Source organism: Pongo abelii, chromosome 5 (assembly GCF_028885655.2).
Source record: "Pongo abelii isolate AG06213 chromosome 5, NHGRI_mPonAbe1-v2.0_pri, whole genome shotgun sequence".
NCBI classification, from domain to species: domain Eukaryota; kingdom Metazoa; phylum Chordata; class Mammalia; order Primates; family Hominidae; genus Pongo; species Pongo abelii.
Genome location: NC_071990.2, coordinates 170,919,968 through 170,992,056, shown reverse-complemented (window position 1 = coordinate 170,992,056; position 72,089 = coordinate 170,919,968). Strand labels below are relative to the sequence as shown.

Here is a 72,089-nt window from a genome sequence, read left to right as displayed (position 1 = left end):
CTTCTGTATTTTACTCTTGTGAAGTTACACTAGCAGAAGGCCTTTAGCCTGTGCTGTCTATGTATTTTGAGTTCCTGCATAACAAACTGCAACCTAATTAGTACTTAAGCACACAGACATTGAACTTGGTAGTATATTGTTTTGTAACAGTTAGGTTTTAGCCAATTGCAAGCAGTTGGACTTTAGCCAATTGCAGGCTGCCAACTCATCACAAGATAGTCAGTGTATTCAATGGGTATTATAGCACATGGAAATGAGAAGTATTATCAGTATTTTTACAAAGATTTTAACATCTTTAAACAGACTTTTCAAAGTAGTAGTGGAAGAGAGAGAAAGAAAGAGAGTGCAAAAGACTGAGAGTGAATTTGTGGATACGGTGAGGAGGGAGACAGCAGCATTTAGGGATATACTGAGTTGAATCGAACCTATGGGAAGATGTTTGTAGACAATTGTGCTAATGAAAAGAGAAGAAAAAATAAAACACACTGATGAAAAGACTGGACCATTACTACTGACATCTTGCTAGATTAAGGCTTGATTTGGCTTAAATTTTAGTCAGTGAGAATGGTCATTTTCCCCTCTGGAAACCATTTTCAAAAATTTGTGAGTAAGTAAAATTTTCTGCTTTATAGCCCAAGTCTCTCGCCCCATCTCCAAAGCCAGGGAAGGATGGAAGTGTGCTGGCAAGCGCGTTCAGATTCTGCTTGGAGGACACAACGCTATTCTTAGTACTGCCGACTTATGAGGAATATCCACTGAAGTGAACCGTGTCAAACAGTTTTGAAACCAATGTTTCTTGGAGCCTAAGACCTCTAAAGTTCTGAGTATTCAAAATTTGTGACCTGGGGATTGCATTTATCCAAAAGGAACCACCTTATGTGACTCCCTGCAAGGCTCCTGAAATAAAAAAGAGGCCTGTCCCACCAGATGCCATCAGCCCGGAGTGAAGGGGTCACTCTCAGGCCAGGTGGCCCTGACTGTCACTAGTTCCTTTGATCAATTACCCACATTAACGTGGATCTAGGGATAAAATTGTGACTGAGTACTTCTCTTGCTATTTAGCAATACAATTATTTATCAGTTTAACAAAAGCCACTTCCCCGAGTCTATTTATAACTTTGAACCTCGGAATCTCCATCTCAGGGCCACCCTCAAATAAAATGGCTTCCCACCAAGTTTCCTCTCCTGCGGCCACTGGCAACACGAATTTATGCTACCACCCGAGGGGTCCAGAGAGCCAGCGCTCATGGTGCTGTTACCAAACACCTGGATTTTGATTTTCCTTTGCTCCTCCTCAGCCATGTCAGAAAATTTAATAATACAATAAACATTGACAGTTGACATAAATTGTAGCTATGTATTATTATCCATTCATAATAATTTATCATATGAATGTAGAATTCACCATGCTCTTTACCACATTCAAATTCTTTGATTTATTTAATTTTTAAAGCGTACCATGAAATAGGTATTATTTTCTATATTTTAAAGATAGGAATATTAAAACTTGTATTTATGCAATGCCACAAAGGCCACAAAACAGCCAAGACCAAACATGTATCTTGTAACAGAGTAAGCGCTCTGTTCATGCCAAACAACTGTTTTCTCCCTCGACTGTCAGAATGATGCCATTTAAAATATTATAAAACCATTATTTTTAAATGTGAATTTTATGATACCAGTGCAGCTAGATCAGTGGAATAGAATAGAAAGCTAAGGAATACAGTGCAACGTTGTAGCACAGTCAAAATTCTGAAGCAAAATTATCTCATTATAATCGTCCTCAAATAAATTCTCACATGTCCTTAATAAATGTGTTCACTAAAACTTGACACAAATGCAATGTACCACTAAAATGCATGTACAGATGCACATGTGATGCATGTATACACATACAAGTATGTGCACAGAGACACGTGCATACACACACATGCACAATAACACTGATCAGACAAACATAGATGGAAGATAAATGAATCAGAGGGAAAAAGCACACAGAAAGCAACACACCTTCTCTCCATGAGCTGTCTAAATGGGCCATTTCTCATCCTAGAAATGTTGCTGTCCTGGAGTAAGGGAGAGCCATGACTTTGGAGCCAGGCAGCCCAGGTCTGAATCCCTGCACTGTATTATTTATTTATTTTTTGAGGTGGAGTCTCCCTCTGTTGAGCTGGAGTTTCGCTCTTGTCACCCAGGCTGGAGTACAGTGGCACAATCTTGGCTCATGGCAACCTCTGCCTCCCAGGTTCAAGCAATTCTCTTGCCTCAGCCTCCTGAGTAGCTGGGTTTACAGGCATGCACCACCAAGCCCGGATAATTTTTGTATTTTTAGTAGAGATGGGGTTTCACTATGTTGGCCAGGCTGGTCTCAAACGTCTGGCACTTTATAATCTTTATGCTATTTACAGCCATTGTGACCTTTTGGAAAGTTAGCTAATCTGTGTTTAATGGCATCAGTTGAAATATTGAAAAAATAACCATACCATCTCCTAGGGTTTGTAACAATTAAATGAGAAAGTGTTAGAACAGTGCTCAGAATAAGGACTCAATATGGATTAGCAATATTGTATTTTGGCCTGGCAAAACTTGAATATTTAAAAAATAGAGTTTACAAAATAGGAGAAATTAAGGGCAATGACCCTGGTGTTAGCTAGACCTAAGTCCTACTCACAAACCCTACACACTTTAAGCACATCAATAACCCTCTGTGAGCCTATTTTTTCTAATATACAAGAATAAAGGTATTAATGACTTCATTATATTATGAAATTTATAACAAGAACAAAGGCTTTAAATGGTAAATGTGTATTAGTGATTTTATTTTCATTTCTTTTTTTTTTCATCTTACATTAGTATGGTGCATGTGGCAATTAATGGACCAATATTGATACATTCTTAACAACTCAAGTTGTACTTCATTCAGATTTCCTTGGTTTTTACTTGAGGTCTTCTTCTGTTTCCTGACTCTGCCCAGGATCCTACATGCTACTGAGTCCTCAGGTGTCCCAGCTTCCTCTCAGCTGTAAAACTTTCTCGGGCATTCCTTGTTTTGATGACCTTGACAGCTCTGAGGAGCACTGGCTGGTTGCTTTGTCGAATGCCTCTGTATTGGAATTTGTCTAGTGTTTTCTGATGGTTGGACAGGGCTTTCAGATTTTGTTTGTGTGTATGAGGAAGACCACAGAAGTGAAGAGATATTTCCATCCCATTATACTCCGGTTATGTACAAACAACATGATTCGTCACTGTTGACGTTCACCTTGATCACCTGGTGGAGGAGGGATTTCTTGGGCTTCTCCACTGTGATGTCACTGTACTTCCTCCTCCCTGTGCGCATTCTTTCGAAGGAAGTCACTATGTACCGTCCATACTTAAGCAATGAGGGTTGGCGCTTCCCTCCATTGAGGGTGGGTTATCTACCTGTTATTGGGAATGCTTCTGCAGGGAAATTTGCCTTCCTTCGTATTTATTTACTTATTTAATCATTTGTTTATATTTTTATGGAATCATGGATATATATGTTATACTTTTGGTTATAATCCATTACTACTTTTGTTTTGTTTCAAATACTTCTAGCTTAGCCACTGGGACCCCTTTCAGTTGGCTCCTGTCCCCCTTTAACAAGTTCCTCAGTGGGGTGCTGAGAGATAATGGCCTCTGGTTTCCCTTCTGGTAATGTTTTCATCTGGCTTTGGCCTTAATGTAATCCTGATCACATAGAATTATGAGAGGTAGGAAGTGAGATCTCTGTTTCTATTTTCCGAAAGAGATGACAGAGAATTGGCATCATTTCTTACTTAAAGGGTTGGGGGGACTCACCTATAAAACCAGCTTGACTTTGTTTTCTTTGTTGAATAGTTATTAATTATTAATTTGATTTTTTAATGGATATATGCACATTGAGATCATTTATCTTTGAGTAAGTTTTGGTAGTTTGTGTATTTCAAGATATCAGCCCATTTCATCAAAGTGATATATTCACTGGGTATAGTTGTTTATAGGACTCTTTTACTATCCTGTTACTGTTCGTGGGATTTGTAGTGCACTCTACTCCTTCATTTCTCATGTGGGTAACTTGTGTCTTCTCTCCTTTTTTTCTTGGTCAGCTGGCTATAATTGTATCAATTTTATTGATTTGTTCAAAGAAACAGCTTTTGGTTCATTGTTTTTCTCTATTGTATTCCTGATTTGAATTTCACTGATTTCTGCTTTGACTTTTAAAATTTTATTTTCTCCAGTTGCTTCATGTTTAAATCGCCCATATTTCTCCAGTCTCCCAATGAGGAAAATTAGATTATTGATTTTAGAGTTGTCCTTTTTTTCTAAGATATACAGTCAATGCTACAAATTTTTCTAAGCACTGCTTTTTTTTCTTCCCACAAAATTTTGTAATTTCTATTTTCATTTTCACTGTTGAACGTTTTTCTTAATTTCTCTTGGGACTTCATGTTTAACAGATATGTAATTTAGTAGCACATTGCTTAATCTTCAAATATTTTGAAGAATTTCAGCTATCTTTCTATAATTAATTTTATTTTAATCCCACATGGTTAATACTCTGCTGCTACTAAACAGAGGCACTTAAAATCGCCAATGTAACAGTGCATTTGTTGATTTCTCTTTGTTGTTACATCAGTTTCTGCCTCACATAACTCGAAGATCTCTTATTAGGTGCATACTTGTTTTCTTTGCAAAGAATTGATCATTATATAATGTCACTCTTGTTTTAGCTTTATTGAGGCATAATTGACAACATTTATATATACTTAATACATACAAGGTGATAATTTAATACATGTATGCATTGTGAAATGATTACCACAATCAAGCTAATTAACACACCCATCACATCACATAGTTGTCATTGTGTGTGTGTGTGTGTGTGTGTGTGTGGCAAGAACACCTAAAATCTTCTAAGCAAACCTCAAATATATAATACACTATTATTAACTATAGTCACCATGCTATATATTAGATCCCCAAAATGAATCTGTCTTATAACTGAAAGTGTACCTTTTACCAACATCCTCCCAGTACGCAGCCCCCAACAACCAGCATTATACTCTTCATTTCTACGAGTCTGACATTTTTACATTCCACACATAAATGAGATGATACAGTATTTGTCTTTCTGTATCTGGCTTATTTCACTTAGCAAATTGTCTTCTGGATCTAGTCATGTTATTGCAAATGGCAATATTTTATTTTATTTTGAGGCTAAATAATATTTCATTATATAAATCGGGTTTGTTTGGTGTTTTTTTTTCTTTGGTTGTGAGCATGGCCAGGCTGGCTGGAGTACAGTGGTACAAACATGGCTCACTGCAGCTTTGACCTCTCAGGCTCAAGTCATCCTCCTGCTTCAGCCTCCTAAGTAGCTGGAACCACAGGTGCACGTCACTATTAGGTCCTGGGCTTTTCTTTGATGAGAGACTTTTATTACAGCTTCGATTTTGTTACTTCTTGTTTGTTTGTTGAGGTTTTCTATTTCTTTATGGTTCAATTTTGGTAGGTTGTGTGTTTCTAGGAATTTATTCATTTCCTCAAGATTTTTCCATTTTGTTGGCATATAGTTGTTCAAAATAGTCTCTAATGATTGTATTTCGGTGGTCTCAGAAAGGGCTCCTTTCTTGTTTCTAATGTTATTTGAATCTTCTCTGTTTTATTTAAGTCCAGCCAAAGGTTTGTCAATTTTGTTTATCTTTTCAAAAAACCAACTTTCTATTATGTTGAACTTTTGTATTTTACTTTAGTCTCAACTTCAGTTATTTCTGCTCTGATTTTCATTATGTCTTTCCCTCTATTAATTTTGGATTTGGTCTGTTCTAGCTTCTCTATCTCCTTGAGGTGCATTATTAGGTTGTTTATTTGAAGCATTGCTAGTTTTTGATATAAGCTTTTATTGCTATAAACTTCCTTGTTAGTACTGCTTTTGCTGTATCCCAGAGGCTTTGGTATGTTGTATGTCCATTTTCATTTGCTTCAAGAAATTTTAAAATTTTCTTCTTATGTTCTTCATTGACTCATTGGTCATTCAGGAGGACATTGTTTAATTTCCACGTGTTTGCAAAGTTTCCAACAAGCTCCTCTTGTTATTGATTGCCAGTTTTATTCTGTTGTGGTTGGAAATGATTTTTAATATTATTTCTCCTTTTAAAATGTGTTCAGACTTGTTTTGTGATCAAAGATATAGTCTATTCTGGGAATGTTCTATGTGCTGATGAAAATGTTCCATGTGCAGATTTGGGTACAGCCTTGCTTGTGTATTTTGTTTGCGATGCCTGTGTTCTTCGTGACATATCTAAATTCATTGCCACAATCAGTGTCAAGAAGATTTTTCCCTATGTTTTTGCCTAAGAGTTTTATTATTCCAGGTCTTACATTTAAGTCTGAAATTCATTTCCTTTTGAGTTATTTTGTGTGTGTGTGGTGTAAGACAAGGGCTTAATTTGTTTTTGCTTTTGTTTTGCATGTGGATATTCACTTTTCCAAACACCATTTATTTGAAGAGACTATCCTTTCCACACTGTGTATGCTTGGCACCCTGACCAAAAATTACTTAGTAGAATATGTGTGTGGGTTTATTTCAGTTCTCTCTATTCTGTTCCATTAGTCTGTGTGTCTGTTTTTATGACAGTATCATATTGCTTTGTAATGCTGTATCATATTCAGGCTTTGCTGTCAGGAACCCTAATGCCTCGGGCTTTGTTCTTCATTCCCCAGAGTGTCTTGGCTATATATTTATATACTTAAGTGTTCCAACGTTGAGTGCATATGTACTTGTAGTTGTTATAACCTCTTAATGAATTGACCTCTTTATTATTATATGATGACGACTTTGTGTCTTGCGATACTTTTTACTTAAGGTCTATTCTGTTTTGTACAAGTATAGCCACTCCTGCTCTCTTTTGGTTACCACATGCATGGAATATCTTTTTGCATTTTTTCACTTCCAACTAATATGTGTCATCAAAGTTAAAGTAAGTCTCTTGGAGGTACCGTATAGTTGAATTTTTTAAAAAGTACTCATTTAGCCATTTATGTTTTTGATTGGAGAATTCAATCCATGTACATTTAAAGTAGTTATTGACATGTAAGGATTTACTACTGCCACTTTGTTAATTGTTTTCTGTTTATCCTAAAGAACTTTGTTTCACTTCTCCCCTCTTGCTGTTTTTCTTTATGATTTGATGATTTTTTGTAGTGATATGTTTGCATCTCTTCTCTTTTTCTTTTGTGTATCTACTGTGATTTTTTTTAATTGTGTGATTAGTGTGAGGTAAATAAAACAACTTATAAATAGTCTACATATAAAAACTCTACATTTTAACCTCTCCGTTCACAGTTAATGCTGTTGATATCACAATTTACATGTTTTATATATTGTATGTTCATTAACAATTATAGTTATAGTTATTTTAATACTTTTATCTTAAACATTTTTATTATAGTAAAAGTAATTATACACCCCCATTACACTAACAGAGTATTCTGATTTGACTGTATTCTTTCCATTAAAGTGAGTTTTATACTTCCATATGTTTTCACGTTGTTACTTGGCATCCTTCCAAATCAACTTGAAGAAGGTTTTTTGCATTTCCTGTAAGCATGTTTAGTAGCGATTATCTCCCTCATCTTTAGTTTGTCTGGGAATGTTTTTATGTCTCCTTCATTTCTGAAGGTCAGTTTTTTTCAGGTAAAGTATTTTTGGTTGGCAGTTTTTTCTTTAAGTCCAACACACTAAAACGATTATGTGTTATCCCTTTCCCCCTCACCTGCAAAATTTTGTCTGAAAAATTTGCTGATAACCTTGTGACAGTTCTCTTGTATGTGATGAGTAGCCTTTCTCTTGCTTCTTTCTAAGTTATTTTCGTCTTTGAGTTTTGACAGTTTATATATAAAGTGTCTCAGAGTAATTTTCTTTGGATTTTTTTATTGGCAATAATTGAGACTCATGAATTTGGATGTCCATATCTCTTCCAAAATTTGGGAACTTTTCACCAATAATTTCTTTAAATAAGTTTCCTGTCCCTTTCTCTCTCTTATTTCCTTCTGAAACCTCCATAATGTTTATATTTGTTGGTTTGATGGTGTCCCATAGGCTTTATATGCTTTCTCCAATTTTTTTCTATTGTTTCCTCTAACTGGCTAATGTTAAAGAACCTGTCTTCAAGTATACTGAGTCTTTCCTCTATATGATTGAGTCTGCTGTTGAAGTTCTCCATTAAATTTTCAGTCTGTCATTGAATTCTTCAGTTCCAGGATTTCTAATTTGTTCTTTTTATGGTTTTAGTTTATTTATTCTCATTTTATCCATGCATTGTTTTTCTGATTTTTGTTTAGTTGTATATATGTGTTTTTTATACCTCATTAAGCTTCATTAAGGTGATTATTTTGAACTTATTGTCAAGTAATTTCTAGGTCTCTATTTCTTTGGGATAGGTTACTGGAGCTTTATTAGATTCCTTTCATGGTGTCTTGTTTGCATGATTTTTTGAGATTCGTAGAGCCTCTATTGGTTACTGTGCTTTTGAAAGAATAAACACCTCTACCAGTCTTTAAAGATTGGTTTTGGCAAGTAAAGACCTTTCTCTGCCAGTTTCTTGGGCTGATGGAATTACTTCTAGGATTGTAGTAAAGTGGAGTTTGAGGCAGGTTTGGTGACCACTGCTGGGTCTGAAGTGGGTTCTGCGGTTGGCAGACCTGTTATCAGGGACTCTGGCAAGCATGGATCCTGCTTGGTTTATGGATGAATCGAACTGCTTCTGGAAACTTGGTCCATAGGGCTGGTGGACAAAGGTTCATTTCAAGGTCCACAGTTAGGTCTGTAGATTACCTGCCACCAAGTGCACAGGTAGATGTAGTTCCCACTGGGTTACTGGGCAGATCTCTGGGTGGGAAGGTCTTGCCCTGGACTATAGCTGAGTAGGACTGAAATTGGGTGACAGTTACTTTAAGATCCACAGTGGGACTAAGTTTGATGAGCCTGTCTTCCAGAGTACAGAGAGGCACGTTTCCTGCTGGGTCACTGGGCAGGGCAATGCACTTCTTTTCTTTGATAATTGTCCTTGTTCTAAAGTCTGTTTTGTCTCTATTTAATGTAGCTACTCCAACTTCCTTTTGACTAGTGTTAGCATAATGGATCTTTCTCTATCACTTTACTTGTGCTCTATGTAAGTGGCTGTATTTAAAATTGGGTTTCTTGTAGACAACATATAGTTGGATCTTGCTATTTTCATATACTGTGACCATCTCTGCCTTTTAATTTTATCTGGCTAGAAGTCAGAATACATTAAATATTTTATCTAATTGTAGGTGTCTAATTGTTTCTAGTTTTCATGTTTTGGTCTGCAGCATATACTATAAGCTTCTGTAAGTGCTCCTTCACAGAGAGAGTCTGTTCCTTGACACTCTTTCTGCTGTAACCCACTGTTATTATATCAAATCCCTGTTAATGTGGTGGTAGAGTATGGGCAGGTACTCTAAAATAATCTAGAATAAACTATTTTATTCTAAAGTAACTGTTTCAGAAGTCCTCTGTTCCTGGACTGTGACTTTTCAAGTGTTTATTTGCTTCCTTTCTTCCTTAAGTGAAACATAAAAACTAAAATGAGCTGAAGTTGAATAACTGTCCTTCCTTTAGCTCTGGAAAGGCTCTTGCAAAGGCCTTACCCTTTCGTTATGTAGAAGGCTCTAGTTGTGTTTATAATTGTTACTCTTTCCATCCCCCTGTCTGAGCCAACAGGAGGTCTTTCCTGAGAAGACTTTTTTTTCAGATCTTCACCAGGAGAAACTGGTTTTCTTCCTGGCTGTAAAGCCCAGGAAAATTTTGAGGTCTCCATAAGAATACGGTTCCTAGAGTCTCTCAGTCTCACGTTTGTCCAAACTCAGCCTCTGATAATTCACCAAAATGCCATTTAAGTTTTGCTATCACTGATAGCACCTGCAGCTTCTGCTGTAGGTAAGTTTATCTCAGCTGTGACACTCTGTATTCATCTCTCTTGAGAGAGATTTGAAGATAGCAATTTGCTCTGCAAATTTAATTCTCTGATTCATCCAAGGGAAGTCAGTGATTTTTAGATTTTTTTTTTCTGTAAAAATATGAGTGACAGTGTCCAAGTTCTTTACATGTTGTGGCTGACATGTTATATTTTTCTTTTTCTTTTTAAGGAAAAAATTACATTTTAAATCTTTGACTTCTTTTATGCAGTATGTTGGAGCTCTGTTTTATGACCTGTCATGATAAAAATGTATTAGCCCATTGTCCAGTTATGAACAATTCCTTTCTAGCTGTTTTGTATGCTTCGTTCTATTTCCACAAAAGTCTCGTTATTGAAATAGTTAAGTTTATGCTAAATTGAGAGTAAAAGTGATGAAATATTTGAGGATGCATTTCCTAAAAAGGCTGAAATAGAATTTAAATAGTCAAATGACTGCACCAAATCTAATGAGGTATTTCTATCTAATGGAAGAATAAAATATTGTATGTATTTCTTTCATGCTGTTTGCTTTGCTAAGTGCTTTTCATGCATTTTCTTCTTTAATACTGAAATGTCCTTGAGTTTTAAACTCTTATTAGCTCATTGTATAGAAGATTATTATCTCTAAATCAGCTAATTGAATATTTAGAGGAAACTTCAGTGAGATTTATGACATTTGTTCTCCAACAACCCTTCAACAATCAAGTTGTTTAAAAGTCGATTTGGCTATTAAAAACAAATATAACAAACCATGAATCTCCATATGGGTTGTTTAAACATGTAGAGAATATATATATGTGTGTGTGTGTGTGTGTGTGTGTGTGTGTGTGTGTGTGTATGCTTTGGGGGATATAGATTTGGGAGATTCAATTACAGGTTATAACTGAGATCATGGGAATACATGAAATCAAGTTGTGTAGAGATTGCAGAGTGAGAAAATGTGTTAGGTTTGGAATCCTCAGATGTACCTACATTAAACATGAAATTTCTATAGACCTCTTGCAGTGAAAGGCCTAGGATTGGGATTAAAAAAAATATTAAAGAAACAAGAGTCTCCACCTCTATCAAACATGTGTGACCTGAGCCAGAAAAGCGGAATTTTTATAAAGGACAAAGTTAGGTGCATCACACTATCGTTTTGAGGTTCACCAATGATTTGTATTTATCATTTAAGAAAATAATGCCATTTATCTTACTTTCATCCAAAACATGCAAAATAAATTATGCCATATATTCTGCATTGAACACATTTCTTGATTCAATTCAGTAGACACAGTACTAATTTCCATTTTCTTAAAATTAGAAAAAAATAGATAGTTTCATTTGATCAGGCTTGGATATTCCTAAAGGGGATGAGTGGTATCTCTATATCCCTTCCATCACTAGTCTTTATACCTTCATTCTCCAACTTTCACCATTTGATTATGGCAGCCAGTATTACAGAGTGTGTATTAAATGGCCAGTTCTTGTCTTATGAACAAAACAGATAATGAAAGTTGCCCATGAAAAAGTTGTACTTTATCAATTATCTTTAATTAATCATGGGCAGGGAAAATATTCAGAAGAGGCTGAGAGATGAGCAGGGTAGGGCAAATGTCCATGGCAGCCTTGTTCAAATTTAGGTCCTGTTCTTATAAATTGAATGCCAATTAGGAATGTTTAAGGAATGCCATTTGTTCCAGAGACTTAGTGACACCTCAAGAAAAATCTGGTCATTTTCCTAAATGCTCAGTGCAATGATCTAAATTCCTGTAAAATGTTTCACTAGACTGTGTCCTGAAAAGGCTCTTGAATATTCTAACATATTACAACACTAGGTAGGCTTTGACGTTCCTTTAGGAGTGGAAAAAATGATGATACTCGTTTTTCTGGTTAAGCAAAAAGAAACCAAAATTTATTTATGGGAGTTAATTGAAGATAAAATTGTTAAGCAAAATGGAACCATATACATATACGTATACGTGTGTGTGTGTGTGTGTGTGTGTGTGTGTGTGTGTGTGTGTGTGTATGGAGAGAGAAAAAGGGAGGAAATGTTTGTGTTTGTACATATGTGTGTGTGTGTGTGTGTATGGAGAAAAAAAGGAGGAAATGTTTGTGTTTTTATACACATATGTGTATATATGTGTATGTATATGTGTGTGTTTGTGTGTGTGTATGGAGAAAGGGAGGAAATGTTTGTGTTTGTATATACATACGTGTGTGTATGTGTGTGTGTGTGTGTGTGTATGGAGAGAGAGAAAGGGAGGAAATGTTTGTGTTTGTATATACATATGTGTGTGTGTATATATGTGTATGTGTGTGTGTATGTATGTGTATGTGTTTGTGTGTGTGTATGGAGAGAGAAAGGGAGGAAATATTTGTGTTTGTATATACATATGTGTGTGTGTGTGTGTGTGTGTGTATGGAGAAAAAAGGGAGGAAATGTTTGTGTTTGTATACACATGTGTATGTGTATATATGTGTATGTATATATGTGTGTGTTTGTGTGTGTATGGAGAAAGGGAGGAAATGTTTATGTTTGTGTATACATATGTGTGTGTATATGTGTGTGTGTGTGTATGGAGAGAAAGGGAGGAAATGTTTGTGTTTGTATATACATATGTGTGTGTGTATACATGTGTATGTGTGTGTATATATGTGTATGTATTTGTGTATGTGTATGGAGAGAGAAAGGGAGGAAATATTTGTGTTTGTATATACATATGTGTGTGTATGTGTGTGTGTATGTGTGTGTGTGTATGGAGAGAGAGAAAGGGAGGAAATGTTTGTGTTTGTATATACATATGTGTATGTGTATATATGTGTGTGTGTGTGTGTATATATGGGTATGTGTTTGTGTGTGTGTATGGAGAGAGAAAGGGAGGAAATGTTTGTGTTTGTATATACATATATATGTGTGCATATATATGTGTGAATGTGTGTGTATATATGTGTGCATGTGTGTGTGTGTGTGCACACGTATGGAGAGAGAGTGAGAAAGGGAGGAAATGTTTGTGTCTGTGTACCCTTCAAAATCTATATGTTGGTTGAGGTCCAAATCCTCAGTACCCCAATATGATAATATTTGGAGGTAGGACCTTTGGGAGGTGATTAGGGTTAGATGAGATCATGAAAGTGGAGCCTCCCTCATGGGATTAGTACCTTTACAAGGGGATAAAGAGATCAGAGCTCCTCTCTCTCTCTGTCTGCTATGTGAGGCTAGAGCAAAAGGCAGCTGTCTGCACACCTGAAAGAAGGCACTCACCAGAACCTTATCATGTTGGTGCCCTGATCTCAGACCTCCAGCCTTTAGAAGTGTGAGAAATAAATTTATATTGTATAAGCCAACAGTCTATGGCATTTTTTGTTACTGCAGCCCAAATTGATTAAAACAGAAATTGGTATCAGATGAGAGTTCTGCTGTAACAAATATCTAAAAATGTGGAAGCAGCTTTGGAACTGGGTAATGGGTGGAGGCTGGAAAAGTTTTAAGGCCCATGCTAGAAAAAGCTGATGCTGCTCTGAAGGGATTGCTAAAGGCAATTCTGGTAAGAGCTAAGGAAGAAAAGAAGGCTGCAGATAAAACTTCCCTCTTCTTAGAGATAAAATGTAATCACGTGTAGGATGTTGTTAGAAATATTGTTAATAAACACTCTTCTGATGAGTTCTCAGGAGGAAAATGAAGAACACGTTATAAAGGGGATCTTTGTTACAAAGTGGCAAAGAAATTTGCTGGGTTGTGTTCATGTTCTAATATTTTGTGGAAGGTAGAACTTCTGAGTGTTGGAATTGCATATTTAGCTGAGTGGATTTCTAAGAAAAGTGTTGAAGGAGTGGCTTAGTTCCTCCTGACTGATTATAGTAAAATGCAAGAAGACAGAAATAAAGATTGAATTGTTAAGCAAAAAGGAACCAGAATTTAAAGATTTGGAAATTCTAAACCTGTACATATTACAAAAAATAAAAAAGCATGTCAGGAAGAGAACACTCGAGATGTGGCAGGCTGAGTATTTGATACGAGATTAGTGTGGATATGAGCCCTGGACCTAGTCAAACACACTACCAGGACAATTGCCAATTTTTAACTGAAGGGGACAGAAATGGAACAGAATGCAGGAAGACTGCTGAACTTGCAATCACAGGATAGGGCTATAGAGCTGTTTAGCTGCCTATGTGCACTATCCGTCAAGCAAAGGAAAGAATGACCCAAATAGTAATTCAGAGATGACCAGGGCTGCCTCTTCAGTTTTAAAAGAGTGGGGATATTACCTGGGTCTTAAGAAACAAAATAGCCTACACCCAATGCTGTGGAGATTAGGTCACCTGCAGCCCAGGGGCAGGGCCACCACACATCGGAGTCCTGGGGGCATGGCCCCTGCCCAGCAGAGCTATGGAGACGAGTCTGCTGCCCCAGTGGACCAAAAGTTGGGCCTCTACTTCACCAGGTCCTGCTTGGTACACATCACTCCATTTTTGTCTGCTGTTTGTCCCTTTTGGAAGGGCAGTATCCATGCTATGCCTGTTCCACCGTTGTGTTTTGTAAGCACATAGCTTATTTGGTTTCACATGTTCATAGTTGGAAAGAAATTTCGCCTAGGATAAATTCTACCTCATGTCTCACCTAAATCTGATTTAGAGGTAATTTTGTTGAAGCTTTGGACTTTGGAATTTAGAGTTTCTGATACAACAAGTTCAGATTTTTAAAGCAGTTGAGGTGAAATGAATATATTTTGCATGTGAGAAGAAGTAAAATTTGGAGGGACAGGGTGAAATGCTATAAACTGAAGGATTGTGTCCCCCTAGAATACAGATGTTGAAGGTCTAATCCCCAATGTACTGGCATTTGGAAATGCAGCCTTTAGGAGGTAATTAGGTTTAGATGAGGGCATAAGACTGCAGCCAAGCCCCCATGATGGGATCAGTGCATTTGGAAGGCAATGAAGAGATCAGAGCTGTCTCTCTCTTTCTCTCCACCATGTAAGGTTACAGAAAAAGGCATCCCTTTGCAAGCCAGAAAGAAGGCCCTCGACAGACCCTGACCATGCAGGTGCCCTAATCTTGGATTTCTGGCCTCTAGAATTGTGGAAAATAAATTCCTGTTTTTGTTATAGCAGCCGAAACTGGCAAAGATTGTGCATGTGTGTGTGCATGTGTGTGTGTGTGTGTGTGTGTGTTGGGTATGTCTCCCCAACCCAATCTAGTCTCTCTCAATTTGTGTTTATATAGATACATCTCCATGATCTGTCAAAATCACAAGGGCCGACCCAGTTAATGGCACTAAAGGCTCTTCATGAGCTGGTTCCTCCCAAACCCTTGAATGCCAGCTCCACCACTTATTGCCATGCTGGGCTCCACTGATCCAATCGGCTGTTGACCTTAACGTCCGATGCTCGGTGCTTTCATCACTGTGTCTCCGCTGTCTGTAATATATCACCTCTTTCAAAACCTTGATAACTTCCTATCACACTCTATTTTCCTATAACGCATGCTCATTACAGACTCATCAGTGAAGGTATATTACAGCCCATGATAGCTTCCTATCACACTCTATTTTTCTATAATGCATGCTAATTACAGACTCAGAGGTGGAGGTGTATTACAGCCCACCTGAGCAGGTCATTAAAGCCACATATTTTAACACTGAATAGCAGACCTCTTTGCTCCTAGAAGTAAACTTTTTATATTTCCCTTTTCAACTTGGAATGTATATGATAATCAGGTACTGGGATTCCTTGCCTTTTAGCTTCCTCCAATATCCTTTCCCTCAATCTTTAAAATTTCTATTTTTCTCTTACGCAGTGCATTTTAACTATCTCTTAATCTAATACAGGTTCCAAATGATACTTAGGAAGCCTCATAGTCATAACAAAATGCATCAGTGATAGAATGATTTTTAAAATATCAGTTATTTTCTTAAATATAGTCACAAGTCACTTCCCTTTTTTTTAAGACATGGGAAAATATACTATTTTATCTCCTAGGATGATAGAATTTACTAAACTACCTAGTGACGATTACAGATAAAGCTAACTGATCACATAATTCTTATTTCAAAGATTCGTGTAAGAAAGGCCTTATCAAACCAGCGAATTAAAAAGTGTGCAGTGTTACTTCAGAAATGGTAACCTTGACATGAAAACTGGATGTGTTCATAGATCATACATTTTACAAAAATAAAACAAAAAAATTAAATGACATCAAAAAACAAAACAAACATTTAAAAACAGAAAGAAAGCCAAAGGGGCCCAAGGAAGAAACAAAAACAAAACAGGACTCAGTGGAAGATACTCAATGGAAGATAACAGTCTCATTTTTTATTCTCATTTTTGGAAGAAACTTTGGGAGGTGGGTTTGATTTCTCTCTTTGCCACTTGAGCCACTTGCAGAGCCATTAAAACTATGGTCTAGTCTAAGGATAATCAGTTCTCAATGAACTTTTGCAAATATTTTATATGTAAAGTGTATAGTCATTTTTTCAGGGTTGAAGTTTGGGAATATTTCTGAGTATGTCTGCATAGAATATTTATTTTTGATTTTAATGATAATTACAATAAACTAACCAAAAAGGATTATTTCTATTTCATTTAAAGTTGTGTGTATAGAGGTGTGTCCACGTGTGTGAAGAGAGAAAGAGATACCATTAAGATGTTTTAAAAACTACACAGCAGTTTGGAGCTTCTATCAGTCTTGTTGTGCAGCACTTAGCTTCTTCAAAAATGCCAAAGATGAGGTAGAAAATCCACCCCATGTCCATTCCATTCTAAGCATAATAAGTATTCTAAACTTCTGCCATCATTCTTTAAGGCAACATTCAGTTGGAATACCTGTATGTTGTCATTCTTTAAGCATTTGGTAGCACATTAGTTATACTAGCTTGTAAGTTATAGTAACTTTCATCATTTTAGTTCTAATCAAGTAAAAAGGTCAGCAAGTATTTAAAAATAACTTTTCAAATCGAGATAATTACCCCATCGTAAGTGTCCATATTTAGAGAAACAAGCTCAATTCCACAATATGTGAGGAAAGCCTACTATGAATGAAGCCCTAGGCATTTTTAATACAAAAATGATTTGACAATACAAAAACATATTGCTCTGGACTAAAGGACTATATTTTGTGTCACTGAGTAGTTTCCTCGCCAACCATCAAACTTCAACTTAATTTATGTAGTAATAATATCTACATAATATCAGTATTTACATAAACTTTTAATCATTTGTATGAAGATACATACATGAGCAGGCGTGATTCACAGACACGCATGTGCCGATGCATGAGTCACCAACACATGTGTGCTGATCTATCTGCATTCTGTCACCCAGTCTCTCTTCAGTGAAGTCAGCCAAGTGAGTAGAAAGGGGAATGTCACGTGTGACTGGAGAATAGGGTGAAACTAATTGGTCCCACGTGATGAAACTGCAACCTCAGCTTTATCACCATGGTGACCTAACAAACGGAGTTACAGCTACAGCTGCTTTGGTAAATACTGACACACTCATGCTCATCGATAGTTATTTAGAGTCTATTTTAATAGAAAGCAACACTCTCTGTTATCACCTGCCAACCTCACAGAGTCTAGAGCTACTAACATTGTACAGGCAATTCAAAACTTATTAAATTTTGCTCAGTATTCTGAGTAGTAAACATAAAACAAGATGAATAGAACCATCGCCTATATTCATAGTCAATTTTATTATATACAATTTTTAATGTTAGTATATGCTCTTACGTTATGCATTGATATTTTTAAAACAATACATACTTGTAATGTTTGATTGTGGAAATAATAAAAAACATTAAAAGAAGAATGGATGTATAATAACTATCCTTATCTATGAGAATATTCATGAATGGTGAAAAGAGAAAGGCATTGTTGAACGGATTTAGACAAGAGAAACACTTTGTAGATTATTAGAGAGCCTTGGAAGTTCCGGGGGACAAAACACAGGTCTCTCAATCATGGAAGCAGCAGAAGAGGCCTTTTAAAGAATATTAGACTCTCCAAGGTCAAGGTAAGTTCAGCCAAGCTATTAGCAATGGTGGACATGGTGGGATGGATTAGAATCTGGAAGATTACCAAATGAAACAATAATTTGTTTATGCTGAATATTATCCATGGCACAACATCAACTTTATGGAAAAAGGAAAAAAGAAAAAGTCAGTGAAGTAGAAACTGAAAAACAGAATTTGCACAGTCTTGCTTATTCTCATGGTGTGTGGAATTGAGGGCTTGATACAGCTGAACCCAGCCTCTTTCTGGATCAAACACTCTATGATAAAAATATAATAGACTGGTCTTTCCACTGGGGCCACAGTGGGGAAGTGGAAGCCTTGAGGCTGTCCTCAGTGCAAGCGAGCTCATTCTTATGAAAGTAACAGCATAGCACTGGTTCAACATGACTTTTGGTAAAACCTGATGATAACTTCCTCATTTTACTCCACAGACACAGAAAAGAGCTCACATTCTCTGGAAATCAAATAAAAACAAAACAAAACATTAGAATATTTCAATTCCCTTCTATATACAATGTTTTATACACCATTAAAAATTCGGAGGTGTGCAAAATGACATGGGGCTCACAAACAAGAGGAAAAAAAAGGACACTAACAGAATGTTCTTCTGGTTCCAGAATTGGGGCTAGCAAACAGAACTTTGAAGATAATTATTATAAAGATATTCAAGTATTTATAGGGGGAAAAGGAAAGAACAAGTGACCAGATGAAGAATGAGAACAGAGAAAAGTAAGTTAGAAAAAGGAACCAAATGGAAATTCTAGATCACAAAATTATAACATCTGAAATCCAAAAAATACATTTGATAGGCTTGACCACAGAATGGAGAATGCTGAAGAAAGATGATTAAATTTGAAAGTCTGTCTGTAGAAACTGTGTAAATTAAAGCTTAGAAAATAAAGATGAATAAAAACTGAGCTGTGTGCCATCGTCAAGAGGCCCAACTGGCATGTAATCAGGTCGTCAGGAGAGAGTAGGGAAGAGAAAACCATCTGAAGAAAGAAAAGTGGAAATGTCACAAATCTGATGAAAAGCAACAGACAGTACAAGACACTGAAGCCCCAAGGGGATAGATGTAAAAAAATCCACACCTATGCACATCATAAACTGTGAATACATTATCTTTCCTCCACTTTCTCCTCCTCCTGGGTAAAAGTTATTCTAAATTTTGCATAAATCATTCCTTCTTTTTAAATAACTTTGCTGTATATATGATTTCTGAGTAATTCATTATTCAGTTGGTTTTTGACTAACAAATAAACGTAGATATACTATACACATTCTTCTGGAACTTGTTTTTTACTCATTTGGTTTTTGAGAAACATCTGAGATACGTACACCTATAGTTCACTAACTTTCCTTCATATTTAATATTCCATTTTATGACTGCCCCTTTTAACCATGTCATTTGTGATAGTTCCACTTTTCTGCTCTTGCTGACACTGCTTTGCACATTTTTGTGTTTCTGGCAACAAGGACAATAATTCTTCTCAGGCAGCATTTTTCAAATTAAGAGTTTGATCCATTAGTGGATCATTAAATACATTTACTAGGTGGTGAAAATATTATTTAATTAAATAAATAAAATTCAGTGGAAGAGAAGGAAAGGGAAGACAGTGGAGAAAAGAGGAGAGGGGAGGAAAAAGAAAAAAATAAAAATCAGATTGCATTGCACAAAGTAAGCAAAATTAATGTTTTGCAAAACTTTTATATTATATAACTGTGTTTTGTCTTATGATATTAAATCTTTTCTGTTTTTCATCATTAAAAAAGGTTGAAAGCTGTGAGTTGAATTTATATACTTTGGAGTGGGATTTCTAGCTTTCAGTAATGCCAATTTAGTTAAATAAACTAATTTGGTTAGATAATGCAAGTAACTTTGCTATGTAATGGTATCAATTTACATCCATAAGAGGTGTGTCTCAGAGCTTGCTTTGTCTAGATTCTCAACAACTATCTTGTAGTTACAATAACAAAGCACTCTAATAATAACAGTAACTATTTTTTACTAACTTCCAGAAATTTTCATGAATGAGTTCATCTCTTTGGGTCTGTTTCTTCATCTGCAATAAGTAAAGTCTGCAATATGAGAATTTCTAAAGTCCCCATGTAAAATGTTTTGATTACAAAACACTTGTAAAAGAATCATATTGTCATTCTCAAGAAACAGCAAATGTGACTACTGGAGAGAAGGGCTGTTGTGGTTTCATTGTTGTAACTAGCACATAGTAGTCATTCAATTTGCCTGGGTTAAATGAATGATTATGTGCTTTTCACTTGGTAAATATTTAACATATAAACATAGTTCTTTCCCTGGCAGTGGGAAAGGTGCCAGCTGAGCTTATCATTATCCTTGATCTGATTCAGTAACAAAGGTTTGTAAAACTTGCCAGTTATACATATGTTGGGTACTTACTGAATGCAGCATAATTCACTAAACATAAGCAACTAGTAGTTTCTTGTGACCGTTGAACAATTCAAGTGACTTGAAAAATACCGATTTTCCACCAAATGCCAGATTGCTTAGGATTTCACCGTGAAGATTTGGCTTGAATACAGATGAGTGGATAAATCTAGAAACACATTTACGAATGGACTTTTCAGAAGGATTATGATTGTGAAGCGAGGAGAAGGCTCATCACCTTGCTCCAGTGCCTGGCTGGGCTGTGTTACGAGTGCTGTCCATGATGCACCTGGAGCAGGCAGTGCCTCTCTCCCAAGCATCCTCACCTCCAGAGCTCTGCGTTCTGCAATGATGGGCCCTCTCTTTGTTCTCCACCTTCAAAGTGATTCACTTAGCTATATCCTGAAAGTACAAAGTCACCTAGCTCTTTCTAAAATGCTTGCGGCTTGAACCGCCTATTGGAATGCTCACTTTATTTGTGAGAGATCATGTTTATTGAGCATTCTCTTGTGCCATTATAAACCAACCAATGAATCAAGAAACCATCCATGAGTGAGGGTCAGAGCCTTGTCAGGAGTTGTTTCTGGAAGATGTGAGGGTGGCAACGTTGCATTCGCCAGTGCTAGTTTCTGTCCAGATGGCAACTTTGCCTCAGTGTAATCCCAAATTACAAGTCCAATTTCCCTTTCTGAACTCTTGAATTTTTCCAGGGAGAAAATGTGGTTTTGTCCTTCTTTTAGAAAATTGATGTTTCTGTGCTTTTGCTTTGCTAGTGCATCTGAAAGCATATGGACACTTCTGGCTAAAAAAGGAAAAGAAAGTCTTTTCTGATTCATTTAGCTAAAACATGAATTTTCCAAATTCAGTAAAAAACCCTTTTATAAGACACTTTTATCTACCATAGATTCCATTAGACTACGGAGCAGATCTTCTCCCGGGACACACAGTCATGCTGTCATCACAATTCCCAATGTTCCGGAATGCTAGACACTTCCTGAACTTTATGCCTGATACATTCTTTGAGAGAACTTCTCCACCTACTCTGTCACCTGGATTGGATCACTGACCTCTCCCAAGAGGGGCCTGGCTTCCTCCTCGCTGGGGAAATGGTAGGGAGCTCCCCCAGGTAAAGCCTCTAGGGAGAGTGGCCAGGAGCCGGGTCAGGAAAGGCTCTGGTGCCCAAAGGGCTGCCCGCAGAGGCTGAGGTCCCTGCAAGTGCACAGGGAGGAGAGGTGAGATCAGATTCCAGCCGAGTCAGGCTTCCATGTCAGACTGGGTGTGTTTATGCAGAGGTGCAACTCAAGAATTACTGAGGAAAAAGTACAGGGCCAATTTAACCTCCTCTGAGAGACCTCTAACCCTGCTCATCACCACTCCTCGCTAAAAAGGGCCCTCTCCAGGGAAGAACCCAGAGGGAGAGCGGGAATTCTCCTCCCCTTGGAGGAAGAGTGCTTCCTCTACCCTTAACGTATCAACTGACAAAAATTCAAACAGAAAGAAACTAGGGCGTGACAAATAAAGGAAGCCTTTTCATACTCTATGTCCACTGGTGCCGGGCAAGCCCCGGTGGAAGTCCAAGGAAAAGAGTCTAAGACCCAAAAAGATGGTTTGAGCCAAAGTTCTAAAGTGTATCAGACGTGAATAAAGGTATGTTAATTCTAAAAGGAACTAAAATAGAAACATGATATGGTTTAGACTCAGGTATTAAAAAATGAGCCGTCTCAGAAGTGGAGAGCAACTGAAAATCTTCCTGTATAACTTCTATAACTCTTCGATGCCTCTATGTTTGGTTGATTTTTACCAGTTTTCCCAGTCTCCAATGAACCTGATTCTATAGGCAGTTACTCTGTGTTCTTATTGATGGGATTCTAAGAAGTGAAGAACAGCATAGGAACCAATTTGCTGTGTAAAATCAGAGAGAGCTCGACTCACTGTGGGTTAGAAACAAAGGGAGACTCTCCATTGAAAACAGGCTCCCTGAAAGCAGACATCAGCTATAAACTGGTCAGGAATTTATTATGAATTTCCTTTGCATTCTGAAGCGGAAGGCTTAAAATTAGGCTCTAAGTCAGAACCCACAGTACCCATTTCCCACAGTATGACAAGTTTATATGGGCAACACATATATTTTAGAGTAATTTGATTGTCCCAGGCACTACCTGGAGTGCTTTACACATGTAGCTGTTTAGTCGTGGCCCCTTATGGCCCTCTGGGTTGGAATGATAAGTTGCCAGAGGGTGAAGTCACTTTTGGATCATCACGAACACTCAGAGTCGGAAGACAACGCCAGAGGGTGACGTCACTTCCGGTTCATCATGAACACATGGAGAGTCGGAAGACGACCCTGGGCTTGTCTTCACATTTTCCATGTTCACTTGCCAGTCCTTTGCAAGCCGACCCTAGATGTACACTGTCTTGCCGGGACCTTTCTCTTCTCTTCCCCTGTGACCACGCAGGTCTTTGATTCCCTGCCCCCTGTCTCCCCCCTGCCCGAGGACCAAGCTTCAGAAGAACTGCACACGGGAGGAAATACCAACCGTTTAACTTCTTCAGAGACAACCTCTAACTCGGCTCACCACCACGCTAGCTAAAAAAGGGCCCTCTTCCAGGGAAGATCCCGGAGGAAGAGTGGGAATTCACCCTCCGCTTGGGGGAGGAGTGCTTTCTCTACCCTTAATTTATGAACTGAGAAAAATCCTAACAAGCCTACTATGAAATAAAGATGCCCTTAACCCATTTATGCCTAGTGTTCCAATAATGGAACACTAAGCTTGTGGGAGTTATTTATATCCTACTGCTCAAAACCATTGCCAAGGTCTGATTTTTCACACAAAAAAATTTGCAACCTTCGGTATAAATGGGTTAATTCCAAAGCCTAAAGCAACCTAAGACATCTCAGTCTACAGTGAGCCCAGCCTCCAGCTGCAGGTGTTGGCTTCCACACAGCGCAGGACCAAGCAGTTCTGTGCTGAGTCCATCTCTGTGGCCATCGGCCACCCGGTGTTGGGGCTGGTCCTCAGCTCATCTGCACAGGGGTAGACACGCCGTGGAAGGGGCCAGAGGCGGCCTGGGCTCTGAATTCCACCAAGACCTGGGGAATAGACCTGGTAGGGGAGCGAATGCCAGGGCCGCTGGTGGCCTTGGCTCTTCTGCACTGCAGCAACTGTGGTGGCCTGAGAGTAAGGAGTTACCATAAGGACGTAGAAGTAGATCACCGGAGCTGCATCCAACCCAGAGATAGACTCACACATCTGTGGTGTGTTCATTTCAACAAAGATGCAGAGATAATTCCATGGAGGAAAAACAATAGCCTTTCAACAAATGGTGCTAGAACAATTGGATATCTTACACAAAAAATTAACTTTTATCTGTATCTCATATTATGTAAAAATGGAACCAAAAGAGATTATAAACATAATGTAGAATATAGAAGTAGAAATTATGGTAAAAATGATAGGAAAAAAATCTGTGCGACCTTAGTTAGGCAAAGATATTTTAAATTTGACAGCAAAAGTACAATCCATGAAAGAAACGGATAAATTGGACATACTCAAAGTGAAGCACATATGCTAGTCAGAAGACACTACTGTTAAGAGAATAAAAAATATAAGCCACAGATCTGGAGAAAGCATTTGCAAACCATATATCTGAAAAAAAATGGCTTGTACTTCACATCTAAAAAGACTCAAAAGTCAATAATAGGAAAAAAGACAATTTAAAATGGGCAAAATAGTTAAAAAGACAGATCAGCCAAGAAGATATATGGATGAAAATTAAACACATTAAATACATCCGGTGTCAATAACCCTGCTCCCTACCGGTTAGACAGCTAATGTCAGGAAGGCCCGCCCCACCGCGCATGCGTGAGCACAAGTGGGCAGGAAGAGGAAATGCCACGAGGATGCTTAATCAAACCTGCCTACGTGAAGGGCTGAAGACGCGGCATTTCCTGACAGACGTCGCCACGTCTAGCAGCATGAGCCTGTCCATGAAGGCATGAGGGGAGAAGACCTCTTCTCTACCTTGTCCCAGGTCCTCCAGGATGGGCATCTCCTTTGAGAAGCAGGACTGCTTTTATAAGTAAGAAAAATATCGGTTCTTCATTTTCAAAATAACGTCTCAGCTACGTGCCCAAGTGTGTCACATTGCAACAACTGCCCAGCTGTGGGACTGGTCTTGGGGAGCAGAGGGGACTGAGGGGCCTGCCTCATTACGAGCTGCAGAGGAGGGCTGAGCTTGCATTAGTAGCTTCTCCCTCCAATGCAGGAGAACGTATTAAGATTTACGGTTCATCTGAAAGTAGCTTAGAAAGAAACCATATGCTCTTATCATCTCTTGCAGAAGTTGCAGACAAGTTATTTAGAAATCTCATTTTCTTAAACTGTCTTTATTGCAAAGAAAAGAGCCTCTGGGATCCACTTCAAGTAGTCATTGTGGAGGGTACAGCAAGCCAGCCCCGGGCTAAGCATTTACCCCGCTAATTCACCACCACAGCAAGGTGGAGAGCCTTGAGTTTTTGCCTGTGTTTCACAAATGAGGAATCTGAGGAGCAGAGACCTGAAGTGACGTGCCCAGGATGCAAGAGTGAACCCAGGGACAAAGCCAACCCGCTCTTCTGGGGCCAGTGCCTTTCCACACTCCTCTGTTTCTATATTTAAACCAAGTGAAAGGAGACATGGAAAGTACATTAGCCCATTTGGAGGTGAATTTGATACACTCTCATTTGTCATAGAGGGTAGAAAAAGATGGAAAAGAGAAACGGGCTGGTGGGGAGGAGGGAAGAGCAGAGACCAGGGCCTCAGCCCAACCTTTATCCGCTTCCCACTTTCTCTCCCTGTCCCTTTCCTGGAGGCCTTGCTTGCTCCTCACAAAGCTGTCATTCTTATGCCTTGCATGGATTTGGGTATTTTAACTTGTCTATTAAAAATATAATTCTGGCCCCATATATATGCTTAATTAATATTATCATGTATCCCCTTCAGAATACTCTGTGGCCAAAGTTTGTGCCCTTTTATGCAGGATCGGGAATGGATTCCCTAATAAATGTCTTGCATTTTTTCCCATCACAAAATGTAGTTAAATTAGCGTCTCTTCATCCTAATTTTATTTCTCCATTTGGACAAAGCATCTTCACTTCCAATAGCTGAGCTTTTCAAATATATTTATTTCTGTGTAGAATTAAAAAAAATTGTATATTACCATTTCTGAAAATAAGTAACTCAAAACTTTCCTTTAAAATTATTGCAAAAGTTTCATAAATTCAGTTAGATATATGCTTAGGGAAAATACACAGTTTGAAGGAATTTTAAAAAAACCACATATTCTATAATTCTATTTATATGAAAGTTTTAGAACAGGCAAACCCATGGAGACATCGAGTAGATTGGTGGTGGCCAGGGACTGATGGAGGGAGGTGGCAGGCAATAGAATGGCTGCTGACAGGTATGGGGTTCCTTTCAGAGTAAAAATGTTCTAAAATTACCTTGTGGTTGTGGTTGCACAGCACTGGGACTATACTAACTGGCATGTATGGTTTATTAATTATATTTCAACAAAGCTATTAAAATGTTCAGTTTCCAAAAATATATCAGTGCATGTAATTGCAATATGTTTAGATCTACTGGAATTTAATGAAATCTAATAAGTAATGTCTAGTTAATACACTTCCATGGGGATTTGCATTTTATATGTGTTTAAGTTACTCTTCTGAATTTTTTTTTTTCAGTTCTTATCAATGCTTCACAAGGTTGGAATTCCAGCTGTTAAACTTACTATGGGCCGGGTGCAGTGGCTCACGCCTGTAATCCCAGCACTTTGGGAGGCCAAGGCGGTCAAATCACTTGAGGCCAGGAGTTTGAGACAAGCTTGAGCAACATGGCAAAACCCTGTCTATACTAAAAATACAAAAAACTAATTAGCTGGGTGTGGTGGCATTTGCTTGTAGTCCCAGCTACTTGGGAGGCTGAGGCAGGAGAATCACTTGAACCCAGGAGGTAGAGGTTGTAGTGAGCTGAGATCACACCACTGCACTCCAGCCTGGGCAACAGGAATGAAACCCTGTCTGAAGAAAACAAAACAAACAAACAAAATCCAAAAAACTTACTATGTAGCTTTGGGCAAAGTGACTTTTCAAAGCCTTGTATTCTTTATTCTCAAATAATACAACCAGCACCTCCCTCATTACACACATACACCAGTGTACACACACACACAGACACACACAACCAGCACATAATTCTTTTTTGCAAAGACTTCTTAGAAAGATAAAAAAGAGATAAGTACTAGTTTTTCATCCATGTGTATGCTACGAGAACCAATCAATAAAATAAAACAACAAATAACATACATTGTAGCTTCTTAAGAATCTTCAGCTTTTAAAGTCCCAAGTCTCTCCAGGGCTCCCAGAGCCCCAGTGACTCCTCCTCAACAGAGATGGGATCCTGGAAGAGCCAGGATCATGGTTGGAGGGAGGAAGATAAGGAGACCCCAGTCTGTGCCAGAAGAATTTCCTGAATTAACGTTTTTGTCGGGATTAAGTGTGGATTATCAACCACACAGGAACCAGAGTTTGTTAGAATAAATGGTAGGTTTAAGTGATTCTTTTAAGATGAAAATTGATTAGGATTGTGTAAAGCCTGTGATGTGATCATGTAAGGTTTGTGGACAGAAGACAAGAGTTTTGAAGTGAGCCTTCACAAGAACATTGCTGTTTGGTAAATGAACTTTTTGCTCAGATTAGCAACATGTTGTCCTGATAGAAGTTTGCACAGATAAACAAACTTTGTCTTGATAAACTGATTTATAGGAATGCCTTGAAACAAATATTAGAGTTGCATCCAAAATGTCACTTCATGTTTGAGTAAAATTACCCAGAAAACCAACGTATATGTCACAAGACACGGATACCAAGAGTCTGGCTGTTGCACAGGGACAGTGAGACCAAGCCTACGAGTGATTCTGATAGTCAGAATGAGCCCCATTGTGAGAATATCAAACCAGAAATTAGACTCATGACAAGAAGCCACTAGGGATGAGCTAGTGGCTCATCATAGTAGGGGGAGGAACATTATAGATGCCATTGCTGAGAGGCAGCAGGTGCCTGTTAACAGAAAAGAACTGTACATAGGCAACATGCCAAGAAAATGCCCAGGAAAATGGAAGGAAAGCCCCCAGATTCGAGGATGACACTCCAGAGCCAGTCATCTGGCACACTTGCAGTGGGTATTGGCGGAAACTTCACTTCTCACAATTTTCTCTTTCTTCTGAAATAAGTTGTCTTCATCTGTGTAATGTGAGTTCTCCAGAACATCATCTGCTCTGGTACATTCCTGACCATCTTTGCTGCCAAGGTTTCTGACGGGACAGGGGCCCAGGTGTTGTACCTGGGTGACATAACTCTCAGGTTAATTGTGGACTAGTGGCCAAAAGCAAAGTATGGTGTTCTTTCCAGGTGACTCTAGGGCATGTTTTTCTTTTCATCTTTTCTTAAAAGACAGCATTTCCAGGTCTTAGGTCTCGTGGAAGCTGCCTCAGAGCCATGGAGAAAAGGCAGCCTGTGCCGATTGACCATGAGCCTGAGTACACTGCATGAACCTTTGGAAGTACCTTTTCTATGTCTGCCTGAAGTAAGATAAAGTTGAAAAATCTGGGGGTAAATATTTTGCATAATGGCGAACCTGTGATAGTTTCACATGGTGAGAGTTTATAGGGCTGCCAGGGAGTGTGGACTCAGTGACGTCTTCACCAGGGAAGCCACGCCAGATGCTTTGGATGGCTTTAGCTCTATGGTGCCACTGGATGCCTCAAGGTTCTGAACAGGCAGAAGGCTTCTTTCAGAGCTCTTCAGTGACAACTCCAGCAAAACTAGAACAATGAATTCATTCTTTACATTGGGAGCCAGCATAGTTATGCTTATTTATATGTTTGCTTTCTCTACTTATACAGTCCATAAATCTCCGATCAGTAAAACTCCAAGTAAATTCTGAGAAAAATTAAACAATGACCAGGACACAGTCAAAACTTATTATACAGTGCAGTCATATGAAATTCAAAAAGGGGCCCAGGTTCTGTGTGTAGAGGCTCGGGCTCCTGTGCTTTTTCTGTTTTTCAGTGTTATTGGTGGCATGCTGTTGACCCTTAGACGTGCTCCAGGATTGTGTTCAGCAAGTGTGGCAGTGTCCTCACTGGTATTGATTGAGTGCAGTGGCTGAGCCTTATTTGCTGTCTGGGTAAGTTACGTAGTCATGTGCAAGGTTCTATTGGAGGTCCTCTGGCGCCACCAAGTGGCTGGCCTGACAGCCCCCAGCCTGCCCGGCTGGGTTCCCCACCAGATTCACACTTCTCTTCTCTGATTCTGGAGCAAAATTTCTGAGTTGTGTCATCATTTGTAATCAGTTAGATTCATTTGTCACAGTCATCCTTCTAGTTTGAGATTTCCTCAACTCCTAGTTGAGTTTTTATTTACTTTGCATACAATAAATTTGACTTTTTGGCTTTTCTATGTCTTTCCACAACTCAGAAATGCAGTCAAAAATCTTCCACCCACTACCACACAGAACAGTTCCATCACCCATCAACCCATCCCCAAACCCTTAGAAGCCCTGCCCCCTTTTCTGTCCCTACATTTTTGCCTCCTCCAGGATGTGATATAAGTGGAACATATAATATGCAGCCTTTGGGGGCTGCCTTTTTCACTTACCAAAATGCAGTTAAGATTCGTCTACATCATGTGAGTCGGTTGCTCACTCCTTTCACTGTTGAGTAGTCTTACGTTGTGTGAACACACCACAGTCTGTTTCTCCACTCGTGTTGAAGGACAACTTGATTGTTTCCAGTTTGAGGTGTTATGAATAAAACTGTTATAGACATCTGCAAATTGCTTTTTGTGTGAACACAGTTTTCCATTCACTTAGGTAAACATCTAGGACAGGACTTCATGGGCCATGAGATGATTGTATGTTTATCTTTATAAGAAATGGGCAATCTGTGATCCAGGGTGTGTGAACGTCCAAGTAGAATACTACTTTCGCATTCCCACCAGCAATGGGAATTCTTGTGGTTTCACATGCCTATCAACATTTGGTGTTGTCAATTTTATTTTAAGCTTTAATTTTAGCAGTACTTGAGGGTGATAGGGAGAGACAGAAAAAATTCTGGATATAAGTACTTTATCAAATATGAAATTTGCAAGTAATAGCACCAAGTCTGTGGCTTGCTGTTTTACCGTATTTACAGTGTCTTCTTCAAAGCAAACACTTTAAATTTTGTTAAAGTCAAATTTTAAAAATTCTTCTTTCATTGAGCATGCTTTTGGTATTATATCTTAAAACTCACCACCAAAACCAAAGCCATGCAGCTTTTCTGTCATGTTTTTTTCTAGAAGTTGTGTGGTTTTGCATTTTACATTCAAATCTATAATCCACTATGAATTAATGTTTGTATATGAAAAAGGTATATATTGGTCGTATTTGGGACATTTGCATATCAAATGTTCCAACACAATTAACTGAAAGGATTCTCTTTTTTCCTAACATGACTTGTACCTATGCCAAAAGTCACTTGTCAATATAGGTCTGAGTCAATTTCTCTATTCTTACTTTTGTTCCATTGATTGCCTGTCCCAACGCCAATGCCACATTTTATTGTTTACTGTCGCGTTATAGTGTCTTAAAATCAAGTTATGTGAGTAGTTTACCTTTGTTGTTTTGTTCGTTTTCCAGAATTTTGTTTTGTTTTTCTTGCAGAATTTTTATGATTATTATAGTTTCTTTGCCTTTCTACGTGAATTTTGATTCAGCTTGTTGTTATTTACAAAGTAGACTTGCTGGAATTTTATTGAGATTGCATTGCTCAAATCAGGGAAAATGAGAGAATGGACATCTTTGAAATATTGAGTCTCAAATCCATGAAACTGCATATTTCTTCATTTACTTAGATATTTTTTTCTTTCATCAGTGTTTTGTAGTTTTCAGCATATGGACGCTGCACCTATTTTGTTATACCTAATGCTTCATTTATTTTAGTACAATTTAGTGCCTTTTAAATAGTATTGTGTATATTTGAGGTTTACAACATGATGCTATGAAATATAGATGGTAAAATGGTTACAATGGTGAAACAGATTAACATATCTATTATCTCACATACTTTTTTGTGACAAAGGCAGCTAAAATCTACTTATTTAACAAAAATCCTTAACATAGTGCAGTTTTATGAAGTTTGGCCCTCATGTTGTGCATCCAGTCTCCGGAACTGTTGTCCCACGTACCTTCTATGATATTTTGATTCCTTTAACCTACATCCCCCCATGTCCTCTTGCAACCCCCACCCATGGAAACACTGTTACATGCTCTGTCTCTGTGTGTTTTAGGGTTTTTAAAAAAAATCTCACATATAAGTGAGATCATTCAATTGTTTTCTTTCTGTGTCTGGGTTATTTCACACAGAATCATGTCCTCCAGGCCCAGCCATGTTGTGTAAATGACATTTTTTAAAATTCAAATTCCAAATGTTCATTATTGCAGGTAGAGACATTTTAAATTTTCATGTAAGTTGTTTCCTTTTGGGCATAGAGATGTTTGTAATATTACTGATTTTAGATGTTTCCTGATTTCTATTACAAACACTTAGTATTCTACATTTCCCTCAAAGCACTGCTTAGCTGCATCCTGATAATTTTGATATATTGTATTTTAATTTTTATTTGATTCAAAATATTTTTAGTTTAGTGTAAGACTTCAGTTTTGACCCATCATTCATTTAGAAGTGTGTTGTTTATTTGCCATATATTCAGGGATTTTCCAGATATATTTGTTTATTTTCAGTTAATTTCATCATGGTTTCAGAACATACTTTGCTCGTTTTTCTACTCTTTTTTCATGTTTAAGGTTTAGTCTGTGGCACAGACTATCAGCTATCTTGGTAAATATTTCAATTTAAAGATATACTTTGCTGCTATCTGGAAGAGTTGTCTATAAATGCCAATAATAATTAGTTAATAGCATTTATGGAATAAAAATAGGACATAAGATTAGTGATCTTCTGTTTGGCAAAGTTTTCCTAAAGAGGTCACAAGAAATTATACATTATAAATTTAAAAAAATGAAAATTATAATCTTTTATTCTTCAAAAGACATCATTAAAATTATTTAATAGACTGAAAGGAAGTATTTGCAAAATAAATGTCTGAAAAAGAGCTTTTGTTCTGAATATATAAATAATTTACAATGTAATGGTAAGAAAACAAATGACTCAGTACATTTGTGGACTGAGTTGGACAAATATTTTAATGGCTATTTCAACAACAACGACAAGAAAAGATGCACAAATCACAAATAAGCAACGGAAAAGATGCTCAACAGTACTAGTCTTTAGGGAAAAGGAGGTTAATACCATAAGAGCAATACCATAGCACACATGTGAGAATATCTAATATTTAAAAGTATGATCATAGCAAACGCTGGTGAGGATGGAGAGCAATTTCAACTCTTATACACTTCAGCTGAGAATGTAAACCGTTTTGGAAAACAGTGTGGTCAATTTATAAAACATTAAACATTCACCTACCATATGACTCAGATATTCTACTCCTAGAATTAATACATTTGAGACCCAAATTTTTGGATACAAATGCTCATATCACTTTTTATTTTTAATAACCAAAACCTGAAAATAATATAAATGTCCATTAGCAGGTAAATGGGTAAATTGTGCTGTGCTCATGCAATGAGCAATGACTCAGCCCTAAAAAGGAACAAGCTACTGGGGGATGCAGTGAGTGGATGATGCACCTAAAATTGTTAGGTGAAATTAAAGCAGCCAGGTTAAAAGTAAGAAAGAGCATGCACTGTAAGACTCCATTTACATGAAATTCTGGAAAATGAAAACTATTTTACAGTGGCAGAAATCAAACTGACAGTTGCCTCAGGACAGGAACAGAGGGCGGAATGGACACCAAGGAACATGAGGAAGCCTTTTGGTTACAGAAACACATGTTTTCATGGGAAATCAATATGTCACTGTATCAGTATTCATCGATACATGAAACTTATTTTACAGCAATCATACCTCATTAAACATAAGATGAAATAAAGACATTTCAAGTCAGAGAAGAGTTGATCAATTTCCTACCACAGAATGACATTAGAAATAAACAGTAAAAGAAGTTTCTTGAGCTGAAAGAAAAGTCCAGAAGATCCTAAAGGTAAGCAGAGATCATCAGGAAGGAATGAAGCACTCCAGAAACTGTAAAAATAACAAAAACTGTTTAAAACAACAACTATAAAAATGTAGTGCAAGTTTTATAAGGTATGCATAAGTAAAATTTTATATTAGTGCAAAATGGAGTTAACTATTGGAAGCTTCTTGTATTTTCAGAGAAATATTAAAATTACCACTTTAAACATTAGCTACTCAAAGATGCTTAGGGTAGTTACCAAGAGAATAATAAAATAATGTACTAAAATATAATGAAGAAGAAAAATCAGTGCATGAAAATACTTGATTTATCTGAAAGAAATTAAGAAAAATGGAACAAAGTAATAAAAACAGATAAGACAAATAGAATAGTAAGATGGTAGACTTACTTAAACATAATTATTTTAGTAATTAAATGTATAAAACTGAACAATCTAATTAGAAGACAAAGATGGTCTATATGAAAATCTCAGAACCTAACAATATGAAATTTGCAGCAGGCACATTTTAGATAAAATCATACAGACGGCTGAAGATAAGTGTCTATAGACTGGGAGTCACGGACACATTGTGTTTAAGAGGCAGCTGAGATAGCTATAGCGCTACGAGACAGTTGAATTTAATTAAGGCAAAAATATTCCTAAAGATAAAAGCTACATTTCATAAAAACAGGAAGATACAAAACTCATAATTGTGTGTATGTGCCTAATAACATTGCTACACATGTATAGAAAAAAAAAAAGACCTAACTAAGCAGAAGAAGAGAAATATCCAAAAGCACAGTTGAGGATTTTAACACCTGTTTCAGAAGCTGAGAGAATAAACAAACCAAAAAAAAAAAAAAAAAAGTATAAAAATAGCCTTTGAGGGACACAACTAAATGATCCTAATTGGTGTATACAGAACACTGCACCCAACAACTGCAGTGCAAACTCTTTATCAAGGGAACAACGAACACTTACCAAAACAGACTGGACCATAAAACACATCTCAACAAATTAAAAATAAAAAGATAAGTAAAATCACACAAACTGTGTTTTCCTGCACAACACAATCACACTGTAACACAACAGAAAGTTGACTGAAATAATCACACAAAACACTTCCACGTCGTTACGCATAGAAGGAGCACGATGGACATTGAAAATGTTTTGAATTGAAAAATAATAAAAAGTGTCGTATCAAAACATGAGGGACGATGCTAGAGCAGTACTTAGAGAAAATTATATAGTAGCTTTGGTTGCATATATTTAATAGGAAGAAAGCTTTGGAATAAAGGCTCAGAGCTTCTGCCTCCAGAAACTAGGAAAAGAACTGCAAATTAAACCCGAAGATATAAGGAAGGAAATTATAAACTAAGTTGGAAAACTAAGAATTTTCTGGTTTGAGCAGGTAATCGTTTGATTTTTCATTGCTCCAATTAAAAAGCAACCAAAATTCTTTTTTAATAGTTCTAATTAAAAAGCAGCCCAAACTGTTTTAACTCACACACTTACATGTTCCAGGCATCGTGTTGAGCTTGCAAGAAATATCAAGCACAGTCTATCTGAGGAGTCAAAACGAACCCATTAAACCTTCAATAACAGCACAAGAGAGTAAGGGATACAAGAGTTTCCACAAGGCGACTTTAAAGAAAACGATAAATCCTGTTGTGAACCATCCGACATTGCAGAGGTGGTGTGTGAGCACAGCTGGGCTGGTGAGGAGCGGCTCCTGCCTTGCTTTGCCGGGGCTGCTCTTGGGACACTGAGAGGGTCTGGCTGTGCCGCCATCTGTCCTGTCGGGAACAGGTCTGATACGTCCACCCAAGAACTGTTGGCTTCTTCTCTATTTTTAAAAGCTAAAGCAATTTCTTTGATCTTCCTACCACCACACCCCTGCTTCAGGATGGGGAAGGTAAAAGTTGTTCTCCCCACTGTAAAGACGAAGAAAGTGGGATGTGGAAAGGTGATAACCCTGCACACAGCACAGTCAGAGTCAAGACTCAGGACAATCTCCCACCCCGCTCCTGTCCCCTTATAGCAATGGCACTTGGCGCTCAGAAGGAGGTGAGGAAGCTGCAGCCTGGAGACCATTCAGAGGCAGCCGTGGAAAATCCCAGCTTGAGCTGGACTGGGCAGCTGGCGAGTGCCGGGGCAGAAAAGCGTGCAGGCTGGGCCAGTGGGGGAGCACACACAGCTGCACACAGGACAGAAGGCCCACGCATCTCAAGACACGCACATGCATTCAGTTTCTTCCTTCATAAAGTCACTAACTAGGTAAATCTGCCACGTTTAGTCATCACCAGCTGCATCAGTGCTGCAGAGTTTGGCCCACATATGTGTTCTATCACCCAGAAGACTTGGATACGATGCCGGCTCAGTCGTGGCAACTTCACACTGCAGGATTGAAATCACAGGTTCTTCACAGAAGGGTGCAGGGGTCTGGGTGTGAGCAAGGCCAAGAGACCAGAGCCACGGCCTCCAGGGCTGCACAGCCTGTGAAACTCACTCTGGCCATTTTTGCTTAGGCCAGCAATAACCTCCCTCAGCAGAGGGACATCAATTTTGTTTTAATATGCCATAAATCTTTTGTTATTCCTGACTGGTGACTAGACATAGATTATTGCCATATTATATGCCATACTGCAAATAACAATAAATAACCAGGCTCTATCACTGTGGTGAAATGCAAATCCTAGATTTAAAACTGTTTTTCAACATAAAGTCATGGGAATGGAAGTTCAAGCGCCAAAACAAAGTTATATAACAGGAATAATAAATTAAAGATGTCAAGCAGCAGATGCGGAGAAAGAAAGCACACACACTCACTTATGCCTGCTGGAGCCACAAAAGCTAAGGCCGCTGCCACAGTTTATTTAAAATGTATAAGCACGCATAACTCCCAAACCTGGCAAATCACTGCTTAGGCATTTTGACAAGCATTTAGATAAACAGAAAGAATTAGCTGTTGTAGTTCATTTTTTTTTATAACTGGCTCAACAAACAAAAGAAAAATACTGAAAGTGTTTCACAGCTGAGGCTGCAGAAATTAGGGCAGTAACAATGCTCACAATTGTCAGCTTCTGTGACTTAGAGGAATCATAACACTGTGAAAGCAATCCATGGACTAAGTGCCAAGAAATATGCAATAACTTTCACTGCTCCTTTGCTCTAATACATACAGCTCATAGCTGCTTTGAAGGAATGTATTCCTTATTTTCATGTTTCATGAAATTTTATAATTGTTAAGTTTTTCTAATCCCTTCCCTGACATTACTGGCTGTTTGATCTTGGGCAATTTAGTTCCTTTCTCAAAGCCTCTCTTTGCTGATTTCTAAGATGAAATAGTAGTGTCCAACTTATAAAAATACCATGAACATTTATAGAAACGATACATTTAACACCATCTCAGTATGGGGCTTTCCAGTTAGAAGATCTTTACCAGTTCGGCTTTTATTATTTACAGTTTATCATGTCATGTATGATTTGCTTTCTTCTTTAGCTACTCACTTTTGTTAAGTTATAAATTATGCTTTTCTGTGTGAACTAAGCCAGGATAAAGGGAACCCAGAGCATTGCAGTGGGAAGTGGATATACTCTAACTTTAAAGAAAATGACCAAACTTGGGAGTGTGGGTGTGATCTGATGTGGGGTCCTGATTAGGAAAAGGAGCCAGGCTAGGGGGAGCAGGGAAAGCAAGAAGACAAAGCACATAAACTACAAATCTGCCTTTCTTCATGGTCCAGGACACACAGCCCTCCTGCGCAAATAGCCCATCTCACACACAATCTCCCTATGCCTGACTTACCAGCAGACACCTCAGCTGATAGAAAAATGCAAGTTCACTCACTGCAATCTTCGTGTTACCAGTACTGCACGTATCCCTCTCCAGCACAAGCACCATCTTGTAAAATACCCAGCAAGGTTTTGTCTCCTGGAACTCAGCTCCTTTCTTGCTGATCTACCCATTGCATCCTTGCAATGTATTTTCATACTTTCTTTAACAAATCCACCTTTCTTTACCTTGTAGGTAAAGGTAAACTGCCTTTGTAAATCCCTTTATTGTATGCACCACTGCCCCCAGTTAGTCACTACACACAACACTCGATCCTTCTGTTTAGGAAGCTTGGAGAGTGATGCACATGGATATCTGGAAGCACATTCCAGGTAGAAATTATGGCAACTTCAAATTCATGCTTGTTGTTAAAGTGATAGGAAGGAGGATCACCTGGCCAGGCCACGAAAACAACAACAGGGAGGTGCGTAGCAAGAAAATAAGTGCCCTAGCAGGAAGCAGATAGCACGTTCAAAAGAGAAGTATGGAGGTGTGATCAGTGAAGCAAACCATTCCAATCCCTTGGCCTGAAGCAAGGCGAGGTATAACCATGGAGCCCCGCAAGAGCCTGGGCTGTGGGGAGCCCACTGGACAGGATCTGTGGACACACGGAAGAGCAGCCCTTGCCAACACGTGGCCGAGAAGAAGGGAGAAAGAGAGACTTCCCCAGCTTCACCCTTCTCCCACATCCCGACTTCCTCCTGGTGTTTCCAGTTCTAAACCCAGCCGAAAACAGAAAGCAAGGAGCCTGCACCTAAAGGTCATGAGGTTCAGCCTCCTGGCACGTAGCAGTGGGGAAGAATGGAGAGCTCTCTGAGACTGGCAGACAGGACACACCCAGCATTAGATAGAGAAGGAGAGGTTGTGGGGTGTATTACACGAGATCCTGAAAACCCTGCAAGAGATTTCACCCTGATGGAGTGGGAAGCCGTAGGAGACACAGTCAGGAGAGGGACTCCATCCGACTCAGACTTAACAAGGTCCTTCTGGCTGATGTATTGAAAAGGGCAGAAGAGAGAAATGGGGGAAGCAGGATCACATTAGGAGGCTGTTACCGTCATCAAATGAGAGGGACAACGGCCTAAGAAGATGGCTAGCTGGAATAATGCAAAGGAGAGGTTAGATTCTTGATATGTTCTGATGGTAGCACCAACTGGACTTGCTGATGATTGGAGTAATGAGATAAGGAGAGGCATCAGAAGATGACTCCAGGATCTCTGACCAGAGTAGCTGGAAGGGAGAAGTCATCACTAACAAATGTGAGGGATCTGCAGGACGAATTGGTGTGCAGGGAAGATAGAAAGTGGTTTGGACATGTTGAGTTTGAGCTGTTTACATAGCAAAATAGAGACTTTAATGAGGCAAGCTGATACAAGCCTGAAGTTCAAGAAAGAGGTTAAGTCTCAATATATTAATTTAGGAATAATCAGCAAGACAGAACCTAGATTCCTAAAATCAGGGAGCACATACGCATGTGCGTAAGCGTGTATGCCCAGCACAATGTCAGCTCTGCCTAAATCTTTGATATTATTCTTATTCTTAATTCTTCTTCTTTCCCTTCAGTATACTTGATTAGGATTTGTACACTATTTTTTTGTTTTGTTAAAATAAACCTTGACATTCTGTGAGACTATAGCTTTAGCAGAATTTCTGACCTGTTCAAGCTGATACAGACCTGTTTCTTCCTGCTCATACCATAACTACAACTAGAAACTCTGAAAATAATGCAAGAAACAGCCAAAGGAGAACTCTGAATGGTGGCTGGATAAAGGTGAAATGGTTTGGTACCTAAGGACTAAAAAAGAGGAAAACATGAGCACAGCAGCAGGGCATCTGATATACCCCTACCCATACAAGAAGGAGACCCAGAGGCATCATTTCCAGACCCCCAACCAATGGCAGAACCAAGCCCAGGTAGATATGCAAGTGATAAACATCATTATTACAAACATTTTCTCAGGCTGTTATCTTTTTATCTTGGATGCTTTTCCTTAGAGATGCTTTACAATGGAATGTTGTTCTAATCTGTGGATCATGACTTTCCATGCCTTGGTGGTTTTAAAAACTTTAGTCATATTTAGACGCGCTTTTCTCATTGCACAGATTAACTGAGTTAATGTGTGCACAACTAATGGGGGAAGGACGATTTGAACCAAATCCCACAGCACAACACACACCTGTAGGTAATGAAAACAAAGAAAAAACATCCTGAAGTTGGCCAGAAAGAAACCCATTACCTATAGGTGAACAGCAGTTAAAATATAAAGGATTTATCATCTGAAATAATGAAAGCCAGAAAGAAGCAACCCAATATTTTTTTCTTATTTTTTCCATACCATTTAACTGCTGAATGAAAAGAACTTTCAACTCCAAATAAAGACATACTCAGATGAAAGAAAAGTAGAAAGAAAATTGTTGCTCGCAGAAACAGAGATAAGCCCTAATATATCAACAATTATATAAAATGTAAATGGCCTAAATACATCAACCAAAATACACAGATTGGTAGAGTGGATAAAGAAAATACCACTCACCTATATGCACTTTATTAGAAACTCACTTCAAATTCAATTATATGGCTAGTTTGAAAGTAAGAGGATGAACAAAGATAGACCATGCAGCATTAATCTAAAAATCAGAAGTGACTCTATTAATATCTAATAAAGTCGGCTTCAGAGCAAAGAAAATTACTAGAGACAAAGAGGGACAGTACAAAAATAATAAAAAGATAAATCTACCAGGAAGTTATAATAATTCTAAATGTATATGCACCAAACAACAGCGCCTTAAAATATATGAATCAACAACTGAAAGGAGAAATAGACAAACATTATGGTTGTAGATTTTAATACCTCTCTCTCAGCAACTGAAAAATAAGCAGAAAAACAGCCAAGATATATAGGATCTGAATAACACAATCAATTAACAGTATCTAATTGACATAAGCAATACATTCCATATGACAACAGCAGGATATGCATGTTTACAGGTGTCCACAGAACATTCACTAAGATCGACCACATCCTGAGTCATAAAACAAACCTCAATACATTTAAAAATTGTAGTTATATAGTCTATTATCTGACATAATGAAAGCAAACTAGAAATCAATAGCTAAAAATCAACAGGAAAATCTTTAAACATAAGGAAATTAAGCAACAGACTTTTAAATAATCCATGTGTCAAGAAAAAGTCTCCAAAAGTTTAAAAAATACATAGAATAGAATGAAATGAAAATACAGCATTTCAAAATATGTGCAACAGAGCTAAAGCAGTACTAAGAGGGAAATCTATAACATGAATTGCTTATACTACAAAACAGTAATGGTCTCAAATCAATTATCTAAGTGAGTGCCTCAAAAAAAGTAGAAAAGTAGAACAAAATAAACTAAAATCAAGTAGATAGAAGGAAATAATAGGGAGCAAAATCTGTGAAACTGAAATAGAAATTTAATAGAAAAAAATTAACAAAACCTAAAACTGTTTCTTCAAAAAAAAATCAACAAAGTTAATAGACTCTAGCAATACTGACAAAAGAAAAAAGAGAAGATACAAACCAGAAATATCAGGAGTGAAATAAGTGATATCACTACAGGTCCTACCATGATCTAAATAAAATAAAGGACTGCAACAACCAATTTATGTTCATAAATTTGACACTTGGAAGAAATAAACCAATTCCTTGAAAATCACAAACTGAAAAATCTCAACCAAGATGAAACAGATAATTAGAAGAGTTTTATAAACATTAAAGACATTGAAGCCTAACTAAAAATCTCCCAAAAAGAAATTTTCAGGCCCACATGATTTCACTGGAGGATTCCAACAGACATTTAAAGAAGAGCTAACAGCAATTTTATACAACCTCTTCCAGCAAATAAAAGAGGGGAAAATTTTTCAACTTATTTTATAAGCTCAGAATTATCCTGATACCAAAACCCCCAAAGAAAATACAAGAAAAGAAATCTATAACTTAAACCTTTTCAAGAGGAAGACTGGACTTTGGCATTAGGAAATTTTAATTTCACTAACCATTCTTCCAATTTATTTGCAATTGCTTCCTTGTATTTTAGTTGCATATCTTTTAAAATGCCAAGATATATTATTATTTTATTATTATTTATATCATTATGGTTGTTTACATTTAGTCACAGAATCATCACTCTCTTTTCTCTTACTTGTTTTTAGGATTATTTTCTCCTTACTGAAATCCTTCAAAATAATCATTTAGCACTATATATAATAATAATGTTCTCCCTTTAGGTAACTCAGTTTTTTGTTATCTAAAATGTCTTTATATTGCTATAATTCTTGAAGCTAATTTTGCTAGGTACAGCATCTTCAGTTGGTACTTCTTTTCTTACAGTGCTTGGAAAAGGTTATTCTTCTGTCTCCTAATTCTCATTGTTTCTGTTCACTAATCTTTGGGCAGTTGAATTATTTCATTAGAGATGTTTCTCATGTCTCTGTAGCTGTATTTAAGATCTTCTCTTTGTTTTTGCTGTTCTGAAGTTTTATTAGAATATGCATAAGTGTGGATTTTTTTAAATTTTCTTAATATTAGTTCTTCCATAATATGGCTTTCACGCCATTCCCTTTACTCTCTCATCTGTGGCACAGCTTAAACTTAAGCTAGAGTTTTTCAATCGACTTTTTATATATTTTAACCTCTTTTATGTTTACCATCTCATTATGTTTCTGGGTATCTCTGTGTAATTTCTTCAGAGAAATCTTCTATTTTACTTCTCTCATCATTCGTTTTAACAACTATTGAGTTTTTAATTCACTGATTTTTTCTAATTTCTAAAAGTTATCTATTCTAATTATGTCTGGTTATTTTTAATAGTCTCTTTCCTTGGGCTCATTTTTGGTCTGGTTTCTGTGACTCTCATTCCTGGTGCCACTTTTTCCGGTTTCTCTGGTAATTTTTAATTGTGAGCTTCTTTGTGGTTCGCCTTGCTACACAGACATACAAAATGGGCCGAAGAAATGCTCTTCCTCAGAGAGGATTTGCATTTGCTTCTGTTAGAAACCAGGGAATACTGTTTGTTTAGGAGCACTCTGGGCGCTGTGAATCTTCAAGGAGCTCTGACATAAGTCTCTGGCACTGGGACGTGCAGGGTAGTGGCTGTCTTAACTCGAGCCTCTGCTAGGCTCATCCACATCCGAATGCATCTGAAAGATTGATGGGAGGCACCTGCTAAAATCTTGCTTGAAAAAGAATCTAGGAGCCTCCTGGGAAAGAACTTATCCCAAAGGAAATAAAAGCAGGAGTGATAACGGCCAGTCAGTGGGTCTAGGTGGTCAGGGGTGGAGGATTGTCAGTGGAGAGCGCTGTCCGTCATCCGTCCATCTCCCCTTGTCCAGCCCCAGCTGGCCCCTGCGTGCCTCTGGTGTCCGTCATCCATCCGTCTCCCCTTGTCCAGCCCCAGCTGGCCCCTGTGTGCCTCTGGTGTCCATCATCCGTCCGTCTCCCCTTGTCCAGCCCCAGCTGGCCCCTGCGTGCCCCTCGTGGAAGTGGAAGTGTGGCAGGACCCAGGCCTCGGCAGCTGTGATGCAGATTGCGTTCTTGCAGGTGTTAAAACTGTGCATCTGGATATACAGCTTAGACGGCCTCTGCCGTCACCCCAGAGGTTCAGTCACGACTCCAGCTGTCACCCCTCAGTGAAGGTGTTGCTGCCCATGTTCAGTAGGGCACTGAGCTTTTCGAGAGGACCTCAGATATCTTTCCACAGTGTAGATAAAAATACTCTGTCCGCGGTCAAGGCCTGCCGCGTAGCGGGAGCAGTACAACCTGGTGCTTTGGACCGGGTCAGCACACTTTTCCTTTAAAGGACCGAAATATGTATTTTAGGCTTTGCGGTCTTGGTTGCAATTATTCAACTCAGCTGCTACAGCTTTGATAGCAGCTACAGACAATATGTGGAGTGAATGCCTGTGGCTGTGTGCAGTAAAACTGTCGACAGAAATATCTGTGGGGTGGGCTGCAACGACCACGGGCGCCAGCCCCTAGTTTAGGGGCAGATTCGGGAGCTGCCCTGCTGGGTTCACCCGATGCCTCCCAGCCTGTCGCTGTCCTGTGGGCGACTTTGTTCCTCTGTAGCTCCGTGTCCCTGTCAGCAGAACGTGCTTAAGAGCCGCACCTGCCTCCTTGGGTTCTCCTGAGGTCTGAAGGGTGCAGGCCAGTTGTGGTGAACAGCGTGCTGTGTCCAGTCCCATCAGTCCTTACACCTGAGGTCTTAAGCAGCTGACTTCACTTCTCTGAATCTCAGCTTCTTCTGCATAATGAAGAAAACAACAGTAACTTTCTCAAAATTGTGGGGAAACCATAGCCACCGCACCTACTACTGTGCCTGGAACACAGATCTTTACACTGTCGTCACCACGAATGGGAGGAGGAGGAGTGAGACCGCCAGACACACAGCTCAGGTGTGTTCCTGGAGAGGACGGACATGCCTGTGAGCTGAGGGAAAGCGAGGAACTGGTGGGTGGTGCGTGGGCTGCTGGGGTGTCTTGGCCTTCCCGACCTAGGTCACAGGGCGGCATGTCTCAGCCAGCGGGAGGAGGCTCAAGCATCACTTAGGAGCCTCTGTGTGTCCACGTGGCTTTAGTGCTACTGGCAGGAGGCACACTCCTCTGGTCCCCAGCGCCATGCATCTGAGCCACAGAGAGGCCAGCCGGCACACAGCATGGTGCAGGGTTTCTCTAAGGGACAAGGTGTCAGACAGAGACCGTGGGGTGCAGAGCTGCAAGAGCTGAGGGAGGACTGAGTGAGCAGGAGGAACATGCACTCCAGACCCCTTGGCCAGCAGAAGGCACTGACTCCTTGACAACACACACAGCTGAGAATCGGGGACTGGGAGGAAAAGACATCACTTCAGGAACCACACGAGGCACAGTCTGCACCTTGGGTGTTCCTACCATCCTCCATCCACCACAGGAAGGGGCACTGCTCACCCCAGACTCCATGAACCAGGTGTTCCCCACCACCCTCCATCACAGGAGGGCTGACTGCATACCTGACCCCATATACATGGTGTTCCCACCACCTTCCAGATCACAGGAGGGCTGACTGCACACTCGACTCCGTGTACCTGGTGTTCCCACCACCATCCATCACAGGAGGGCTGACTGCACACCTGACCCCATGTACATGGTGTTCCCACCACCTTCCATCACAGGAGGGCTGACTGCACACCCGACCCCGTGTACCTGGTGTTCCCACCATGCTCCATCACAGGAGGGCTGACTGCACACCCGACCCCGTGTACCTGGTGTTCCCACCACCTTCCATCACAGGAGGGCTGACTGCACACCCGACCCCGTGTACCTGGTGTTCCCACCACGCTCCATCACAGGAGGGCTGTCTGCACACCCCAGACCCTGTGTACCTGGTGTTCCCACCACGCTCCATCACAGGAGGGCTGACTGCACACCCGACCCCGTGTACCTGGTGTTCCCACCACGCTCCATCACAGGAGGGCTGACTGCACACCCCAGACCCCGTGTACCTGGTGTTCCCACCACCTTCTATCACAGGAGGGCTGACTGCACACCCCAGACCCTGTGTACCTGGTGTTCCCACCACGCTCCATCACAGGAGGGCTGACTGCACACCCCAGACCCCGTGTACCTGGTGTTCCCACCACGCTCCATCACAGGAGGGCTGACTGCACACCCCAGACCCTGTGTACCTGGTGTTCCCACCACCTTCTATCACAGGAGGGCTGACTGCACACCCCAGACCCTGTGTACCTGGTGTTCCCACCACCTTCTATCACAGGAGGGCTGACTGCACACCCCAGACCCTGTGTACCTGGTGTTCCCACCACCTTCTATCACAGGAGGGCTGACTGCACACCCCAGACCCTGTGCACCTGGTGTTCCCACCACCTTCTATCACAGGAGGGCTGACTGCACACCCCAGACCCTGTGTACCTGGTGTTCCCACCACCTTCTATCACAGGAGGGCTGACTGCACACCCCAGACCCTGTGTACCTGGTGTTCCCACCACGCTCCATCACAGGAGGGCTGACTGCACACCCCAGACCCTGTGTACCTGGTGTTCCCACCACCTTCTATCACAGGAGGGCTGACTGCACACCCCAGACCCTGTGCACCTGGTGTTCCCACCACCTTCTATCACAGGAGGGCTGACTGCACACCCCAGACCCTGTGTACCTGGTGTTCCCACCACCTTCTATCACAGGAGGGCTGACTGCACACCCCAGACCCTGTGTACCTGGTGTTCCCACCACCTTCTATCACAGGAGGGCTGACTGCACACCCCAGACCCTGTGTACCTGGTGTTCCCACCACCTTCTATCACAGGAGGGCTGACTGCACACCCCAGACCCTGTGTACCTGGTGTTCCCACCACGCTCCATCACAGGAGGGCTGACTGCACACCCCAGACCCTGTGCACCTGGTGTTCCCACCACCTTCTATCACAGGAGGGCTGACTGCACACCCCAGACCCTGTGTACCTGGTGTTCCCACCACCTTCTATCACAGGAGGGCTGACTGCACACCCCAGACCCTGTGTACCTGGTGTTCCCACCACCTTCTATCACAGGAGGGCTGACTGCACACCCCAGACCCTGTGTACCTGGTGTTCCCACCACCTTCTATCACAGGAGGGCTGACTGCACACCCCAGACCCTGTGTACCTGGTGTTCCCACCACCTTCTATCACAGGAGGGCTGACTGCACACCCCAGACCCTGTGTACCTGGTGTTCCCACCACCTTCTATCACAGGAGGGCTGACTGCACACCCCAGACCCTGTGCACATGGTGTTCCCACCACCTTCTATCACAGGAGGGCTGACTGCACACCCCAGACCCTGTGTACCTGGTGTTCCCACCACCTTCTATCACAGGAGGGCTGACTGCACACCCCAGACCCTGTGTACCTGGTGTTCCCACCACCTTCTATCACAGGAGGGCTGACTGCACACCCCAGACCCTGTGTACCTGGTGTTCCCACCACCTTCTATCACAGGAGGGCTGACTGCACACCCCAGACCCTGTGTACCTGGTGTTCCCACCACCTTCTATCACAGGAGGGCTGACTGCACACCCCAGACCCTGTGTACCTGGTGTTCCCACCACCTTCTATCACAGGAGGGCTGACTGCACACCCCAGACCCTGTGTACCTGGTGTTCCCACCACCTTCTATCACAGGAGGGCTGACTGCACACCCCAGACCCTGTGCACCTGGTGTTCCCACCACCTTCTATCACAGGAGGGCTGACTGCACACCCCAGACCCTGTGCACCTGGTGTTCCCACCACCTTCTATCACAGGAGGGCTGACTGCACACCCCAGACCCTGTGCACCTGGTGTTCCCACCACCTTCTATCACAGGAGGGCTGACTGCACACCCCAGACCCTGTGCACCTGGTGTTCCCACCACCTTCTATCACAGGAGGGCTGACTGCACACCCCAGACCCTGTGTACCTGGTGTTCCCACCACCTTCTATCACAGGAGGGCTGACTGCACACCCCAGACCCTGTGCACCTGGTGTTCCCACCACGCTCCATCACAGGAGGGCTGACTGCACACCCCAGACCCTGTGTACCTGGTGTTCCCACCACCTTCTATCACAGGAGGGCTGTCTGCACACCCCAGACCCTGTGTACCTGGTGTTCCCACCACCTTCTATCACAGGAGGGCTGACTGCACACCCCAGACCCTGTGTACCTGGTGTTCCCACCACCTTCTATCACAGGAGGGCTGACTGCACACCCCAGACCCTGTGCACCTGGTGTTCCCACCACCTTCTATCACAGGAGGGCTGACTGCACACCCCAGACCCTGTGTACCTGGTGTTCCCACCACCTTCTATCACAGGAGGGCTGACTGCACACCCCAGACCCTGTGCACCTGGTGTTCCCACCACCTTCTATCACAGGAGGGCTGACTGCACACCCCAGACCCTGTGTACCTGGTGTTCCCACCACCTTCTATCACAGGAGGGCTGACTGCACACCCCAGACCCTGTGCACCTGGTGTTCCCACCACCTTCTATCACAGGAGGGCTGTCTGCACACCCCAGACCCTGTGTACCTGGTGTTCCCACCACCTTCTATCACAGGAGGGCTGACTGCACACCCCAGACCCTGTGTACCTGGTGTTCCCACCACCTTCTATCACAGGAGGGCTGACTGCACACCCCAGACCCTGTGTACCTGGTGTTCCCACCACCTTCTATCACAGGAGGGCTGACTGCACACCCCAGACCCTGTGTACCTGGTGTTCCCACCACCTTCTATCACAGGAGGGCTGGCTGCACACCCCAGACCCTGTGTACCTGGTGTTCCCACCACCTTCTATCACAGGAGGGCTGACTGCACACCCCAGACCCTGTGTACCTGGTGTTCCCACCACCTTCTATCACAGGAGGGCTGGCTGCACACCCCAGACCCTGTGTACCTGGTGTTCCCACCACCTTCTATCACAGGAGGGCTGACTGCACACCCCAGACCCTGTGTACCTGGTGTTCCCACCACCTTCTATCACAGGAGGGCTGACTGCACACCCCAGACCCTGTGTACCTGGTGTTCCCACCACCTTCTATCACAGGAGGGCTGACTGCACACCCCAGACCCTGTGTACCTGGTGTTCCCACCACCTTCTATCACAGGAGGGCTGACTGCACACCCCAGACCCTGTGTACCTGGTGTTCCCACCACCTTCTATCACAGGAGGGCTGACTGCACACCCCAGACCCTGTGCACCTGGTGTTCCCACCACCTTCTATCACAGGAGGGCTGACTGCACACCCCAGACCCTGTGTACCTGGTGTTCCCACCACCTTCTATCACAGGAGGGCTGGCTGCACACCCCAGACCCTGTGTACCTGGTGTTCCCACCACCTTCTATCACAGGAGGGCTGACTGCACACCCCAGACCCTGTGTACCTGGTGTTCCCACCACCTTCTATCACAGGAGGGCTGACTGCACACCCCAGACCCTGTGTACCTGGTGTTCCCACCACCTTCTATCACAGGAGGGCTGACTGCACACCCCAGACCCTGTGTACCTGGTGTTCCCACCACCTTCTATCACAGGAGGGCTGACTGCACACCCCAGACCCTGTGCACCTGGTGTTCCCACCACCTTCTATCACAGGAGGGCTGACTGCACACCCCAGACCCTGTGTACCTGGTGTTCCCACCACCTTCTATCACAGGAGGGCTGACTGCACACCCCAGACCCTGTGTACCTGGTGTTCCCACCACCTTCTATCACAGGAGGGCTGACTGCACACCCCAGACCCTGTGCACCTGGTGTTCCCACCACCTTCTATCACAGGAGGGCTGACTGCACACCCCAGACCCCGTGTACCTGGTGTTCCCACCACCTTCTATCACAGGAGGGCTGACTGCACACCCGACCCCGTGTACCTGGTGTTCCCACCACCTTCTATCACAGGAGGGCTGACTGCACACCCCAGACCCTGTGTACCTGGTGTTCCCACCACCTTCTATCACAGGAGGGCTGACTGCACACCCCAGACCCTGTGCACCTGGTGTTCCCACCACCTTCTATCACAGGAGGGCTGACTGCACACCCCAGACCCTGTGTACCTGGTGTTCCCACCACCTTCTATCACAGGAGGGCTGTCTGCACACCCCAGACCCTGTGTACCTGGTGTTCCCACCACCTTCTATCACAGGAGGGCTGACTGCACACCCCAGACCCTGTGCACCTGGTGTTCCCACCACCTTCTATCACAGGAGGGCTGACTGCACACCCCAGACCCTGTGCACCTGGTGTTCCCACCACCTTCTATCACAGGAGGGCTGACTGCACACCCCAGACCCTGTGTACCTGGTGTTCCCACCACGCTCCATCACAGGAGGGCTGACTGCACACCCCAGACCCTGTGCACCTGGTGTTCCCACCACCTTCTATCACAGGAGGGCTGACTGCACACCCCAGACCCTGTGTACCTGGTGTTCCCACCACCTTCTATCACAGGAGGGCTGTCTGCACACCCCAGACCCTGTGTACCTGGTGTTCCCACCACCTTCTATCACAGGAGGGCTGACTGCACACCCCAGACCCTGTGCACCTGGTGTTCCCACCACCTTCTATCACAGGAGGGCTGACTGCACACCCCAGACCCTGTGCACCGGGCACCCCACAGTGGCATACATAGTGAGGAATAACAAGGAGAGCATTTAAGGGATTGGATTATATTTTAAACTGCATAGAAAAAAGGGATTTTAAAATGTACTCCAACTCCTAAGGGAAGTCTTTTGATAAACATCAATTTAGTTCTAAGCTCAATACGGGGGCTCTGTGGTCCCTGTGCCTCCAAACTCTGTAAAATGTGTGCTTCTGCTTCTCCAATGGCACCAACACTTGAGAGGCCATCCGGGCACAAGTGCACAGCCTTGGTTTCCTCTGATAGTGCCTGACCCAGAGAGACGAGGGAGGCAAGGGAGGTCTCCACTCTGACGTCCAGCCAGGCAGCCTTCTGCTCTGGAATCTGAGGAATTGTGCCATGCAGGTAGGAGTTATGGCTCCATAGCTAGTTGGCTCAAACCATTTCCAAGCCTGTGTGAGACAGTCATCTTGCAGAGGGCCAAGATGTGATGTCTTAAACTCCCGCACAATCTGGGCTTTTATTGTTAGCATGACCCTGTCTCTTTATTCACGGGTTAGTGAGGCATCCTGGGTTATCCTGATGTTGTGATTTTATAATTGTGTGTGTGTGTTATAGAATCCTTACTTCAAACACAAATGGAAGCCCAATGTATAAAAACAAATCCAGTACTTTGCTTCCCTCTCTCCTTGCTGTCCCTTCCTCCATCCTCTTCAGTGGATCTCAGAGGAGCAGTGTGTAAGGCACAGGGTCTCTTGACCATGGATGGGAACCATGACCCCAGCATGATGTCATCCAGTGGAGGGCAGGACGTCACCAATGGCAGCCACAGGAAGTATCAGGGCATCCCTGTTATGCCCAGTGGGATCTGCCCAGAGCTTCAACTCCAAATATAAAGTATGTCTTCTCATCCAGTGGGGTTTAAATTGCATTTCTATAACCACAAATATAAAACAAACCTGCAAAGACAACTCAAAAAGGGATAGAGATTGAGACAAAGAGAAAACCAGAACAGCACAGAGCCACCTTCTTCAGGGAAAACTGCAGAAAAGAAAAGGTTCCCCATCATGAAACTGATTAAAAAGCTGCTCCTTCAACACCACACTTGGAAAGTGTGCAGGAGCCATCGCCAAGGACATTCTGTAATTTCTGGTAAGAGAAATACCAGGCAAAACAGCCCAAACCGTAAATACCAGATACATGCTATTACAGCTACTTTCTGACACATGTATGTGTCATTGAGATGGGCACAGCATAGGTGGGTATTAAACAGGGTGGGTGCATTGGACACCATTGAGATGGACATGTCATAGGTGGGTATTAAGCAGGGTGGGTGCATTGGATACAGTTCTGATTCCACTGTGCGTGTGGGTGCATTGGATACAGTTCTGATTCCATTGTGCATGTTGGTGCATTGGATACAGTTCTCATTCCACTGTGTGTGTGAGTGCATTGGATACAGTTCTGATTCCACTGTGCGTGTGATGCATTGGATACAGTTCTGATTCCACAGTGTGTGTGAATGCATTGGATACAGTTCTGATTTCACTGTGCATGTGGGTGCATTGGATACAGTTCTGATTCCGCTGTGCATGTTGGTGCATTGGATACAGTTCTGATTCCGCTGTGCATGTTGGTGCATTGGATACAGTTCTGATTCCGCTGTGCGTGTGAGTGCATTGGATACAGTTCTGATTCCGCTGTGCGTGTGATGCATTGGATACAGTTCTGATTCCACTGTGCGTGTGAATGCATTGGATACAGTTCTGATTCCGCTGGGCGCGTGTGAGTGCATTGGATACAGTTCTGATTCCACTGTGCCTGTGATGCATTGGATACCGTTCTGATTCCACTGTGCATGTGAATGCATTGGATACAGTTCTGATTCCACTGTGCATGTGGGTGCATTGGATACAGTTCTGATTCCACTGTGCGTGTGAGTGCATTGGATACAGTTCTGATTCCACTGTGCGTGTGGGTGCATTGGATACAGTTCTGATTCCACTGTGCATGTGGGTGCATTGGATACAGTTCTGATTCCACTGTGCATGTGAATGCATTGGATACAGTTCTGATTCCACTGTGCGTGTGATGCATTGGATACAGTTCTGATTCCACTGTGCGTGTGGGTGCATTGGATACAGTTCTGATTCCACTGTGCGTGTGAGTGCATTGGATACAGTTCTGATTCCACTGTGCATGTGGGTGCATTGGATACAGTTCTGATTCCACTGTGCATGTGAATGCATTGGATACAGTTCTGATTCCACTGTGCGTGTGATGCATTGGATACAGTTCTGATTCCACGGTGCATGTGGGTGCATTGGATACAGTTCTGATCCCACTGTGCGTGTGGGTGCATTGGATACAGTTCTGATTCCACTGTGCCTGTGAATGCATTGGATACAGTTCTGATTCCGCTGTGCCTGTGAATGCATTGGATACAGTTCTGATTCCACTGTGCATGTGGGTGCATTGGATACAGTTCTGATTCCACTGTGCGTGTGAGTGCATTGGATACAGTTCTGATTCCACTGTGCGTGTGGGTGCATTGGATACAGTTCTGATTCCACTGTGCATGTGGGTGCATTGGATACAGTTCTGATTCCACTGTGCATGTGAATGCATTGGATACAGTTCTGATTCCACTGTGCGTGTGATGCATTGGATACAGTTCTGATTCCACTGTGCGTGTGGGTGCATTGGATACAGTTCTGATTCCACTGTGCGTGTGAGTGCATTGGATACAGTTCTGATTCCACTGTGCATGTGGGTGCATTGGATACAGTTCTGATTCCACTGTGCATGTGAATGCATTGGATACAGTTCTGATTCCACTGTGCGTGTGAATGCATTGGATACAGTTCTGATTCCACGGTGCATGTGGGTGCATTGGATACAGTTCTGATTCCACTGTGCGTGTGAGTGCATTGGATACAGTTCTGATTCCACTGTGCGTGTGAGTGCATTGGATACAGTTCTGATCCCACTGTGCATGTGAATGCATTGGATACAGTTCTGATTCCACGGTGCATGTGGGTGCATTGGATACAGTCCTGATTCCACTGTGCGTGTGAGTGCATTGGATACAGTTCTGATTCCACTGTGCGTGTGAATGCATTGGATACAGTTCTGATTCCACTGTGCATGTGAGTGCATTGGATACAGTTCTGATTCCACTGTGCGTGTGATGCATTGGATACAGTTCTGATTCCACTGTGCATGTGGGTGCATTGGATACAGTTCTGATTCCACTGTGCATGTGAATGCATTGGATACAGTTCTGATTCCACTGTGCGTGTGAATGCATTGGATACAGTTCTGATTCCACGGTGCATGTGGGTGCATTGGATACAGTTCTGATTCCACTGTGCGTGTGAGTGCATTGGATACAGTTCTGATTCCACTGTGCGTGTGAGTGCATTGGATACAGTTCTGATCCCACTGTGCATGTGAATGCATTGGATACAGTTCTGATTCCACGGTGCATGTGGGTGCATTGGATACAGTCCTGATTCCACTGTGCGTGTGAGTGCATTGGATACAGTTCTGATTCCACTGTGCCTGTGAATGCATTGGATACAGTTCTGATTCCACTGTGCATGTGGGTGCATTGGATACAGTTCTGATTCCACTGTGCCTGTGAATGCATTGGATACAGTTCTGATTCCGCTGTGCATGTTGGTGCATTGGATACAGTTCTGATTCCGCTGTGCGTGTGATGCATTGGATACAGTTCTGATTCCACTGTGCATGTGCATGCATTGAATACAGTTCTGATTCCACTGTGCATGTGAGTGCATTGGATACAGTTCTGATTCCACTGTGCCTGTGATGCATTGGATACAGTTCTGATTCCACTGTGCATGTGCATGCATTGAATACAGTTCTGATTCCGCTGTGCATGTGAGTGCATTGGATACAGTTCTGATTCCGCTGTGCGTGTGATGCATTGGATACAGTTCTGATTCCACTGTGCATGTGCATGCATTGAATACAGTTCTGATTCCGCTGTGCATGTGAGTGCATTGGATACAGTTCTGATTCCACTGTGCGTGTGATGCATTGGATACAGTCCTGATTCCACTGTGCCTGTGAATGCATTGGATACAGTTCTGATTCCACTGTGCATGTGGGTGCATTGGATACAGTTCTGATTCCACTGTGCGTGTGAATGCATTGGATACAGTTCTGATCCCACTGTGCATGTGGGTGCATTGGATACAGTTCTGATTCCACTGTGCATGTGAGTGCATTGGATACAGTTCTGATTCCGCTGTGTGCATGTGAGTGCATTGGATACAGTTCTGATTCCACTGTGCATGTGAGTGCATTGGATACAGTTCTGATTCCACTGTGCATGTGAATGCATTGGATACAGTTCTGATTCCACTGTGCGTGTGAATGCATTGGATACAGTTCTGATTCCACTGTGCCTGTGAATGCATTGGATACAGTTCTGATTCTACTGTGCCTGTGAATGCATTGGATACAGTTCTGATTCCACTGTGCATGTGAATGCATTGGATACAGTTCTGATTCCACTGTGCATGTGAATGCATTGGATACAGTTCTGATTCCACTGTGCCTGTGAATGCATTGGATACAGTTCTGATTCCACTGTGCATGTGAGTGCATTGGATACAGTTCTGATTCCACTGTGCATGTGGGTGCATTGGATACAGTTCTGATTCCACTGTGCATGTGAATGCATTGGATACAGTTCTGATTCCACTGTGCATGTGAGTGCATTGGATACAGTTCTGATTCCACTGTGCATGTGGGTGCATTGGATACAGTTCTGATTCCACTGTGCATGTGAATGCATTGGATACAGTTCTGATTCCACTGTGCATGTGGGTGCATTGGATACAGTTCTGATTCCACTGTGCATGTGAGTGCATTGGATACAGTTCTGATTCCACTGTGCATGTGAATGCATTGGATACAGTTCTGATTCCACTGTGCGTGTGAATGCATTGGATACAGTTCTGATTCCACTGTGCATGTGAATGCATTGGATACAGTTCTGATTCCACTGTGCGTGTGAGTGCATTGGATACCGTTCTGATTCCACTGTGCATGTGGGTGCATTGGATACAGTTCTGATTCCACTGTGCGTGTGAGTGCATTGGATACAGTTCTGATTCCACTGTGCGTGTGGGTGCATTGGATACAGTTCTGATTCCACTGTGCGTGTGAGTGCATTGGATACAGTTCTGATTCCACTGCACATGACCCATCAAGGCTTGAGGCACAGAATCCTTCCACACGTTTTTCATGAGAAACCTAAACTAAGTGGATTATGCCCAATTACCACAAATATGTGCTTAACGGGAACATGTTTAAGTGGCACAAATACCAAGCTAAATAGTGCCTTCCTGCGGTGTTTATAGGAATGGGGTCAAAACAGGCTAGGACTGCACTGCAGAGGACCAACATGAGTGACAGCAGTCAGCTCACACATGAAAAGCAGTTCACGCATTTTAATTATTAATGGTCGTCTCCTAAAGCTGCGTGTGTTTACTTTTCAGGAGAACTTTTCCATGGCTTTCCCACACTCCCTGACAGCATGAGCCAGGTTTTTCTTCTTTGCAGAGCTGCAGGCCTGGTGGAGAGGACATAGCAGGCACCCAGTAAACATGGATCAGACGCCCCATGAGAGGATCCAACCCATCAGCACTGACGATGATTTAGGCTCTGTCATTGGAAGTTTGTAAAACCCCAGTTTTAATGAAATCTTGGGCTTCTCCTGAATGAAATGGGTGAAAGCCTGAATCCGCCAAGACTGTTGGTGAAAGCTAAACAAGGCCAAGAGCCCCGAGTTTAGTTGTAAATAGTAGAGAACACTCTCCTGGGTTAAAGGGCAGAGAGAAAAATGAGACCACGAGGCAAGAAAGTGTGGAAAGCATTGTTGCCACCTCTGCTTCTCGTCCTGCTGGTCTCTCCACATTCTGGTCATTAACAGACCTTCCTTCACCACTGCTGGGTGCTTCATCCTCAGGGTCACTCACAGAGGCTGCCGACTGTACCAGGCACCAGGCAAGGATCCCTAGGGTCAGTCACAGATGTTACTAGCTGCAGCCAGGCACCAGGCAAGGAAGAACTGCTGGCCAAAGACTGGCACTTAGCAGTGAATGGCTCCCACTGACAGCTGGGTCTCTACCTCCTTTGCTGTAACTTTGTCAGTTACATGGGAATTCAGCATGAAAGGAGAACTACCAGCAGGATGAGAGGTTAGAATGACTTCTCAGGATTGATTGATTTTGCCTTGAACCTATAAAAGGTCATTTTAATGCCAGGTCACTTAACTCTTCTGGAAAATGGTCAAACTCTCTGCGAGCTCTGGACAGGAGAGTGAGAATAATACTGTCCACTCAGGTCATGTTGACATTTACCAAGTGAGAAATAGCCTCCTGTTTCTCAGTAGGGAACACACATTTAACTCTTCACTGGGCAAATGACACCCGAGTGAAATGTGGCTCTGTGTCTTGGGCCCCTGGCATCTGTGAACCAGTTTGTGACACTCTCCCACAGCTGCGCCTTTGCCGACCCTCTCTTACAGCAGAGGTGAGAAGCAGTTTTCGTGTGACGGGTTTATTAACAAAGAAGTGAACTCATCCTGCGTCACGGGTGAACGTGTCCGGCATCCTGGGGCCCAGCGGCTGTGGGCATAAGCCCTCCTGATCCTCAGCTTTAATGAGTACAAGTCCCATCTCGAGTTTCTCAACAGCCAATTATGGATTTTCTCTTTTCCTCCAACAAACCAGATATTATCAAATCATAAGATGACAAGATATGTTAGAATTTTCATGCAGTTACATCAGAACTTTTTAACCAGTTGGCTTATAAAATAATCTATTTTAAAACCCAGACTTTTTAAAATATGAAGCTTGGCTTTATATTCTGTTTAGTGGATGCAAAGGATCTTAGTTACTGGCTTTCTTTTAGAAAATATTTAGTGTATGTTGGGAATAAATCAGCTCCTGAGTCAGACAGACCTGGTGTAAAGCACAGCCCTGCCACTAACTACGCATCGGACAACTTAGTTTAATACTGAGCTTCAATTTTCCTGTGTGCAAAAAGGAGATAACGAAGCCCACCTTAGAGAAGCATTTCTTATGTTCTGAACAGTGTTTCATTTTACTGTAATCCAGAAGATCTTAATTCGGAACTGAGAATCAGAATTACCTGGAGCACTTGTAAAAATGCAGAATCCTTAATTTCCTTACAAACCTGAGTTTTTAAAGAGGAAATGAATGTAAGCAAAAACATATTTTCAGAGTAAGTGGGCCGGGTGCAGTGGCTCACGCCTGTAATCCCAGCACTTTGGGAGGCTGAGGCGGGTGGATAGCTTGAGTCCAGGAGGTTGAGGCTACAGTGAGCTGTGATCGCGCCACTGCATTCTAGCCTGGGCGACAAAGCCAGACTGTCATCTTAAAGTAAAAAAAAAAGAATAAATAAACTCGTAAAGAAGTGTTCAGCCTTATTAACAAGATGTTGAGGTACCATTTTATCTTTTTTTTTTTTTTCGTTTTTGAGAGAGTCTTGCTCTGTTGCCCAGGCTGGAGCACAGTGGCGCAATCTTGGCTCACTGCAACCTCTGCCTCCCATTTTGAAGCAATTCTTCTGCCTCAGCCTCCCCAGTAGCTGAGACTACAGGCGCATGCCTTCACGCCTGGGTAATTTTTGTATTTTTAGTAGAGACGGGGTTTCACCATGTTGGGCAGGCTAGTCTAGAACTCCTGACCTCATGTGATCCACCTGCCTCGGCCTCCCAAAGTGCTGAGATTACAGGCGTGAGCCACCGTGCCCAGTTCCACTTTATCTTAAATAAGTCACTGTATTGTAGTAACCAACACTGTTGCAATCTGGTAGACATCCATGTTCTTTTAATGATTTTAGCAAATTGGACTTTCTAGCATTTAACTTCAGACATCTCTTCAGTCCTGGTCCTGCCAGAGGCCAGCTGCTCAGGTGGCCAGCCCCACTGCTGGGGAATGAGTGAGGTGCCCACAGAGAGGGTCCCTCGGGTACTGGATGGGGAATGCATCTGTACTGCCAGGCATGCAGTAGACGTGCAGTGAGTCATGATTTAATTATAGGATTATTTAAACTGAAGTTTCCCAGTCCTTCCAAAGAGCCCCTCCCCACTTGCTCAGGCTCAGCTCTCTAAGAGCTGAGGAGGTAAGAAACAAAAATGACACTGAGAGCCTGGACCCTATCTCCACGCTGTGCTGCAGGTCTCAGGACTCCGGAGATGACTTTTCCGGAGAGAAATCACGTTCTTCCCAAACTTCTGATCCCTCAACATCACTACGTGTATGATTTCTGTTAAAGCAATGCCCTGATTTAAATTCCTTACGTCTTTTTAAACGTCTGGAACACTGTGACATGGTTAACGTTGGCTGCATCAAATGAAGGGTGCATCAGCCACTGTGTCAAATACATGGAGAAAAACTCTTCAAACACGTTAAGACGTAAACACTGCAAAGGCTCTGAAAAAAGTGGAGAGACACAGAGCCAGATATATAATAGTAGATACTTTTGAAAAATATGAGCTTGAAATTAAAAAGCAGTGCAGGCACAGACCCCCTCGCAAATCGCACATGTGAGAGGTGGCGCCAGATTACTGTAGTTCCCAGGAACCTGTCCAAGACCTCCAAACCATCTACACTAAAGAAGATAAGCCCAAGAAGGCAGCTAAGCATTGGCCCTGTTTCTCTTCCTAGCTTCTAATTGCAGATTTTACTTTGGTGTTGGAATACTTTTTCCTTTGTTATTCAGTTTTTATCAGGACCTACCTCATTACAGGATCACGCACTTTTTAATGAATCTGGGTTCATCTATATCCTGTTTCTTTCCTTCTTCATTTCATAAATATTTGCATTAATACATATTCATTGGACACTTACTCTGTTTGGTTATTTCTTTAGCTATTTTGGGGGAAAATGAATTAGACATAATCTCTGCCCTCAAGAAATTTCCAGTCGCCCACTCACAGGATCACCGAACTCTCTTCATTTTCATCTACGGGAAGATTTCCTCTTCCTTTCTCCTTCCTTGACACCATCTTCTTCCCTTCCCTCTGCCTCTAAGTCATGAGCATCAACTCTTTACCAGGCCTAGTCTTAGGCTAAAACCACAAGTTATTTTCTGTCTTGAAAACAAACAGGAAACAAAAAAACCCTCTAAATCAATAAATGGAAAAGGGCTTCTATTCCTATCTGAAACAAAGAGAAAACATTATGAAGAAAGAATGCAAATTTACATTTTATATGTTTTTTCTGCCAAACCAATTTGCCTGAATTCGAGGCAGAAACTGTGGTGTCTGAGTCTGTGTAACCCCTGGATTTTCAGAAAGAGGAAATGCTCTGCCGACAGCCAGATCTCGCTGTTCCTAATTGAGGACCATCCAGGCTCAGAGGGCAGCAGCGATGCTGAGCTGAGACCAAACCACGGCAGGGCCTGGAGCAGGAGGGAGGCAAACCCACCACACATCAGACACCACCCGGCAGCCCCCTCGGACTAACAGGGATGGCTGCCACTTCATCCGTGGCCACGCACACCCCACTCGAATCTCCCCTCTCGGGATGAAATGTATGGAGGTATCTTCACCCATCAAGCATTGGCTCCCCTCTCCTTAATCTCTCCTTGGGATCACCTAGCACAAGCCCCCATCCTATCAGAAGCCCCTCCACTCCCCCTTATTGAAAGGGTTTCCTGGTTCATCTTAATTCCACTCTTCTTTGTCTCAGAAAGTTAAATAAATTTAATTTTTTGGACACAAGTGTTTCTGGTGTCTTTGGATGAAGAAAGTGAGTGTAATTGGAACCTGATAGCCAGTTTGCTATTGGGCAATACCATGAAATCCAGATCTGTTTGGTTCTTGAGTTCAGACAGTGAAAGTGTTTGGCAAGCCAGAGGTGCCTGTCACCGTTCCTCCGATCTTTACACATCTAACCCCACTGCCTCCAGGATGCAACAACCAATACGATTTCATGCCAACCTGAGCACCGCTGCTTTTTGAGTTAGTGTCTTTCTTTCTGAAAGCAGTTGGAATTTGGTTCCTTCCCTCTGGCTCCCTAACTTCATCCTGGATGCTTTGAAATTCACAAGACTGTACACAGGCGTGTGCTATGACATGTACATACTGCCGGTCACTTACTGATCCCCGAAGGCCTGTGCCTTCCTTCAGCACCAGGGAGTGACCTCCTGAAGCGTGCTGGTCACAGGCACCCTCGGTAAAAAACGTGAGACAGAGTTGAGAGCACCCGCTGGGGTGTCAGGTTGCCTGGTTTTAAATGCTGGCTCCACCACTAAGGACTGTGGGATCCAAGACCTCTTAGTTAAATGTGCCATGCCTCAGTTTCCCTATCTGTAGAAGGAAGATAACAGAACCAACCTAAGGTGTTTGGAGAAGTATACTTCTCAAGCGCCTGGGAGCCATGAAGCCATGAAGCCTTAACAGGTGTTCGTCTGTTTTCCCCGTTAGAAGCGTTTACGAGCCGGCTCGTCTCATGTCTCCCCTGCCTCGCCTCACGTCTCCCCTGCCCCGTCTCACATCTCCCCTTCCCTGTCTGCTGTCGCTTTGTCCTTTGCATTCAGTTTTCAGACAGATCCTCGGCACCTTTCAATCCTCACCAAATATTCTTTATGACTATTAATGGAAATAAATGTTAAAAGTGTATACACAGAAAAGAAATATCTCCCCAGCTCAGAGTTTTTTTAGAGATGTGTTCTAGTATTCATTAAATGAGCAAATAACTGTATAACCACACATATTCTTCCAGAGACCGGGAAATGAGGAACACTCCCCAAATCACTGAATATGATATCAAAATCTTAGCCCAGCAAAATATAGCATAAAAATAAAACATTACATGTCACTTATTGATGAATATAGATGCAAAAGTAATAAACAAAATGTTAAGAAAGAAAATCCAGAAAAAATATACTAAAATATTTACATCATGACATAGTTGAGTACATTCAAAGTCAAGAAGACAAAAACGTTGGAAAACCTATTAATGCTTTTCAAAATTTACTATGGCAACAAAATCAAGGAGAAAAAAATCCTACATGGTGAGATTAAAAAAAATTAGCAAACTAAAAATATAAAGGAACACTCTTATTCCAATAAGGTATGGCTAACTAAAGTAACCATGTCAAATATCAGAACTTACAGTGACATGGAAGCAACATTCCCCAGAAGACTTCAGATGAAACCAAGGAAGCTCATGACCCCAGCTTCTATTTGGTGTTATGCTAGAGTGCATGTTAGCACTGAGCGGGGAACACAAGGTGCAGGATAGGAAGAGAGGATGTTGTAATCACTCCCGAGCTACCCGAGAGTTAACTTAGAGAACGAGCAGCTTTCCTTACTTTTTTAACAAACATTTATGTAGTATTCAATATAGAGCAGGCACTATTCTAAATAGATTAATAGGAAAAATTAAAATAGTTATCAATCACAGTTAAAATTCCATTATACTCCCTTGCACCATCAAAAAGAATAACTGAAGACTTAGAAACATTACATGTAACAGAAAAAAAACCCATAAAAATAGAAAGTAACTAACAAAATGTTCATGAGATACAAATGGAGAAAATTACAAATTTTTGAGGCATATTAAAAACAGATAAGTGAATGGAAAGATTTACCATGTTCATGGATAAAAGATTCAATATTGTGAAGATCTCAAAACTCTGCAAATAATTTATAGATTTCATGCCCTTCTCATTATAATCTCAGCAGGATTTTTTTTTACAAAATGTGGCAAGATTGACTAGGCCTTATAATAAAGAACAAAGGTCATAAAGTAGTCACAAAAATACAGGCACAAAAGAAAGAAGACAAAAAGATGATGAAAATTATGCTACAAGATATCACAATTCGTTATGTCAGTACTTTTAAAGCAACATAATTGTGATGGCTAATCTTATGTGTTAACTTGACTAGGCTGAGGGATGGTCAGAAAGTTGGTAAGATGTTATTGTGGATGTCTCTGTGAGGATGCTTTTGGATGAAATTAATGTTTGAATCAGTAAACTGAGTACAGGATATTCGACTTTACCAGGGAAAAGAAATACACATTCTCTCTCTCCCTCCTCCCTCTCTCTCCCTCCCTCCCTCTCTCTTCGTGGGCTGGAACACCCATCCTTTCCTGCCCTCGGACACTGGAGCTCTAGGTTCTCTGGTCTTGGACACCTCAGTCAACACCAGCAGCTCACCAGCCTTCAGGCCTCAGATTCAGACTCAGCTACACCAGAATCTTTCCAGCTTGCAGACGGCAGGTCATGGGACTCCTCAGCTTCTATAGTTATAGGAGCCAATGTTCGTAATCCATCTCCTCTTATATCTCTCTACGTCCTATTGGTTCTGTTTTTCTGGAGAATTTGGACTAATAAGTAAGTTTATGAACAAAATAGAAACCTGGAGAAGCTTAAGGGAACTGTTCCACATTCCTGGGAGTGCGATTCCTGCAATGACTGGGAGACAACGTGGCTGCGTCTGAAGTTGGAGATGTGCGTTCCTGTGGCTCCGTGGCCTGGCTATTCCACTCCTAGATTTCCAGTGTGTTCCTGTGGCTCCGGGGCCCAAATATTCCACTCCTAGATTTCCAGTGCGTTCCTGTGGCTCCACGGCCCAAATATTCCGCTCCTAGATTTCCAGTGCGTTCCTGTGGCTCCGGGGCACAAATATTCCGCTCCTAGATTTCCAGTGCGTTCCTGTGGCTCCGGGGCCCAAATATTCCGCTCCTAGATTTCCAGTGCGTTCCTGTGGCTCCGGGGCCCAAATATTCCGCTCCTAGATTTCCAGTGCGTTCCTGTGGCTCCGGGGCCCAAATATTCCGCTCCTAGATTTCCAGTGCGTTCCTGTGGCTCCGGGGCCCAAATATTCCGCTCCTAGATTTCCAGTGCGTTCCTGTGGCTCCACGGCCCAAATATTCCGCTCCTAGATTTCCAGTGTGTTCCTGTGGCTCCGGGGCCCAAATATTCCACTCCTAGATTTCCAGTGTGTTCCTGTGGCTCCGGGGCCCAGCTATTCCACTCCTAGATTTCCAGTGTGTTCCTGTGGCTCCGGGGCCCAAATATTCCACTCCTAGATTTCCAGTGCGTTCCTGTGGCTCCGGGGCCCGGCTATTCCACTCCTAGATTTCCAGTGTGTTCCTGTGGCTCTGGGGCCCGGCTATTCCACTCCTAGATTTCCAGTGTGTTCCTGTGGCTCCGGGGCCCGGCTATTCCTCTCCTAGATTTCCAGTGCGTTCCTGTGGCTCCACGGCCCAAATATTCCACTCCTAGATTTCCAGTGCATTCCTGTGGCTCCATGGCCCAAATATTCCACTCCTAGATTTCCAGTGCATTCCTGTGGCTCCACGGCCCAAATATTCCACTCCTAGATTTCCAGTGCGTTCCTGTGGCTCCACGGCCCAAATATTCCACTCCTAGATTTCCAGTGCGTTCCTGTGGCTCCGGGGCCCGGCTATTCCACTCCTAGATTTCCAGTGCGTTCCTGTGGCTCCAGGGCCCAAATATTCCGCTCCTAGATTTCCAGTGCGTTCCTGTGGCTCCACAGCCCAAATATTCCACTCCTAGATTTCCAGTGCGTTCCTGTGGCTCCGGCGCCCAAATATTCCACTCCTAGATTTCCAGTGTGTTCCTGTGGCTCCGGGGCCCAAATATTCCACTCCTAGATTTCCAGTGCGTTCCTGTGGCTCCGGGGCCCAAATATTCCACTCCTAGATTTCCAGTGCGTTCCTGTGGCTCCGGGGCCCAAATATTCCGCTCCTAGATTTCCAGTGCGTTCCTGTGGCTCCGGGGCCCAGCTATTCCACTCCTAGATTTCCAGTGCGTTCCTGTGGCTCCACGGCCCAAATATTCCGCTCCTAGATTTCCAGTGCGTTCCTGTGGCTCCGGGGCCCAAATATTCCACTCCTAGATTTCCAGTGCGTTCCTGTGGCTCCGGGGCCCAAATATTCCACTCCTAGATTTCCAGTGCATTCCTGTGCCTCCGGGGCCCAAATATTCCACTCCTAGATTTCCAGTGCGTTCGTGTGGCTCCACAGCCCAAATATTCCACTCCTAGATTTCCAGTGTGTTCCTGTGGCTCCACAGCCCAAATATTCCACTCCTAGATTTCCAGTGCGTTCCTGTGGCTCCGGGGCCCGGCTATTCCACTCCTAGATTTCCAGTCTAGAAGAAGTCCTTCCACAAGGGTTTAATGGGATGAAATATTGGAAACAAGTAAAAGTATATGAAAACAGGAGACTGTGTGAATAGTAATGCATTCATTGATGTGGTAATAAATAAACAGTATCTACACACCTCAACCTGAATTATTCTCACGAGGAACATGTTTAACATACGAAGCCAGTCATGAAAAATGTATAATGTAAGATTCCCCTTATACACATTAAAAAAATAGATCAATATCAAATATTGCACAAGCCTCCATACGTTTGTAGTAAAATACAAATAGATGTTTGGGAAGAATAAACACCAATGCAGTCAGTGATAACTTGAGGAATGGGAGAAGGCAGCGAAGGAAGTAAAGCCTTTGCTTTGCAGCATTTGCCACATTTCATGTCTTCTGCTAGTGGCTTATACTCATCTATTACCTCATTATTCATAACTGCTTTGAAATTTTCATTAGACCTTTAAAATAAATACTGTTAGTCAAAGAGACAAGAGGTTCAGCAAATGAGCAATAGATAGACATTGGAGAGAGAATCTTAAATGGATAAAAAACAGGCTCCTATTTTTGGTGTATGCTCTGAATACAACATTATTTCAGAGAATAAATTGGAAAAATTCCCCAAAACATACCACAAAATTAAAACAGTGTTTTAGTATGACACAATCAATAATGGTTAGTTGTTTTGTTTTTGTTTTCATATTTATGCTTTTTTGTAACTGCATTTTAAAATATATATGCTGTTGGGCTTCACAATTTGTCTATTGGCACAGGATGAGAAATAGCCAATGAAATAATTCATCTAAGTAACTTTTAAAAATTAATTAAAACGTGAAATGCAGACAACCTCTCCATCCAGTCAACCTCAAGGAGACCCAGCTGCTGACGAGAGCTGACCTCAGTGTCTGGTTGAAGATGTCAAGAACAAGCTGTTCTCATGCGTGGTCCTTGTTTCTTTCCTCCATAAAACAACTAATTGAATTTGTCTGTGCTTGGTTTTGTCTGTCTCCACCCAATCTCTGGTGCCTGTCGGGGGCTTGGCCCACAGTAGGTGCTCCCTGTCCATTAGCTAAACAGATGACAGTGGACATGGCAGCCGATGGTGGTTAGAAGCTGGCACCTGCCAGATGGAGAGGAGAAAGCCTGGGTGAGATGCCGCTGTTCCCTGGCTCTCGGGCACCATCTGCATGCACAGCGTATCAGAGCCTCTCCAACAGCAGTCATGATTCGTACTGGAGCCGTGCAAAGAGGGAGGGTTTTGTTACTTTCATGACATGAAATGCCCAGATGTCTCTAAGTTCCTAAATAAATATTCTATTTATAACTAAGTCTAATCTTTAAATTTCTGATACTCCCAAATATTAAAGAATGTCATGGGCCTAGACTATTACTACCAATAATAGTTATCTTGTAAGCATTAAAGTCTTTTTTAACAGATGACCAGAAAAACTGTAGATGGGACTATTTCCTATCATTCCAGTTTCCAGCAGCTCCTTTCCTGAGCTGGGCCTGCAGCCACAGACCCTCAGCTCAGGCAGGAGGCGTAGGAGCTGCCGCCATGTGGAGCCAACGACTCTTTGTCTGAACCTACCTGTATTAGTGTGTTTTCACGCTGCTGATAAAGACATACCTGAGACTGGGCAATTTACAAAAGAGAGGTTCAATGGACCAGTTGTGTGTGGCTGGGGAGGCCTCACAGTCATGGCGGAATGTGAAAGGCACGTCTCACATGGTGGCAGACAAGAGAAGAGAGCTTATGCAGGGAAACTCCTGTTTTTAAAACCATCAGAGCTCGTGAGACCCACTCACAATCATGAGAACAGCCCAGGAGAGACCTGCCCCAATGATTCAATCACCTCCACCAGATTCCTCCCACAACATGTGGGAATTCGAGATGAGATTTGGGTGGGGACACCCAAATAATCTTATGATTTTTCAGCCTCTATATTATCCACATGACACCTTCTGTTACTGATGCTTAAGGAGTAGCTTTCTCATTCCTGTGGCATGTGCCTTCATCAGCTCCCCAAACAAGGGGTCAGCTCGAGCTGCACTTTCCCAGCCTGCAGGGTTTTTGCACCTGAAGCCTCAGTCTCTCTCCTGAGCAGAACATCCTTGACAAATGCCATGTAGGACTTTTTAACAGGGCCACCTTGCTTCTCCTTCTGAACATGAACACACGGAAAAGTTGGCAGCAACTCAGATCCACAAAATGAGCAAAGGATTTTCTGTGCAGGTGATCTGTTTGGCGACTGGTTTACCCCTGCAAAGAGAGAGCTCCAACACATACTTCAAGGGCGCAGTGAATTTGCCACTACTGTTATTTCGTCTTATTATAGATGTCTAAAAAAAAATATTTTGGAAGGTGTTCCAGTCTTAATGGGAAATAAGGCCTATAAATTTAAAAAGATAGCCAAGCAGAGGGATCCACAAAGTGGCAGAAATGTGAAACCCCTTTTCCTAAATATACAGTATGTCTTTAAAACAGTACACATGCAGTATATACCACTCATTGTATATTGGTCATTGAGGAAAAAATTCAGATAGATAAATATAGATAATTAGTACATGTAGACATATTTTAAATTATTTAAATATATGAGGAAAACATATCTTTGATTAGGTAAAAACTGAGCCTCTACTAAGCAGCATTTAAAATGTTTTTGAAGCATTATTTCCTAATTCCTTTTGGCAACTCCTTTTTAAATATCTGATTCCATTCACTTAAAACCTTGCCAGTGTTACAGTTTCCATGGAAGAAGGCATTTTCATTACTCTGACACTAAATTAAAATCTTTCTTTGTCCTTCTATCTAATGTAGAGCACCGGCATTGCCAGCCTGGCACAGTGGCACTGAATGACAGGGACTCCACCAGAATCATGAGGGCAGCCATCCTGGGAACAGGGGAAAAGGCACAGCATTTGATTGGCGAGTCTGTTTCTTGTCTCCAGGCTGCTTTATGCTTTTCCCTCCGGTATTGTGGCCCCTCCATCCCCAAGTTTATAGCATTCTGCGAGCCTTGGGTAATAGAGTATTTCCATCACTGGCCCTGGTGCATGAAAGCCACACTGCCAACTTGTCATTATCACCAGTCTGGGTTCCTTTCTGATGGAGTAAGGGAAACTCCAGGCCTGGACTGGAAGAAGCTTATCTCCGCCGGGGAAATGTCTGCAGGTGACTGAAGCTTTCATTCCACCATAGCACATTTCAAGAGCACATATTCACTCACCCCAACACTTAGTAAGGACCCGTTTACAGGAAAACATTTATTTTGAAGCATACGTCTCAGCCAATAGATACAGAGTGCTAAGATGTTCCATTCCTTTTTAAGGAGATTCCACTGGCCCTTTAAGCAAGAAATGACTTCACAGTCGAAACCTTGGTTTGGAAGACTCTTGTTTCTAATCTCGGCAGCATCCAATGAGCCCTCCTCATGAGCTGGTGGTAAGCACCTAGGACTTGGGCCAGTAGAACGAAGGAAAGAAACACAACCATTTCGTAAAAAGGTACTATAAAACATCAGATCTGCCGTTTGCGGCTGTGGGTGTTTTGGAATGTGCAGACACACGGGGTTTTCCTCTCCCTGCCACCTCCTCCTTCTCGTCTCCCTCTTCACATAGAAGTAGCTGCATATCAAGAATTGGTCTTCCCAAAGCCTAAGTCTTCAGGAGAACTTGGGAGTTTTCAGACAAAAAAGAACAGTGTTTGTAAACCAGGTAAGTCTTGGAAAGGGCATCTTGGAAGTGGGTGGGATAGAAAAAGGACCCTGGTGCTTGCCAGCGCCATGACAGATGGAGACCCCTCCTCCGTGTGAGGAGGGGAGGTTTAAGCATTTGGAGACAATTGGAGACAGTCCTTTGCTTCCTGGCATGAAGTAAAGAAGCATCAGACAGGAATATAAGGTATGTTTAGGAAAACCGGGTCAACAGGCACCTTCACAAAATAGTACTGGGGCCCAGCCTGGTGGGTGTTGTAACTAGAAGGCCAAGCAAGCAGACAGATGGTGGCCTCAGGAGGTCTGACTGAGAGGATGAGTTTTGGGCCAGGCAAGGATGTCAGATGCCAACTCCCTTCCTAATGCTATGTCGCCTTGGGCAAGTTACTTCACATCTCTGTTCTTAAGCTTCCTCATTTATAAAACCACGCATCCCTCTGAATTTATTGTGAAGATTAAATGAGTTAATATTTACAAAGCATTTGAAGCAGTGACTGACACCGGGTAAGCATTATATAAATACTAAGTAAATAACCTATTGGCCCCGTGCAAGTCTCCTAAACTGAGGCATACATCCCGAGAATAATTAAAGTTAGGTTTACCCCAATCTTAGTGAAATTTGAGCTCAGAAATACAAAGAAATGGCATTTTCAATAATAAGGCTAGTGATAGTTATTGCATACTGAATACATGGACTGAGATTTATAGGCAATATCACCGCGGATACAATGGTTTTGGAAGGTTTCCTTTCGACAATGCCTCAGTCTTTTAGTTGTGATGTGAGTGTGTTTGGGGTTGTGTGCATGTGTGTGCACTGTGCACACTGTGCATGTGTGTGTGGTGTCACATGTGTACATGGTGCTGTGTGTGCGTGTGTGTGCATCATGCACACTGCATGCATGTGTGTGGTGTCACATGTGTATGTGTTGCTGCGTGTGCATGTGTGTGTGGTGTCACAGGTGTCTGTGTTGCTGTCCTTGTGTGTATGTGTGTGTGGTGTCACATGTGTCTGTGTTGCTGTGCTTGTGTGCATGTGTGTGTGGTGTCACATGTGTCTGTGTTGCTGTGCTTGTGTGCATGTGTGTGTGGTGTCACATGTGTCTGTGTTGCTGTGCTTGTGTGCATGTGTGTGTGCATTGTGCACACTGTGTGTGTGTGTGTGGTGTTGCATGTGTACGTGTTGCTGTGTTTGCATGCATGTGTGTGTGTTGCGGGTGTGTGTTCCTGCATGCGATGGTGCCCATTGCTGGGCTCATTCTCAGCCCCTGAGAGACAGTGCTCACAGATAAACTAAAATTCCCACTCCAAACAATTTGGTCAGAATCAATTTACATGTGAATGTGTGGGTAATGTTTCCTTAACCAAAAATGTGAAGAATTGTGCTATTGTTTTCATGCTAAGAGGCAATAAGTAGCAGTGAACTGGTTAAGCTAGTTTTGTTTTCCCCTTGTGCTTGTTTACGGCTTTGTTGGTCAGGGCCTAAAATGTGCCTCAAGAACTGCAGAAGAGCAAAATTCGGCAGAGGGAAGAGGAAGGAGCAGAAGATGGAAAGAGACTGGAAGGATGTTGTCAAACGCATCAGACTCAGAAGTGGCGCCCGGCCTGGCTGTGTTTTCATGGAAACCATTCCCGGTCTTTCTTCATGGCACCATTGCAGCCTCCCTTTTCACAGAGATGGTTCATACCTAAGGAACTTGCCTTTGGAAATGGAAGACACGAGGGAGGTTAGAGGTGGGTCCCGAGACAGATACTGAAGATAGAGAACTGGAAAGGGTGAAGCTGAAGAAGACTAGCACATTTGTGCTCAGAGCTGTCTGTTATCACAAGAACAGGCTCAGGCTCCTGCAAGAACAGGCTCAGGCTCCTGCAAGAACTGGCTCAGGCTCCTGCTGCCAGAGACTGAGGTACAGTTGTTTGGCTTCTTAACAAAAGCAATTCAGCGACCAGCTTTTTTTTTTTTACCATACCCATGTGTGAACATGTACATATATATTTGTTTAATTGTATTAAAATAACTTTTTGCTTAGAAAAATGTGTCTAAAGTTTTGATAGATTTATGAATAAAGGTAAAAGTGATCATCCAATTTCAATTAATAAAAAAATTTCAAAACTTACTTCTTGATATGTTGCTTTATTTTAGCAACTACCCTGTTCCATCTTATGGGTTGACTGCAGTTACATGTAACTATTCTTGCAACCCATGTTAAATGAAGAAAATTAGATAGAATTTGAAAGCAATCTGATTACAGTGCACACTGCATTAATGGGATTCATGTGGCTTCACTGTATAGCTTGTCCTTGGGTTGCCATAAAGGAATACCTGAGACTGGGTAATTTATAAAGAAAAGAGGTTTATTTGGCTCATGGTTCTGCAGGCTGTACAGCAAGTGTGGTGCTGATGTCTGCTCAGCTTCTGGGAAGGCCTCAGGAAGCTTCTAATTATGGTGAAAGGTGAAGAGAGGGTGGACATCTGAGGGGGTAAGAGCAGGAGCAGGTGTGGGAGGTGCCATACACTTTAACAACCAGATCTTGTGAGCACCCACTCACTATCATGAGGACAGTGTCAAGAGGATGGGGCTAAACCATTCATGAGAAATCCACTCCCGTAACCCAGTCACTTCCCTTCAACAATATGGATTCCATTCAACAGGACAGTGTCAAGAAGATGGAGCTAAACCATTCATGAGAAATCCACTCCCGTAACCCAGTCACTTCCCTTCAACAATATGGATTCCATTCAACAGGACAGTGTCAAGAAGATGGGGCTAAACCATTCATGAGAAATCCACTCCCGTAACCCAGTCACTTCCCTTCAACATTAGGGATTCCATTCAACATTCCATATTCAATATGAAATTTGGGCAAAGAAATATCCACACCGTCTTAGTCATGAAAGAAAACATGGATTTTTGGCTCAGTCATTTTTTATCAAGAGGCCTAGTACCCAAGTAAGTTATTTTGTATCTGCAAAATGAATGTAATAAAAAGACATCAAATTTATTTACCAGCACTCACTATAAACACAGATCTTACTCTTTAAAACTCATCACCCTGTCTTGGCCGGGCATGGTGGCTCACACCTATAATCCCAGCACTTTGGGAGGCCAAGGCAGGCAGATCACTAAAGGTCAGGAGTTCAAGACTGAGCCTGGCCAACATAGCAAAACCCTGTCTCTACTAAAAATACAAAAATTAGATGAGTGTGGTGGTGCATGTCTATAATCCCAGCTACCAGGAGGCTGGGGCAGCAAAACTTTGAATCTGGGAGGCAGAGGTTGCAGTGAGCTGAGATCACACCACTGCACTCCAGCCTGGGTAACAGAGCGAGACTCTGTCTTAAGAAAAATAAAAATAAATAAATGAATAAATAAAACTTATCACCCTGTCTCAGAAAAAAAAAAAAAAAAGTGAGATGAAGGAAATGGCAGCAAACCCAGTGAGAACATGTTTGAGGCTGTGCTTAGGTACAAGATACAAAGTATCCATTGCAGATGTTCCAGAAGACATGATTCAGTGCAGCAGCGGCCAAATAAAGGTGATGTAATTGACAGGAAAAGAGCCCGGGGCCCGGCCTGGTCCAGGGGTTCCTCAGACGAGGAGAGACTGGCATGGCTGCCTTTTCAAGTGAAAAGTGCTCCCTGAGCAACATCTTTGTGGGCCTGGACAGGACCTTGGTCTCTCGGGGCCTCCCTAAGTCATTTAGACCCTGAGGTCAAGGATCAGCTTGTGACTTGAAAGATGCAGAACTAGCTCCCAGCCTCGGTGGGACAGCATCTTGATTTGTGCAAAGCAAGAGGAAATCACATAATACAACTTTGTCTTCAAAAAGGAAGATGCAATGAGTCTGATTCCGGGGCAAGACTCCTGTGGGGGCATGAATGCCAACAGCAGGGCTCAGATGTAAACACGAGACCACCTGTGCCCACCATGAGAGGAGAGCAGCCCCGCCCCCGGATGAAGGGCCTGTGAAAAGAAGTCTTTTGTGTCAAGGACCCCGGTCTTCCCCTCACGAGGTCAGGAAAGCCGATGAAGGAAGACGAGCAGAGATTCATCTCCACGTACCCACAACAATAAAACATCAGAGCTGGATTTCAGGTTGAGAAAGATAAAAACATAAACAAGTCTTTTCTAAAAAGCATATTTCAGTGAAACTATATTGTTGATCTTTTAATGAAAACCCTTTTTTCAAACGTTTAGAAACTATGCTTTATTGCCTCATTTTTTTTTTTGGAATGTTGGAAGAGTTATGTCAAACCCTTGTAACCCAAGGTGCTATGGCTTCTTCCCCCAGGAAGATGGCATGGCCTGCAGCTTCCCGCCCCTCACTGTCCTGTCTTCAGTGTGGGCTCAGCTCCTGGCCTCCATGGGGCCTATGGAGACAGTAATACTCATTTCTGCACGGTGAGCTGTAAGCTGTGGACGGGGGCAGATATCCCTCCCTGAAGGAAAAGACAGAGTCCCACAAAGCAAATGCTTTTGACTCAGGTTTTTTCTCCTGCTGGGATGCTGACGTGATGCCTGGGGGTGTGGCAGCCATTCTGAACCTAAGAGACAATGAAGGGTGGACAACAGAAGACTCATGGTCCCGGCTGACATCCCGAGTGTGCAGAGCCCGTCACTCCCTCTTTCCAAGTCTCTTCTAACAAACGGTAGCAGGAACAATATTGTTGCTTAAACCATTCTTTGTCAATTTCTGATTATCTACAGTTGAATACATAACTATGTAAATACAATTGATTTGTATTTATGTTTATAAATGTAGATTTAGAAAAGACGTGGAAAATGACATTGGGCAGTTAAAACAGTTTAAAATCCAGAGCACCTGTAGGTCATAGTGAGCAGCTGTGGTTAGTTAGTGCCCGTTCCCAGGCCTGCACTTTGCTTGAGAGAAAGCACCATGGCCAGCACTACCTCAATCTTCCCAGAGCGGCCTTAATCACGTAAAAAAAAGGATAAACTCACTTTAACAATACGTTTGATTTAGCCCAGTCTGTCCCTAAGTTTACTATTCCAGCATGTACTCAATATGACAATATTAATTCCATACTTTACATTCTTTCTTTCCTACAGAGTCTTTGAAATCAGTGTGTATGTCACACCCACAACACATCCCACACTGGAGGAGCCACCCTCCCAGGGCGAGATGGCAACACAGGCCTCCTGGCCACCCACACAGGTAGTGAGGGTTTGGGTTTCCACAGTTACCAAATCCCAAACCTTCCCCTAACCACACAATACCTGAAGTCAATAATTAGCTCAGAGCATGAAATCAAAAATCTAAAGTGATAATAATAATTTACTGAAAATATATTTCTGTCTTCAAAAGTTTTAACAAGTATGACCTCATTTCATGTCTTTCCCTCTAATGTAAGTAATGGTAGTGCTAATGCCTTAGCTTTCTGCACGACTGAAATAAGACATTGCTTGTGAAGATGTTTTTGTTGTTGTCTTACAAGCACTTCTGAAACATTTGCTAAGCTTGACCAAACTCTGAATCCCACTACATTTTAAAGTATTGGCATCATACCGAGCACATTCTCTGACCACAGTGTAATCAACCAGAAATTAATAACAAAAAGACGAATAGAAAATACTCATGTTTTAAAATTAAACAATGTACTTCCAAATAGCATGTGCCAAATAAAAAATGTAAACTAAAAATTAATATA

At 42.0% G+C, this 72,089-nt stretch overlaps 1 long non-coding RNA gene across 1 annotated transcript; it reads left to right on the top strand.

Moving 5' to 3' along the window:
• The first annotated feature begins 21,360 nt into the window (after positions 1 to 21,360).
• On the top strand, positions 21,361 to 66,140 carry LOC129060156 (uncharacterized). Its single transcript, XR_008526604.1, has 4 exons — positions 21,361 to 21,485; positions 27,882 to 28,001; positions 32,434 to 32,578; positions 66,037 to 66,140. It is a non-coding gene; the product is annotated as an uncharacterized LOC129060156 (long non-coding RNA).
• Positions 66,141 to 72,089: the final 5,949 nt, after the last annotated feature.